Raw genomic sequence first — 72,089 nt, 5'->3', positions numbered from 1 at the left:
CCCTACCCTACTCGGTCTGAGGCCCCGTTTTCTTTAAAGCCATCTCTGCCTACACAAACGGCATTGGTATATGAAAAAAGATGGCAGCATTCCTGTTGGTTCAGGGCTTTATAGGGACTATTTTGGAATTTGATAAGCAGATGTGATGAGACACAAGCAGAAAACCATCATTAGACGCACGTATCCTACGTGGGAGTGGTGCGTACAGCATGTGTCTAGTATATGAGTGGCACGGTGTAGCAAGTATACTTTGTGTCCAGCCCTTGAAGGGGACACGTGTGGCACATGTCCAGTGTAAGTGACATACAGGAGGTTTGGCATGGGTCCAGTATGAGTAGCATGTGGCCAACATGAATGGTGCAGGTGTGGCATGTGTCCAGCGTGTGAGGTCTGCATATCCAGCATGTAAGCAGTACCAGATAGGGGCCCTCGGACACAAGGAAATGGAAATGGCACTTGGATGACGTGAATCGCCTCATAATGAGATTAACAAACTCTTCAGGGTTGTTTGTTCCTGGCTAATGTTAGAGGCCATTGTTTGGCTGCCATATATATTCTTCATCATTAACGGAAAGCGCCTCAACCGCGCTCACATACATAAATATGGGGATGAATGTTACCACTGACGTCATCATCTGCTCCTTCGGGGACACTGTCCGCACATTAATATGTGCATTAGCTGCAGGGTTCCTGCTTGATGTCATCGTTGGAACTGTGAATTATCAGAGCTTCAGTAAAATATGCAACACATATAGTGGAGCCAAATTTGATATTAACTGTCTCTTTTCTGCTTTGCGATGAGCCACGGTGGAGTCTGCAGTCCTATCAGGCATTACTTCTATGTCACATTGTGCCAAATAACTAACCTAAATCTGCTTGTACAGACTTTCTGTACCCTGACCACCCCCATATAGGGATATTACTTCCATTTTTGCATGCCTACAATCACTTTTTATTCAATTTTTATTGAGAAACGGGGTGACCACCGTAAAAAAATGCAATTCTGGCATTATGTATTTTGGTTTTTTGACAGCGTTTACCATTGGGATAAACAATGTGATACTCTGACAGTTTGACTAGTTATTTTTCATTTTTATTTTTTAAGCATTTTGTTGGAAAAAAGGGATTTTTTGTATTTCCAATATTTTTCAATTTTTTAAAATTGTATTTCATTTTACATTATTTTTCAATCCCTGAACTTGTGATCGTATGATCGCTTCTACAGCATACTGCAATAATTTAGTATTGCGGTATATTGTATTCTTCATTTTCACATATTAAGCCCTGCCCCATGGTCATATTACGGATCTCTATACCGTGTGCTGCTATAAGGCCAGTGTCACATGGGCGTAAGCACATTCACACAATGGACATTGCGTTTTTATACTCGCTCGTGCGTGTTTACTGTACTTTTTGTGCACATAAAAAATACACGCAACCATGCTCCCATTCATTGAAATGGGCAATTAGGTTCATTTTTTTCAATATGTGCTATTTTCGTGCACAGGAAAATAGAGGATACTGTGTTTTTTGCGTGAATGAAATATGTGCACAAATGTATGGTATGTAAAATCAATGGCTTATATTAACTGCTCATTGCAAAACGCTGTGCAAATACGCTTGTGTGAATCTGGCCTAATGAAAACAAAGATCTGGTACTGTGTTAGCCAGTAGAGCAAAATGTGATTGTTCTCAGTAAGAGAAACGACGTAGTCTTGTAGATATGATACCTTTTAATGGCTAACAAAAATACATGATGTAATAATAGCGAGCTTTCGTACCAACGCAGGGGTACTTCTTCAGGCTTAAATGGATTGGATCTGAAGAGGCATGGATATTTATACACACTTATAACATACATACTTATGACAAGGCACAGATATGGATGTGATTGGTTCGCACTTAAAAGGAATTCTGCAACAGCAAACAAACATATTTTGTCTAGGCACTGATAGCGGAGTGAAAGTTTTATGGTCCCTAAATTACTGTTGGAGGGGGGGAGGTCATCAGGTTTGACTATCTACAAGAGATACACAAACATTTTTAGCTAAGCACTGATAAGGGAGTGAAAGTTTATGAATTACTGTTGATGGGGGTCTTATCTGTGCAATCAAGTCTCACACTTCCCATTCACGCATAAATCCTGGGGAATAATTTAACCCCGTATTCAGCGTGTCAAAGGTTGTTATCAATTTATATTCCCAAATTCTTCTGTGGTTTTGTGACTTGAAACCACCCTTCAATATCAAGACTCTCATATCTCCTATGTCATGTCCATGGTTAGAGAAGTGCTCGGCCACAGGTAATTCTCTTTTTCTGTGTTCAATTGTATGGCGATGAGATCTCATCCTGGCTTTCAGTTTCTGTCCTGTTTCCCCAACATAAAGACCCCCAACAGGACATTTACTGCACATGATCAGGTACACAACATTGGATGAGGAACACGTAAATGTCCCTGGGATCTTATAGTCCTGCTGTGTGTTGGGGATCCGTATCCTGTCCGTAGTCAGTATATGTGAGCAGGTCTTACAGCTCCTTACATTGCAGGGATAAGTTCCTTTTTGTGTGTCAGAGGGTAATGCACTCCTGATTATAAAGTTCCTCAAGTTAGGAGGTTGCCTGTAACACAGAAGCGGAGGGTCCGGGAATATGCTTTTCAGACGGTCATCCTTGTGCAGGGTATGGTGGAGTTTTCTTGCGGTTTTCCTTAGTATCTCTAGTTGCGGATTGTAGGTCACTACTAGAGGCACACGATTGTTTCTTTCCTTCTCCTTGTATTGGAGTAGTTGATTTCTGGGTATCCTGGTGGCTCTGGTGATTTGGTCATCAATTGAGGTGGGATGGTAGCCCTGATTTATAAATGTTCTTTTAAGATGGTACAAATGTTCCTCTCTGTCCGTTGGGTTGGAGCAGATCCGGTTGTATCTGATGGCCTGGCTGTAGACAATGGACTTTTTGATGTGTTTAGGGTGGAAGCAGTCCCATCTGAGGTATGTGGGACGATCAATCGGTTTTCGGTATAGGGATGTCTGTATTGAGTTGTTTGAAATTTTTATGGTGGTGTCCAAAAAGTTGATTTCTGTATGCGAGTAGCTTAATGTCAGTTTTATGGTGGGGTGGAATGCATTGAATCTTTCATGGAATTTTATTAATTCTTGTTCGGTGTTGGTCCAGATGATTATGATGTCATCAATGTAGCGGAAGTAGGCCAATGGTTTGCTGGGGCAAGAGGCCAGAAAGTCACTCTCCAGTTTTGCCATAAAAAGGTTGGCATATTGCGGTGCCATTCTACTGCCCATGGCAGTCCCTGTGAGTTGCAGGAATTTCTCTTTGCCAAAGGAGAAATAATTGTGTGTGAGAATGAATCTTGTGAGTTGCAGCACTGCATCAGAGGCGACCCCATTGGCCTCAAGGTGCGCCTGGCAGGCAGTCAGTCCATCCTCGTGTGGGATGTTGGAATATAAGGATTCCACATCCATAGTGGCCAGGATGGTGCCATTGGGGAGGGGACCTACGGTTGACAGTTTGTTCAGTAGGTCAGTGGTGTCTTGCAGGTAGCTGGTTGTGTTTCTCACCAGTGGTTTGAGGATGCCTTCCACCCATCCTGAGATTCCTTCAGTGAGGGTTCCCACACCTGAGATAATCGGCCTTCCTGGGTTGCCAGCTTTGTGTAGTTTTGGAAGCATGTAGAATGTTCCCACCTTGGGGTCCTCCGGTATCAAGTCCAGAAGTTTTGTGGAGCCCACAGAAAGACTTCTAATGACCCTTCTCAATTCCCTCACATATTTCTGAGTCGGGTCTTGATTCAGTTTGGTGTAGTATCTGGTGTCCGTCAGCTGTCTGTTTGCTTCCTTTTTGTAGTCCGATGTGTTCATGAGGACTATAGCACCACCCTTATCTGCAGGCTTAATGGTGATTTCCTTGTTGCTCTTAAGAGCATGGATGGCCCTTCTTTCCTGCATATTGATATTAAATGTTTCACTTCCATGCTTGTCCAGTATAGTGGATTGCACCGCATGCCTAAAGGTGTCTATGTATTTGTCCAAAGTGCGATTCCGGCCCGGAGGGGGTGTCCAATCAGACTTCTTTTTGGCCCCAAGTTTATCCTGTGTTTGTGTGCTTGAAAGGACTGTGTCCTCTTTATCATGAAAGAATTCTTTCAGTCTAAGTCTTCTGAAATATTCCTCCATGTCACTACAAAGTTCTGTTTTGTCAAGTGTTTTAGTGGGACAGAATGAAAGTCCCCTGGAGAGGACACTGAGCTCCACCTTGCTTGGGTTGTGAGAAGACAGATTGATAACACAGCTGACTTTACCTTTGTCCGTGTCCCGTTGGGGGTTCTGTTCCCTCCTGCAAGACTCGGGGTGCTCCTGATCCGTGTTTGGGTATAGGCCTGCTCTGAGTCGAAGTCTCTGGAGTTTCTTTTCCTTGTTCTGAATAAGGCAGCATCGTAGTGTTGTATAAAAGTGTTGCATTTCCAGGTTCACGTCCTCTGTAAGTGTATTTCTTAAAGTTTGTATGTCCATAAGGGCCTTATTCTTGTTGCTGTAGAAGACATGGATAAGGTGATTCCGCAATCTCTCAGAAGTCCTGTAGCAAAGACGTTGTGTAAAACGAGTGTTGTAAGTGTGCAGAGTTGGGTTCTTTGGGCAGAGTCCTTTGGGAATTAGATGTTCCTTCTTGCATCTGGTTAGAAAGAAAATGTCGCTGTCCAGTTGTGCCAACTTCTTCAGAAGATGTTTCAGTTCCATTTTTGTACGGTACATTCTGGTATCCTCCATTAGGTATAATGAAAACAAAGATCTGGTACCGTGTTAGCCAGTAGAGCAAAATGTGATTGTTCTCAGTAAGAGAAACGACGTAGTCTTGTAGATATGATACCTTTTAATGGCTAACAAAAATACATGATGTAATAATAGCGAGCTTTCGTACCAACGCAGGGTACTTCTTCAGGCTTATGGATTGGATCTGAAGAGGCATGGATATTTATACACACTTATAACATACATACTTATGGCAAGGCACAGATATGGATGTGATTGGTTCGCACTTAAAAGGAATTCTGCAACAGCAAACAAACTTTTTTTGTCTAGGCACTGATAGCGGAGTGAAAGTTTTATGGTCCCTAAATTACTGTTGGAGGGGGGGAGGTCATCAGGTTTGACTTTCTACAAGAGATACACAAACATTTTTAGCTAAGCACTGATAAGGGAGTAAAGCGCCCATTAATATGGCTTTGCTGACTGCTTGCCTACTTTTCGAGATAACATCCAGAAAATCCCATAGAGAGATTTATAGCATATGTAAGAGGCTACATAAAGACGAAATGAGGCTGCTGTCAGGGAGAGGAAAGTCACCGGACTCCAGAGGGGTGGCAGAGGCCGGAGTAGAGCCCAGTAACATTAGGCCCAGGTCTTTCAATGTTACTGACATTTCTCTGTCAACATAAATGGACAGTGGAGACAGCAGGCCTTCGTGTCTGGGATCAGGGCATGGCGGTTCGGATTGTGGTCTAGCAGCAAATTGTGCCTGTGGCAGGATGAGAACTCAGAGGTGACGTCCATATGTAACATATTTGTTGGAAGCCATATTGCTGCTTCTGAACAGTTTAATGTAAGGAACACCAACTGAACAAACTTAGTTCCGGTTGACGGAGTATATAAATATATATATATATATATATATATATATATATATATATATATATACACAGTCCTGCTCATTTAGCAGCATATGGAAGGGCCGCTGGGTGAAGAACAATGTCCTTTTGTGTTCCCGTTTTCCGAGAACTGTTTGCAGAGACCTCCTCCCATTGCCTCCACTTAAAGGTATAACCTATGACAAACTGTATGCAACAAGAGCAATAATAAAACTCCAGACAGTAATGTCACTAAGATGGTCATATATATGATTTTATGTTTAAGAATGTCTTAACCAGTTTCAGTTTATTGTCTTGTAATGTATAAGGGTGCACTGTTTGAATTACCCCGCAAGGACCTTCTAGAAAAAGTCACATGTCCTTATCAGGTCCTGTGTGAAAAGACATGCTTTGACCTGCCAGGACATGGAGAGTAAAGTATTCTGATTGGCCAGGTGGACAGGTATAAAATGAAGGAGTTTTTCCTGTGCGCTGTTACATAGCAGCAGGAATACAAATTTGCGGTTGTAAAAAAAATGCACAAATCTTAGTTGGTTGTGATGCAGCAAAAGAGTTTGGAGAGGAGAGATGAGCAGATGGTTGCAGGTAGGCCATTGAAGCAGCCGCTGTGGGCAACAAGTTCCAGCGTCCTAGAACGCTAACTTCTCTTCAAAGTTGCAACTAGAAAGCAACACATTGACCCCGAGTCCTGCTGCAGGCTGCGGAAACTACTCAGTACAACAAGAGCCTGCTTACCAATACTGATGTAGTGGTGCACTACATGCCTTCATGGCCCCTTTCATAATGTCATACATGTATGTCTTGTGTAGATGCTCTGTGCAAAACTGTCTTATCATTCTGTTATGTGTATTGCACAGCTGCAGCAAGTGAGAGGTTAATGTCTGTGAATGTATTAATTTATGTCCTGTCACGTGGTATGAGAGAGGTATAAATGTGAGTGCTTGAAAGCGGGAAAACAGTTCCATCGTCTTCCATCAGTCTTCCAAAAAGAAAGTGGAGAGCAGCAGCTAAGGTACTGGATTTAGTCCATACTCACACAAGGATCATCAAAAATGTTTATTCCAAGTGTAAGCTCCACTGCATAGCAACATTTCAACCGGACACCGGTCTTTGTCAAGCATATGTTCCATCAGTCTTCCATCTGAGTCCAGTCTTCAAGGGGGACAGAGGCATATGGGGCACATTTAGCCCTCATGTGTTGAAGATGGAAGAGGAGGAGAGATTTCTCAGAGTGCCTGCTTCTATGATCAGTAAGTGAGCCCTCAGGGGGAGAGAGGGAGAGCGTGAGCTAGTTCCAAGTCTTTCTTACACAAGGCACTCAGACTCAGGCCCCAGGTAAGCCCTTGGGACACAAAACATCAAGATCTTGTATCCCCTAGGCCAGTGGTGGCGAACCTATGGCACGCGTGCGAGAGGCGGCACTCAGAGCCTTCCCAGCTTGCACTCGCCGCCATCGGCCGCTCACCACATTAGTAAATACCGGCAGGGGTGCCGCAGCTCCCCTGCTGGTATTCACTCAGCAGCACTGCTAGAGGCGCTGATCCCGGCGCACACTGTGATGTCAGTGTGCAGCCGGGATCCTCCTCCCCCCTCCTCTGACGTCTCCTACTTGGTTCTGCAAGAGCAGGGGAGGGGAGAAGGTGTCCGGCAGCACGTCACATTGTGCTCCTGGGATCGGTGGCAGCAACAGCCCCAAGCAGAGGAGGTGGGGGGGGGGGGATTTGGGTCTCAGAGGAGGGTACTATTACTACAGGGGCCACTATGGGATGTCGCTATTACTACTGGGGTCCACTGTGGGATGTCACTATTACTACTGGGGACGCTGTGAGGTGACACTATTACTACTGGGGGCTGCTGTGGGATGTCACTATTACCACTGAGACCACTGTGGCATGTCACTATAACTACTGGGGGGCCACTGTGGGATGTCACTATTACCGCTGGGGCCGCTGTGCGGGGTCACTATAACCACTAAAGCCGCTCTGGGGTAGGTCACCATTAGCACTGGGGCTGCTCTGGGGGGGGGTCAATATCACTGCTGGGATATGTTTACACGAGGTGGAAATGCTGCAGAATGTCCTCAGCGGAAATTTCTGTGGCAAATTCCACAGCATTTCCGCATCCAAAAGAAATCAAAATCTGCATGCTGTTTATTTTGAAACAGCCTTGTCCTTTTAAGAACTACGGGGGTAAAAATCATACGTCGTATGATAAGCCCCGCCCCCTGATTTGTTGGCACTTTACAATAAATAAGTCGTTTTGGGTTGCAGTTTGGGCACTCGGTCTCTAAAAGGTTCGCCATCATTGCCCTAGGCCCATGTTAATAAACTTGACCATGAGATTGGGAAGCGCTGCATCAGAATGAGTGTCATAGAGAGGCACCAATACAAAGAATTGTCTACTGATAGCTAAAAGTCTTGAGTTAACTCTCCCCAACTCATTTGTATCCCTGAAGGATACTAACTCAGTCAACCTGAAAACCATTGTAGCACTGTACCGATTGTTCGTAAATAGGGAGTGCCTATGATACATGCAGCATACATCCTAGTACTAGAGGATACCTGTTGCTCACTGCAATACACAGCGCTTAACAGTGTCAACCAGCCACCTACTTAACCAATAGCTTTAACATATACTAGGGGGAAGTGTCCTACATATTTAATGGGTTGTAAACTATTGATAGTCTATTCTCAGAATAGTTCATCAATAGCATATCAGCAGTGGCCCATCACCCAACAGTCTGCTTGTCACGAGGCTGATGTGTTTGAGCACTAAGCTTATTTTTGAAGGAAGCACACAGCTCTGTTCACATTGCAGTGGCTCAGCTTGATATTGCAGGACAAGGGCCAATTCATTTAAGTGAGAGCTATGCCTGTAATACCAAGCATGGCCATTGCAGTGGGAACAGAGCTGTCTGCTTCCTGCAGAAATCACGACCGATCCCTGCCGATCTACTATTGATGATCTATCCTGAGGATAGGCCATCAGTAATTTACAACTGGACAACCCCTTTAGGTCCCTTGGCCTGGGTAAAATAATGGACACATTTGTAAGGGGTGATTGGTACAAAAAGGGGGTCAATATATGGTTTGTTAAAAGTAATCAAAACCAATCATTGATGCAATAACTGTTTCCCCTATTTGGTAAATAACTGCTGTAACTACTAGCCTATGTGTGGTCTCTCTAGATTGGGCATAATACCCCATTTTTTCTTGCACCCTGGCGATTTAAATAGGACATACCCTTCTCCTGACTACTCACAGCTCTAGCGTGGCACCTCCATTCATGCTGTTGGGTCTGTGTTTACAGGCTGCAGTCAGCGATGGGAGATGTTGGGAGTTATACTTCTTGCAGGGAGCATAGATGGCATCAGAGGGTATAATGTGTCATTCTGCAGACAGAGCGGAACGTTTCCTTAAAACAGACGTTAGGATGTGATAAACAACATAATAAGCTGCAGCTGACAAGGATCCAAATCTCTCCCAGTCATATTGTGGCGTTGATGCTTCTTGATGGATGAGAATGTAAACCGCCATATCCAAGGTCACACCGGGGCGGTATGAAATCTCACACTACAACTCCCTTATTATAAACTGCACGGCCGGCGAGGAGAAATAAGCTTTATACTCCAGTTACAAATCTACACATTGATGATACGGATGGCTAAAGATAAAAGTTCATGGCTTGTGGCCTCCCTGAATTAACTCGAACAACCTGTCCCTTAGTTCTGCTCCCATGCAATATATGAGCAGGTAGATAAGGAAACACCACAGCGTAATTTATTCCACCCATAACCCTCAAGTGCCTCTTGTAGGGAAACGATATCCTCCGCTGCACTTACAGCCCATAGAAACCTGCGTAAAACTGATGGACGGCTCCGGAAATAAGTCCTCTCCGCACAACTGCTTTCTGGTTGCAGCGAAGTTCAGTTCTAAGAGCGACCATATGTGCATGGCTCAGTGCTGCGTTTTAGCGGCACTAAAGATGCTTTTTAGCATGCCTATCGACGTATAAGGGCTCGTTTACACAAGGGAATGTGTGCAGATAACGTACACGCACAAAAAAACGCTACTAGTATAACCAATGCTTTCCTATGGAAACGTGTAGATAAAGGAGTTTTAACCATGCAAAAAAAAAAAAAAAATCACACCTAAAAAGTTAGGACATCAGCGACTAAAATTCTCTGCTACGTGAAAATATAGGTCTTGTCCTATCTTTGGTGCGCAATGTGCAAGAGTGTCCTATGGGAGCTGTAAAAAAAGAGAGGGGGAGTGAGTTCTGCCGCGCCGCTAAACCAAGAACAACTGTGTCCCCGCGGTGATGAAGGGAAGTCCCACGGCGGGGGAACCCCTTCATCTGCGCAGGGGTTCCTTTCATGGCAGAGATAAGGAGACTCCCCAGGGGAACTCCTTCTTCTCCCTGGGGGCTTCCTTCATCTTGGAGATGTGGGGACTTCCCAGGGAGATGAAGGGGAGTCCCCTCATCCCCACAATGAAGAGAACCTTCGAGAAAATGAAGGGAAGCCCCGGCAGGAATGCAGGGAGTCTCTGGCAGGGGTTCCCTCCATCACTGCCAGGGACTCCCTTCATCCCTGACGGGGACTAACAGGAGCTTACAGTGTGACATTTAAAAAGTGTAAACTTGCTGTTCTGAGGGTCTTCGGGGCTGCTGACGCGATCTCTCTCATCCCCAAATTTCTGAACAGCAGCACATTCTTTCCATCGCTCATCAGTGTTGTAATAAGGCTGATACAGCTTGGGACTTTAGCGTCCGTTCACGCATTTTTCTGTGCACTTAGCTGCGGTTTTTTTGTGTGTGTGCTGACTTTTTGCACAATTAGGTCCCTTATGTGAACAAGCTCTAACACCGTATTTTTTCCGCCCGCAGGGCATGTTCATTTGCGGCAAACAAGTTGCACCGCTTGAAATGGCTAATTGGTTTCAGATATTGTCTTTCCAGCTAAAGTAAATAGCGTATCACGCATCTCCTTGCATATTGCGTGCGCATTTGCCCACCACCTATTGACTCCTCCGCGGAACTTTGTGCACAAATGCACAGAAAAGTAGGGAATGATTCATTTTTTTTGGTACAACGCAATTGTGCATGCAAAATACGCACTTGTGAATCAACCCATTGAAATCAATGGGTTCTGTTTTCTGCGAATTGCATGTGCAAATACGCCCATGAGAAGGAGCTCTTAGGCTAACTTCACACTGGGGAGTGCGATATGGGGCAGCCTCACATCATTTGTTTTCAATGTGAGACCTCGCATCACGTGCATCTACCGTAGCACGTGGTGCTGCCACCAGCCCATTGAAAACAATTGGCGCTGCGATGCGAAATCAAATTGCCGTGCCATGCAGGAAAACAATCCCTCATGTGTATGACCCCATTCAAAAGAACGGGGTTCATATTTGTGCGAGATTAGTTTTTATTCTCATTTACGAACTTGAATTGATATACATGGTATTGATGAGTAAATTAATTGTTGTAATACTTTAATTTAGGTGTATGTTCACACATAGCGAAATACGTGGCTGATTTTGCATTACACCACTGGAGCAGATTTTGACATGGATCTGCAACAGACTTCACCCCTGCATTTGGAAGTGTGAAATCAGCTGTGAATCTATGTAAAAAAAATGCATAAAAATCAGTACTAATGGTGCAGCTCACTCCTCACAAGACTCTCTGCAAAAAACAATGAGTGACACCAGAGGCCGGGATAAGAATCTGCCTTTTATACCCAACTCATCAGCCAATCAGCAGGCAGCTCCTGTTAGTCCACAGAAAAAACAACAGTCACATGGCCTCTCTCTGAAGGTCCTCGCAGGAACATATATGAAGTCCAGCAATAATGGAATAATTATATAATAACACAGATGTATAACAAGGGAATTGCAATGTATTATGAAAACAAAGGATTGCACGTTCGAGCCTCCAACTGGGACTAAAAAAAATAATTGAATTAACGTTTATTGAAAGAGAAAAATGTAAAAATTCCCAAGTAGAGAAAAAATTGTCACCCCTTCAGTTGCCCAAGAAGAGTAATAACAATTAATAATCAACATTTATTTGGTGTTTTTCGCAATCCTAACGCATAGTCTCCATCACTATGGCTGTTGGGCAGCACCCAAGTTTGGCCACCTGACAATAGGTACTGCAACCAGAGGTTGGCTATGTTGGATTCAACATGGAGGTCTGCATAGTCATCCACTATCCTATGTGAGAGGCGTATTTGAGTATACTGTATTTACTGCCATGTATATATAACAACGTGCCATTGTCAAAGACCAAAGGATGTTACTCCTGTCAGTTTATTGGAGTGACAAGCCGAAGAATTTATTCTGAAAGTTGGTCCCGCTTCCTAAAACTGTCTTGTGGTTTTCTCACTTGAGGTGTTACGAGAGGAAGCTGGAGTGGTAGAAGGACTTCCTGATCAACTTGTTATTTTCTTCAAAGAGCTGAGGAGCTCCTGAAGAGTCAGACCTGAGAAGACAGCAAGACTTCTGCTTCTATCTTGGGAAAAAGTCAAGAATGTCAAAGTCAAAGAAAAAGTATGGCATCTATATGTGAAGATTCCAAACGTCTATCAAGCTAGGAATGGCCAGGCGTTCAGTTTATTCAAAATGCATTCCAATGTACCAGTGGGAACAATGGCCCAGAAGAAAGCAGGAACTGCTTATATGGTATTATGGATTATCCCCTATCCACAAGTTATCCCCTATCCACAGGAAATAACAGAATAGAGGATATCTTGCCAATCAGTGGGGATGTCCACTGATCCAGAGAAATCCCACCTGGCGAGACCCAAGCGGTGGCCACGAATGTGCTCCATCCACTTCAATGGGAGCACCGGTGATACAGTAGCCTAGTTTCCAGATAGCCTCCTTAATCATTTGGTGTCTGGGAATATCCCCATGAGACAACCAAAAAAACATTGTAGGAAAGTGTTCTAATTGCAACTTAAGAAAGAAAAACTCGATTGAAAACTCATCCAAGTCATTGGATTTACCATGACAAAAATACATAAAACGGCCTCCTACATGAAATATCTCGTTTGTATCATTGTATCATAGTAAAAGGAATCCTTATTTACACCCAGCCAATAAAGGGTTAATGGTAACTCTCAACAAAAGATTCAAGATTTATTAAATTTATTAAAAATTCATGAGAAGAACTAGACAAGACGGAAGTAACGCGGTTTATAGAGGAGCAGATATTGCAGCCTTCACTAAGGTCCCAACCAGTCTAAATAATTTATAGGATGACTTAGCAAACACCTTTCTAATATTTAAGTCTCTTCATCGTTGTATACGATAATTCTATAGACTGTGTGAAAAATGGCAGGAGGAAAAAACTTTATTGAAATTTCCAAAAATCACAAATATAAATGGAAACCATGGGTCCAGGTGGGCTGTCCAGTGGGCTTCTCTACCGCAGTGAAAGCTTTTCGACACGTCACTCTCAAATTGTGGGAAATTGTTATCAGGACTTAAATATTGAAGACTAATGGCCCTTTTACAGTGGCTGATAATCGGGCTTTAAGACTTGCTTCGACCAGACCAACAATCAGGTCTTGTAAAGGAACCAATGATCAGTCAATGAGCAAGCAAACAGAGAAGCGGTTGCAGTGCTTGCCCAAGTGCTGCCGCCCTTCAAACAGCTCATCACAGCGTGCTGGGACTCAGACCCACACCGATCTGATATTGATGACCTATTCTAAGGACAGGTCATCAGCTTCTAAGGGCCCTTTTACATGGAACGATTAGCATTCAAAAATTTGTAGGCTCATGTGAATTTGAACGATGTGAACACGGCCAATAGTTGAACGATGAATGAGAATTTCTTGGCTTCTCATTCATTTTCATGTTATACAGGCATAAAAATAATCGTTTGCTTGTTTGCATGCCGTTGTATGTAAACAGTGATCGCTTAGCCGTTCACATTCGCTGGTGCAGTGAATAAGAACGACTAAACGAGTGAGGGAACGATATGTAAAAGATTCATTTGCCTGTATAAATTGGGTGAACGAGTGAACAGGCAAGCTCTGTCAACATTCACTTGTGCGGACTACTTATCTCTCCGTGTAAAAGGAGCCCAACTCCCAGATAACCCCTCTAAGCCCCACTTATTCATCATAGGATCATTCTGAAAATAACCAGAAACTTGTATGGTTGTCCAGTTCGCTGCAAAGTCCCTTGAAAATTTGGATTGTTGAAGTACAAAGTCGGGCGAAAGGACGTGGGCATCACAAGATCGAATTCACAGGAGACAAAATCAGTATTAGTGTTGGCATCTAAAAGCGATAGTGACTTGGAGTATTTACGGTTTAGAGTGCTAAGATGATTCACTTCCCCTAAAAGGAATCAAATGAAACTTTCTATGTGTGATTGGAACATTGATATAAGTAGGTGGTAACAATATCAGAGCAAAAGGAGAATTTAGTATGGAAAACTGAACACTGGAAAGAAGGTTCTAGTACCCTGTTGTGCTGCCTCTAGCTTGGATACAAGATGTGATACGGGCAGGCATAGAGGCTCTAGTACCCTGTTGTACCACCTCTAGCTTGGGTACAAGATGTGATGCATGTGGGCATAGAGGCTCTAGTACCCTGTAGTACCACCTCTAGCTTGGGTACAAGATGTGATACGAGCGGGCATGGAGGCTCTAGTACCCTGTAGTACCACCTCTAGCTTGTATACAAGATGTGATACAGGCAGGTATGGAGGCTCTAGTACCCTGTAGTACCACCTCTAGCTTGTATACAAGATGTGATACAGGCAGGCATGGAGGCTCTAGTACCCTTTAGTACCACCTCTAGCTTGGGTACAAGATGTGATACGAGCGGGCATGGAAACTCTAGTACCCTGTTGGGCCACCTCAAGCTTGGAAACAAGATGTGATATGAGCGGCAAGGAGGCTCTTGTACCCTGTTGTACCACCTCTAGCTTGGATACAAGATGTGATATGGGTGGGCATCGAGGCTCTAGTACCCTGTTGTACCGCCTCTAGCTTAGATACAAGATGTGATATCGGCGGGCATGAAGGCTCTAGTACCTTGTTGTACCACCTCTAGTTTGGATACAAGATATGATACGTGCAGGCATGGAGGCTCTAGTATCCTGTTGCACCACCTCTAGTTTGGATACAATATATGATAGGCTCTAGTATACTGTTGTACTGCCTCTAGCTTGAATACAAGATGTCATCTGGGTGGGCATGGGGGCTCTAATGGTCCCATACATGTCTACTGGCCATAAATCTGGTGAATGGGCAGCCACGGAGGAGTGAAAATGTTGTGGAGGCATTCCTGTGACCCCCTTGTGTGTGCAGCAGAGCATTGTCCTGCTGGAAAATGTCTCTTGGAAGCCGCCATGAGAGGAACACATGTGGCTGCAGGATGTCCTGAACATATCGCTGAGCTGTCATTATCCCTTGTAACATTATTAGGGGTGCCCGACTGTTGCATGCGATGCCCTCCCAGCCCTTTATACCAGCAGTGGGGGTAGTGTGCCGCTCCACAGCAAAAGGCAGGATTGAGGCCCTCATCCTGAGGTCTACAGACACAAGCATGTTAGTGCCCAAACTAAACCTGGATTCATTGTTGAAGACAGGCTGGTTTGAAGACAAAATGCCTCTTGGAAGCCATAAGAGGAACACATGTGGCTGCAGGATGTCCTGAACATATCACTGAGCTGTCATTGTCCCTCATACGACTAATAGGGATGACCGACTGTTGTATGCGATGTCCCCCGCAGACCATCACACCAGCAGTGGGGGCAGTGTGCCACTCCACAGCAAAGGGAGGATTGAGGCGCTCACCCCGAGGTCTCCGGACACAAACATGGCCGTCATCAGTGTCCAAACTAAGACAGTGGGTGGGTGTCAAAGGCTGTACATTTAGTGGGCACTGTAAGACCAAATGTCCTTCAGCCAAGCACTTGGAAATGGTTCTGACAGAGACAGGGGCCACCTGTCTCTGGATGGTGGACAACAAAATAGTTGGCGCTGCTCGTGCTTGTTGGATGATCAGACAATCATCTTCACTGGTGTCTATCGAGGGCATCCTGAGTGTGTTACTCATGCATCCACTGGTCCCAGCACCTCCAGACAGTCTCACATTCCAATAATGCGCCCCTCTAAAACTCTGTTAACGGGGTGAAATCTCCTTGATTGCATCGTAGAGGTGTCTAGTGGTCAACAAGCTCTACACAAGCGGAAGAAGAGGTCACTACATTCAAGAGCCTCCGAGAGCCTTTTATAGGCCATGGGTGAAACCACTTTTAGGGCCTCAGGTGACAAGACCATTCATCTAATCACACCACAACTCTAATCATTTGCATATCTGCCTGAGATATAACTGCATGCCGAGTTTTGCAGCAAAACGATAACTTCCTCTAGGGGTGGTTTTTTTTTTGACAAGAAGTGTAAATACATGCTGAAAAATAATTAAGTGTTAATGGCTCTTGGCTCATGTTCAATCACTACAGTTCATTACAAGAGAGAACTCTGATAACTGCACTGTAATGAGCCCCTGTGTGTTCACCCCAATGGCCAGGACTAACTCATCGCTACTGCGAGTCAATCATGAAGGTTCCTATTGAATGACAGCAAATAGAGAAATTGAAAACTGAAAAATTGATACAGAAAGTATTTATAGTGTTTTATATTAAGTTTTTTTTACTTACATGAACATTATGTTCTGCCTCTTTAAGCGGGGCAGAGAGCAGAGGAGGAGGTCTTGTGTTTTGGGCGCTAGAGGGAAAGCAGTAGTAGGGATGGGCTTGAAGAGGAGGAATTCTTGCGAGCAGCTTGCGCATGCAAGAAATCCTACAGATTGCCGACCACCAAGGAAGTGAGAAGTGTTTAAGCATACCGGGTCACCCAGAAAGTCATGTGGCTGAACCCTCCATTCCTGCTCTGCTAGCTATCCTTGCAAGCCAGTAAAACCTTCATTAAAGTGCAGTTTCCGGTTGAGGACTGAGTTCGATTAGCATTTTAATGAAAAAGTTATAAGTCGCCAGCGTGACGTTGCGGCCTTCTTATCACACATATCCCCGGACCTAGCTGAGTCCTATTCGTTACCAGGCCACTAGTGGACCTGGTGTGGCTCAAGTTCAAATCGGTAAGCCCAAACCAAGGGCTGTCATTCTGATTCGGTCAACGAGCCTCAGGTCACAGAGCCACCTGCCACCACGTCCTCTACTTTGGCACATTGCATATGCTTTCATTAGACAATCAATAAGCTTTATTTGCTGAAACCGAAAACCTCCGTTAGGCCGCTTTCACACGACCGTATCATTACTCTGGATTTCATTAATGTTTTGCAGACCATGATACGGAGCTAATATAACTTTATGCATCTATTTGCATGGCCGTACTTTCACTGTTGTGTTTTAACTCCTTAATGCCACAGGACATAAACTTACATTCTGTGGCTTGTGCAGGCTCAGAAGTGAGCCCACACCATTCCGCAGTGGGAGCCAGTTGTTACTGATAGCTGGCCTCCCTCTGCAACAGCAGGGTTCGATGAGAACAGCGATCCCCGCTGCTAACCCCTACATGCCGCAATCAACGTACATTGCAGCATGTAAAGGGTTCACAGAGAGAGCGCCAGACACCGATGTCCAGGCCTGCCATGGACTATGATTGTGTAAGGCATAAGGCATTGCAGTACAGAAGTACTGCAATGCATTATAATAGCGATCATAGCTTTTATGGTTCAAGTCCCCAACAGGGACAAAAAAAAATTAATAAAAATAGTATTAACACTAAAAAAACCCTTTTTTGTGCACTTTCCTGTTTTATGTGTATATATATATATTCCAAAAAATCCCACATACATTTGGTATCATCTAACCTACAATGAACTGTACAATAAATTGAATATACTATTTATTCTGTAAAGAAAAAAAACATTTAAAAAGGACTAAAAAAGAGGTAAAATGCTTATTTTGTTCATTTTGCCTAACAAAAAGTGCTATAAAAGTGATCAACAAAGCTGTATGCAACCCAAAATGGTACCAATAAAAACTACAGCTCACCACGCGAAAAACAAGCCATCCCAGAGCTCAGTTCGTGGAAAAATAAAAAAGGCTATGGGACTTTTAGTGCAATGCTGTAGGAAAAAATAATAATTTCCCCCAAAAATGATTTTTACTGTGCAAAAGTGAAAAAAAACAGAAAGAATTTTTTGTATTGTTGTAATTATACCGACCCAGAGAAAGGAAAAAACATGTTGTTTAGGGCTTATTCACACTAGTGTATATTGGCCAGCGCTGGCTGATATACGCTACCATGTGATGCACTGCCTCGGCATATATACCGTCGGGCAGGGGAAGACAGCTTAGCTCTGCTAAGATATCTCCCCCTTTTCCCCTTCCTCGCCGACTCAGCTCCTATCTCTCCTCCCCTCCCGTTGTTTGCAATGGGAGGGGGCGGGAGGAGGCAGAGCTAAGCTTCCACCCCCTCCCTGCCCCTTGTCCACAACCAGCAATGGCAGGGGTCGGGACAGTGATGAGCTTAGCTCCGCCCATGTCCCGCCACCTACCATGGCAAACAGCGGCAAAGGGCGGAGAAGAGAAGGGGGAGAGAGTTCAGCATTCACAATACTAAACTTTCTCCCACCTTCCTTCTCCGGCCGCTGTCATTGGCTCCCATAGGAATCTATGGCAGCGGCCGTATTTAGGCCAGAAAGATAGCTTCAAGACCATTCTTCCTGACCGGTGTAAAAGTGCCTGGCCAGGCGCTTTTATGCTGTGGGAATACGGTGTTAAGGTCTTTAGGGTGTTAAAAATGCAGCATGTGCTACTTGTGTCCATTTTACCGCCTTGTTTTCTGTCATTGGTGTTATTTTCTATTGGGCAAGTACATATAAAATAATGATGAGATAGCGATGACAAACGGTAGCAGCGTCGTCATGTCCGTATTACCGACGGATCACAATATTCTTGTGGCCTTAAAGGGCTTTTCTAGTCTTCTGGAAGTCAGCCTTATTGCTGTATGATAAAAAGTATTGCTGCTGACATACAGTTACATAAAGGCTGTGCAACCTTTTCCATTCTCTAGCAGCAAGCAGAGATCTTGAAAATATATAGTATATTAGAAAGTTGCAAGACTTGTTTCCCAGAGGATGCTCAGTGTTATACATCCTGAAAGAAGTAGAAAGTGGCATCTGCTGCCCAAATGCCCAGCACTCATGTGCTACTATTAGCACTGGGTGGGGTACCACGTCCCTCCTCTGTGCTACTGCTTCAAACCCATGGATTTTAGGGGGGCCAGACAACTCAGTAATGTATATGGGGGCCGCTCAGCTTTCTCCTTGACAAATGATTGATTCATAAATACACTGAAACGCGCATTTGCGCTATTGGCGTTGCGTATTTGCACGCGCATTCGCACGTTTAACTGTACGCTTTGCGCATTTGCGAGTGCAGAAAAACACGCAAGCATGCTGCCATTCATTGAGATGGGCAGTTAAATTAATTAGTTCAATACGTGCTATTGTACAAGAAAATAGAGCATGCTGCATATTTTCTTCCATGAATGAAATGCATGTGCAAAATACACGTATGTGATGGAATCCATTAAAAGCAATGGGTTCTATTCACTGTGCAAAACACCCTGCAAATACACCAGCATGACACAGGCCTAAGGCACCATAGATAAATCTTTGGCTCCTGGGACTAATGTGCCATTTACACTAGACGAGAGTTGGGTAAACGACTGCACGAGCGCTGACGTCACCACTAAGGTCGTCAGCGCTCGTGCAGAGGGTTTAGACAAGCAGAGAACTCTGCAGGATCGCAGGCTTCTCGCTCAGCGCTTCGCCTTCTATGTGAAGGGCTAAGCGGGGTGGATTTACACTCAGCAGGAATTCCGGGATCCAGCAATGTTTTTTATGCTGACGAGAAGTGAAGAATAGTAAACTATTTTTTTGCCTTTACACGGGATGAACGAATTATGAGCTATAGTTGTCCAGTGTAAACAGTCCTTCAGGCCGGGCTCACATGACCATATACTAAGTGCTTATTACCCAAGCAGTTTTTGCGCATGTAATATGCACTAGCTATATCCCATAGACCTTAATTGTGCTGCTTGCAGAACTGCACCAAATACATGTGCAAAAAACATTATGGCGTGTTCTATCTTGGTGCACATTACACGCACATACAGACCAAGGTAGTGTAAGGGCATTAGGTGGCCCACAGCAAATAGGCATGTCATTGTGTACTTACTGCATGCTCGCGCAAGAGAGAAATGAGCATGGACCACAGGCAAACAGGGTCGCATAAACCAGGCTTAAGGGCCCCCACACACTTGCGATTGCGTTTTTTGTTAACGCGATTGTCAATGTGACTTTCTATTGCGTTTTTAACATTTGAAAGTCCCATTGACAATCGCGTTAACAAAAAACGCAATTGCAAGTGTCTGGGAAGCCCTAAGGCTCAGAGATTGCGGTAAAGTAATACATGTATTTGTCATCTCTTCCAGATCTACTGCTGAAAGCTGTGTTTTGGTAAATGTTCCTCTAGGGTCCACCTCCGCGCCCTCCTTTAGTGTGTAGTTTGCATGTCATTGATGTATATCTTGTCTTCTGCAGGTCACTGTTGGTGGTACATGGTAGGTGAGACCTAATTGATCCAAATGAGAAAAATCTGACACCTCTTGAGTGTCCCTGTTCTGTGGTGGTCCTCCTTTGATCCCCTGGAGTCTCTTGTGGAGGATTCTTCATCCTGGATGTTTCTAGATATATCTGGGGGACGATCCTGTGCGGGTTACGATACGGTAGTCAATAATAGGCTTTACTTGACAGCTGATAATTTCACTTAATGGGAATCCGCGGTTCATTCACTTGGACTTGGTATATAGTTTTCGAAATCTGCAACACTGGCTTGAACACTCTAGCAATACTGAGTTGCGATTTAGCAGCACTATTGCAGTTTGCCAGCCTTTGCAAGAACCTGTTTCAGTCTCTAGCACACACACAAGCCACTTTAGTTACACGCAGTCTCAACTTTAGGCAGATCTCTTGGACACTCAACACGTCAAACAGTCATTGTAATGGATGTTTCTCTCACTTTAAGCAACACAGCGGAAAATCACCAGAGCTACCTCAGCGTCTACAGTCAACTGTCCATGCCCACTCTTCTAGACAAGATGCCCCAGGGATTCTCTCACAGCTCACATTATTTGGCTGCTCCCAACCGTTCACACAAGCTTCCATTACTTCTCTTGTAGCTCAGGCCTCGACCACACTCAACCTTGCAATGGCCAAGCAAGTTTAATTGTGCTCTTCACCACTTCCACACCCGTCTTTTCATGCCTCACATGGCAACACGCGACCTCTCATTTGTCCACTAATTCTCAAGTCTCAACCAGCATGGTGACTTTTTGTGCTGCTGTACACATTCCAATGGTTACTGGCTCTGGATTTGAGACCACACCCATATACGTCCAAAAAGGCCATGACAAAGGCTATTACAAGCTTCCAACTACACAAGTAAGCCTAAACAATATACAGTACATCATACTTTAACTATCGGGATTCTTTGCACAATGGTTCAGGTAGCTGGCTCAAGGTTGATGCAGCCTTCCATCCATCCAAGGTCAGAAAATGAGTACCCAGCTTGCTGGGGGGTAAGGAGGACTGGGGAAGGCAATGGCAAACCATGCCGCAAAAAAACAGTCTGCCAAGAAAACGTCACAATGTGACGTCATTCTATATTCTACCAAACTAGACTATTAAGCAAAACATTTTTTCTGAATTTGTCAGATTAACTTTTACAGCTCCCCTTACAAGTACACTGTAGGGTTTTACTCCTGTGTATAAGTTCCCTGTAGGGGTACCCCTCTCTCCCTGCTACGGGGGAATCTCTCCTTCTCCCTTGCAAGGGAATCCCTCCATCCCTGCTACGGGGAAATCCCTCCAGCTCTCCTGCAGGGGAATCCCTCCATCCCCGCTGAGATGAAGGGAGTCTCCAGCAATAAAGGGAAGCCTTGCAGGGCTTTCCTTCATCTCTCTCTCCTCCGAAGAGCAGAAACACTTTTTTTCTACAACACGCAGCTAATTAAGCTCGGGACTTGATAGCAGGAAATTGTCCCTTCACACGATTTTCTCCAAGTTAGCCGCAATTTTTTTGCACGGCTAACTCCTGGGTGATTTTGTAGCCTATGTGAACAAGTGCTAAAGGTGCATTTAGATGGAACAATTATTGTTCCAAAAATCTTTCAAATAAATGAAAGTATACAATAGTCATTCAGTTTAAAGGTGAGCCAATGACTGAACGATAAACGAGAATTGTACGCTTCTTGTTTGTCGTTCCGTTTCAGCTGGCAAAAAAATCATCGTCAGGGTGTCAGTGCCAACATGGATTGCTCTTTGTCATTCTTAACCCTGCTTCTGTAGGCTTTGGGTATGCATTGGGCGGTGCATGTTTGGCCTGGCACTCTTGCATATATTTTCTATGTGCAGGTGTAGCACTGTTTAGCAGCTCCTTCCTTGGGTTGGTCATGTGAGCGGTTGCTCATTAGCACTATGTACCTGTCTTAAAGGGGTGGTCTCGCGAAACAAAGTGGGGTTATACACTTCCGTATGGCCATATTAATGCACTTTGTAATATACATCGTGCATTAAATATGAGCCATACAGAAGTTATTCCACTTACCTGCTCCGTTGCTAGCGTCCTCGTCTCCATGGTTCCGTCTAAATTCGCCGGCAGCTTGCTTTTTTAGACGCGCTTGCGCAGTCCGGTCTTCTCCATTCAGCACGAGCCGCTTCAGTGTGCTCCCCGCTACAGCTCTTCTGCGCATGCGCAGACGAGCTGTCACTGCTCGGGAGCGCGCTGGAGCGGCCATTCTGTACCTTCCTCTGTTAGAGGAAGGTGCAGAGCTGCCGAGCTGTCCGGAGAAGCCGCCCAGCTGTCCTGCCGTCCAGCTGTCCTGGTAAGTGATGGGCGGGGGGGGCTGCCGCTGCGTCGGGGGGGCTGCCGCTGCGCCCAAGGGGGCTGCCGCTGCGCCCGGGGGGGGGCTGTCGCTGCGCCCGGGGGGGGGGGCTGTCGCTGCGCCGGGGGAACTAGCGCTGGGCCGGGGGGGGGGCTGTCACTGGGCCGGGGGGGGCTGTCGCTGCGCCGGGGGAACTAGCGCTGGGCCGGGGGGGGCTGTCGCTGTGCCGGGGGGGGGGGGGCTGTCGCTGCGCCGGGGGAACTAGCGCTGGGCCGGGGGGGGCTGTCGCTGGGCCGGGGGGGCTGCCGCTGTGATGGGGGGGGGGCTGCGTCGGTTACCTTCTGCCTGGCGGTGGGTGACAGGTCGGCCGTGTTCACTCCAGGGGTCCGGTCGGCGGCTGCGGGGCGTCTGGTTGCCATGGAGACACAGCTGGTAGCGTCTCGGGAGCGCGCACGTCGGGCTACAGCAAGCGATGCGAAAAGAGCTGGCGGCCATCTTGGGAAAAAGTTTTATAAGTTGCTGAAACGCTGGAACGGTAAGTAGAAACCAGCTAGGAAAGTAATTTACAGGGGTAATTAGTAATGTATGTTTAATTAGGGGGACTGGGCAAAAAAAAAAATTCACTGCTTCCTCGAGACATCTCCTTTAAGCCCCTCCATGCAGCACGTGAGCCTTCTGCCTCTACTGGGAGGTGTATATCCTGCTACCCTATTACTATATTTGGTAAATATGGACATTGTTTTGTGATTTTCCCACCTTTGTACCCACTCAAGCTCTGATATGTCCTTCTTGAGTACCGGTGCCAAAAACTGTATTGCATGTGTGGTCTGACCAGTGGCTTGTAAAGAGGAAGAACAATGTTCTCGTCATGCGCCCCTAGACCTCTTTTAATGCACCCCATGATCCTGTTTGCCTTTGCGGCAGCTGTCTGGCACTGGTTGCTCCAGTTAAGTTTACCTTTTCCAAGTTATTTCTTGGTGCCGATTCTATTGAAGTCAATGGGAGGTTGAAAATTCATGCCAAATCTGCTAAAAAATCAACATGCAAATTTGAAAACCATTAAAATTCCCAAATTAATCTGTCGCTTTTAAACACAGATTCTACCATTTATTTATTTTTTCACTTTTTTTTTTAATTCAGGAAAGCTTTATTCAACAAAACAAAGTGTGGAACACATTATATCCCGAGCGTTCGTACAAAAAGCATTTTAATCATGTAGTAAACTGAACAAACAGAAAAAACAGTTTTTGTGTATTTCCTCATGAACAAAGACAATACATAAATGAATAGAAATTTTTTTTAATAGACCATAAGGACAAACCTTTCACTTCTTTAGCACCCAAGACCACCAGCTGCGAGTCGGATGTTCTGCAGGACTATGCATATCATGTCTTGGTAGGACAGTTCGGTACTACATGGTCAGCGAATAACACAATTACTTCCATAGATTGCACATTTGCACTGCAGTATACATAAGGCAGTAATGTACAGAGCCCAGTATATTCTGTCTGTACCCATTTACTGCCACCTCATAGAACCAAACTCCTATCCTTTCAAGTTTTGCATAGAAGGTCTAAAAATAACATCCTTGATCCCTGATAAAAGCTCATAAAACGCCCCAACTTCAAGGGCACCGAGGTGTTAGCAAAACACTGTAAAAACTTTTAATTGATTTTGAGGGAGGGAGTTGTAGGGTTTTGCATATCTCCAGCCAATGATTAACAGTCAGGATGACAAGATCCAAGCAGCAGGAAATGGAGCCAGATGTGGTTTACAGTCTACTATGGTCATCATGCCTTCCGATATGGTCTGCCCAAGGGACTTCAATGCAAGATATATTACTATTCAGTGCTGCATTGTAAAAGGGACAAATTTGTGAGTTGGCAATCATGGTGCTAAGTTGAAACAAATCCTGATTGTTGACAAAGGGGGAAATTTAAAAAAAATAATGTCCCCACTTACTAGAAGTTATATAACCAGACCCGCCACCACCACTTCAAAATACAAGAAGTCTTTTCTGGGAACCAGGAATTTGTAAAATACAGCAAAGCAATATTTAATGTTATTGGGGCAGCATAGCAATGAAAATTCACAAGTCTATAACTATATTTTAATTTTTTATTCACTTTAAGATTTGGGGGGGGGGGGGGCATATAATGACCCAGGAGCAGTGTGAGCTTCATTGTGCATAGCAATAGACTTGAGAGATAACGATGAGCAATGCTAATCAATGATATTAGAATCAGTGGAGTGCAGTTTAAAGCCAATATGGGGGATGCTATGTATGTGGCTTGACCTAGTGAAGCATCTTGGTAGGCGTCAAGCGCTTAGGTGGGCAAGAACAATGCAACTGTAGTGCAGTATAGCGGTCCCTCAGCATACTGGATCTGGGGCAACCGTCTTTCAATACTGTAACTAAGGGAAATTGGGAACCAAAAGTAATACAAAAATAAAGCTGAAGAAATACTAAGCAGATACGTGATACGGATAAAGCAAGTCCTTATAGGTAACAGACAGAAGGAGCTGGTTGAAGATGAAATCACATTCTATAACGAGGACGGCAGCTTCTTCAGGCTCTTCAGGTTTGTTCCGTTTCCGCTCAGCTGCCCGGCATGTTAGCAGAAGTAAAAGTGCTGCATGCAATTTCTTCCGCTATTTTTTGTGCCAGATCTGCGATTGAAGCTGAAACTGAAAATGCGCAGGAATATAGAACATGCTACGTTTTTTTTTCCTGATGAAAATCTGCAGGAAACATACACACACGTGAAAGAACCCATTGAAATCCCAACATGCATGCAAATGCACCTGTGTGAATTCAGCCTTAGGGTGCATTCAGACGACCGTATATGGCGTCTCTCTCTGCAGGGGGGGAGGCTGGAAGAGCCGGGAGCAGTGCTCTGAGCTCCCGCCCCCTCTCTGCCTCCTCTCCACCCCCTCTCTACCCCCTGCACTATTTTCAATGAGGAGAGGCGGGACAGGGGCGGAGCTAATTCCTGGAACTTAGCCCACCCCTGTCCCGCTTCCTCTCATTGCAAATAGTGCAGAGGGGCGGAGATGAGGCAGAGAGGGGGTGGGAGCTCAGAGTACTGCTCCCGTCTCTTCCAGCCTCCTCCCCTTGCAGAGAGTGACGCCATATATCGGCCAGCATGAATACCCAGCCGATATACCATCGTCTGAATGCGCCCTTAGGGTGTGTTTAGACCTACTGATTTGTCGTTTGAACAACATCTGTTTATACAGGCAGATAGATTGTTGGCTTGTTCGAACGAGAAATTGTCCAGCTGTTCCCATTCGCTGTGTATAACAATCTTTATTTAACCCCTTCCCGCCCCAGGACGTAGCGGTACGTCCTGGGAGCCTGGTACTTCCCGCAACAGGACGTACCGGTACGTCCTGGGGATAGCGCGAGATCACATATGATCCCGCAGCGGGAGCCGGCTGTCAGTCACAGCTGGCGTCCTGCTGCAACAGCGGGGGGCATCGGAGATGCGCCCCCGGCTGTTAGCCCCTTCCCTGCCGCGATCTAAGTAGATCGCGGCAGGGAAAGAGTTCACAGAGGGACCGCACTCCCTCTGTGTCTCCAGCTGGCACTCGCGATGTCATCGCGAGAGCCCGGCCTGTCACCATGGCAACAGGACGCCGGGTACTGGCGTCCTGTATTGCCTATGCCTATGATCGCTGTATAAGCGATAAGGCATGGCAGAGCAGTAGCTCTACCATGCCTTATGACAGTGATCATAGGCAAAGTGCTGCAAGTCCCTCAGAGGGACTCAAATTGTGTAAAAAAAAGAAAAGAAAAATGTAAAAAAAAAGAAAAATATAAAAAAAATGTTAAAAGAAACCCCTTTTTTATGCTTTTCTAATATTAGCATAAAAAAGGTTCAAAAAAATTAGAACCCCACATATTGGGTATTGACGCATCCGTAACGACGTGTACAAAAAGTTGAACACACTTTTTATTTTGTACGGCAAAAAGCGTAACAAAAAACGCTAAAAAATAGAGGCAAAATGCTAATTTTTTGCCTCCCAAAAAAGTCAATAAAAGGGATCAAAAAAGCCGTACATTCCCCAAAATGGAACCAACAAAAACTACAGCTCGTCTCGCAAAAAATAAGCCCTTATAGAGCTCCGTACATAGAAAAATAAAAAAGTTACAGGACTTTGAATGCAGCTATAGAGAAAAAAAAAAGATTTCCAAAGAAAAGGGTTTTTATTGCAAAAAAGTGTAAAAACCTAAAAAAAATATAAGAATTTTGGTCTCGTTGTAACCGTACCGACCCGCAGAAAAAATTTTGTGTGTCATTTATGCTGCATGATTAACGCTGTAAAAAAAAAAAATCTATGGCAGAATTGATGCGTTTTCTCTCCCTGTTATCATAAAAAAAATAATAAAAGTTTTACGATATAGTCTATGTACCCAAAAGTGGCACCGATAAAAACTACAGCTCGCCACGCAAAAAACAAGCCCTTATATGGCTGCGTCGACAGAAAAATAAAAAAGTTATGGCTTTTGAAAAATGGAGATGGAAAAATACCAAAAATCGCTTGGTCCTCAACGCCAAAATAGGCCGTGTCATTAAGGGGTTTTAAGGGTGGCTTACAAGAACGTATGCGCAATCTGCTTGCTTCCGTGCAATTTATTTGTACTATGAACAAAGTTAATGAGTTTGATTTGCGCACGTGTCTGTGCATAGTACTGTACTTTTTGCGCACGGTTCACACGGGTGCAAGATGCCCCTTTTGTGGTTTAAAAGGCTAATTAGCCTAACGAGGTCAAGATGTGTTTTTTTCTCTCACAGAATCGTGCAGCATATTGCGTATTTGCGCACCTTTCATAAACTTCTATGGGGCCTTTGGTGCGCAAATGTGCACAAAAATAGAGCATGCATTTTTCCTGCATGCAAGAAAGAGTAATGAGAATGAATCCATTGAAATGAATGAGTTCTATTCTTTGCTTATTGCGCACGGAAATACTCGCACAAATACGTCCGTGTGAAGGGGCCCTAAGCCAAAAAATTAATGAACGAGCCAATGATGATTTTTAGGCCTGCGTAAAATGAACAATAAACGAAATGCGAACGATATATCATTTGTCATACGAGCGCTGACTGCGTTTACACTGAACTATTTTCGTTCATTTTCACTTGTTTGAACGATTTTTTAAAATAATAAGGACTCCTTCATACAAGCGTATGCGCAAATGTACACGATTCAGCGTAATGTATTTGTACTATGAACTGAGTAGATTTGCATGCGTATTGCTACAAAGTATTGTACTTTTTGCACATGCAGTGCAAGTTTGTTTGCGCTGGGGACACTACCACTACCACGATGTAAAGGCTATTTAGCCTAATGAGGTCCGAATGTGTTCTTTTTTTTTCACAGAATTGCACGCGTATTTGCGCACCTCCCATAGACTTCTATGGTGACCTTTGGTGCGCAAATGCACACAAAAATAAAGCACAGTGTGTTTTGTCAGCGCGCACAAAAAAGTGAGAGGAGAACGAGCACATTGAGATCAATGAGTTCAAATCTCTGCGTCTGTGTGAAAAAGCCCTAATCGTCCAGTTTAAAGGCTCATGTCCACAACCGTGTTCTCACCGCGTATTACACGGACACATGATACGTGGTGAAGGGAGTCAATGAAAGAGAATGGACTTTCATTGATCCATGCGCATGAGCGGGTAGATACTGCATGTAGATTGCATGAGAAATAGATCGTACCACGCAGCGTGAGCCCTATACATTGGTATAGGCATCGTATGATACACTGTCCATATGTAATACATTGTGTATGGGCAGCTCTGGCGCAGATCGGGGAATTTAGCGTTTTCTCATACGCCCGTGGACATGAGCCCTCACGGGGCTTTAAAACGTGTATATTTAGGGATCAAAATCTATTCCATGATGCAAGAGGGAGAGCATAACTACATTATATGCCGTTCAGAAGTCTGGGAAAGCTGGGTGGTAACACCTATGGGATGATAGTATTGATCAGCTAGCTTTCCCAGAATTCTGAATGTACCAAGAGTGAGAGCAGGATCTGATCACTAAATTATGCTCTCCGTCTTGATAGCCAATATGATTACCAGAGACCATAGGTATTGCCACCTAGCTTTTCCAGACTTCTGAATGGCATATCAGTGGTGACCGTGTGGTGTGCCCATATTATATGCACATCACTATATCTTCTCTCAGGACTCTACAGTTGCCCCATCTGTGTGGCTTCCTCAGTGGTGTCTGCATTGTTCTGTTTTCATTGTATATTGGACAAGTGCTATCCAAAGACTAAACAGACTCCCCCCCCCCCCCCCCCCTTCCATCATGTACGCAGGTTCCGGCAGACTTAGGATCTGTTCACATCTCGTTATTGGCTCCATACAGGGGGTCATCACAGTCTCGTTTACAATCCTAAAAGGGGAACCCCTGGACGGAACCTGTCTTGGTCATTATTGAGAACTGCTGAAATAGGGACTAGTCCCGGCATTTGCACTGCCAAGTCATCAGTGCTCTGACATCGTTCGCTCGTTCAGAAGATACATCATTTGGGTAAACGGACCCTTAGAATCCCCCATTAACATGTCTGACCTTGAATTGTACTCTCAAGGGTAAACCCATTATGTCAATACTGTAGATGACTAATTTTGGTCCTCCTGCCCATGTGTCCACTACTGGAGACTACCTCCAATCATTGGACAACAGGAGACCGGAGAAGATAAAACGTTTTGCTATAGGGGTAGAAAACTCCAGTCCCTCTTTGCTTATCCTACTCAAGCTACTATTTTGGAGAATAGACTTAAAGTGACCCTTTGGGTCTGGGCAAACATAGATTCTCTGACTACCTGATGAGCATTGTGCATTAGTATGCAACAGTAGTCCAAGACACTACATGCTGATCTGACTGGCAGGTACTGCACATACAGGCAGCACTGGTCAGTGAGAGCAGCATGTAGTGTCTTAGACTAATAATGTACACAGTGTACAGCACGTAGGCAGAGAAGCTGCTGCGGCCATCTTTGTTTGTCCAAGCCCAGATGATCACTTAAAAATCCACAGAGTGGTTGTTGTTTCTGCACATGATGCAGAAACAACAACCACTCCATGTGTAAGCATACCCTTACAGCTACAAGGCCTGGACACCTATAGTTCTACTGAACTGAAATCAGATCACCATAGACTCCAGAAGTGATCTAAATTCAGTTCAGAAGAGCAATGGGGTTCCAGGTATTGCAATTGTAATATGAACTTAAAGGGTTGACCCATTTCTAGCTATTTTCAGACAGCTCTGTACATTGCACAGTGGCCAAGGTTGGTACTGCAAGCTGAATCCTACTGAAGTACAGAAGTGGGGCAATCCCTTTTTAGGAAACAAGCCAAGAATGCCATATTGTGACCTTTTTTTAAATTTGAGATCACTTGAAGGCAGCCAGCCATGGTCACACAGACTAATGCGGGAACACCTGATGAACAAATATGAATTCATTATGGGCCTTTTCATGCTAGCATTGTAATTTCCATTTTCAAGCCCATAGAAATGTATGGAAGCGGAATGTCTTCAGTTTCAATCCGTTTCTGTATTGTATTTAATGAGTTTTGCTTTACGAAGATGGAGTTCACCTTTATTCTGCACTAGCTGATATACCTGGCTTCGCTCGGCTTAATTTGGTACAGGTATTTACCTGTTGCTTGTACGGAACATTTTATGAAGTTGTTGTTACTATGGAAGAAACGAGGAATAAAATATGTATACACATAGAGCATTAGATTCTACTCAGACTGCATGTACCAATGTCTCTCTGCAGAATGTGCCACCCCTCCCATTCTTTTTATGTTAAAAGGTAACACCCCTTTTTATTCAACTTAAACCCAGACTGGAAATTGCAGCCCTTGCTAGCCTTAAAGGCATGCTCCATCCTTGCAGTCCATGGCTTCTTTCTTATGTACTTTACAGCCTTTCAGTATATGCACACAGAGGTGAGGTAGATTCTCCTTAGTATATATACATAGAGGTGAGGAAGATTGTCTTCAGTATATACACACAGAGATCAGATATATTCTCCTCAGTATATACACACAGAGATCAGATATATTCTCCTCAGTATATACACACAGAGATCAGTTATATTATCCTCAGTATATACACATAGAGGAGCGTTAGATTCTCCTCAGTATATACACAACGAGGTGAGGTAGAGTCTCCTCAGTATGCAAATCATTTTCCTAGGCTTTATGGTTTCTGAGAAAAGATCTATGTAATGTATCGCCTGATTTTCAGTTTTTCATGGTTGGAATTGAATATTGAAGTTACAACCTCTTTACTTTTCCTATTAGAATGTAAAGAATAGTTGTGGCAAATTTCATGTTTGTGCAGTTCAGATGTGTGCTATTAGTTACATTACATAAGGGGTCACTTAGTTTCGCACTTAGAATTGAATAATCAAGTTGCGAACCCTTTACTTTTCCTACTTACGACCTAAAAAATGGTCATGCCAAATTTGAAGTTTGCATGACAGTTAGAGAGAATTATATTGGGTACCTTACATAGGGGTTCACATACATTTGCACTTACCATTGAGTAATTGAGTTGTGACTCCTTTACTTTTCCTATTTATCTAATAGATTCTTATCGGATAATTGGCTTTTACTTTGATCCTCTAGTTTTTTGTTTTGTCTTAAAAGAGAGTCTATTTCTTTAAGTCTTTGTTTTTTTCTCAAATGCAACCTTTTTTTAGGTAATGTCCTCACAATACTGGCTTATCTGCACACTGGATAGAGATGATTACTGTATTTCCAGTATCATTAAAGTGGAACCATTCCTGACCTATATTTGGTGCAAGCTGCGCACGAGCTTCCATTGATTCCTATGGGAGCAGGAGTCTATGGAAACTCCTGTGCAGGAAAAGAAGATTCCCCGCAACTTACAGGAAGAGTTTTAAAACCTGCTGCCCAGAGGCACATTTTAAATATCCCGCTGTAAACTCCGGTTAGTCCCCACGGGGATGAGGGGAATCCCCAAGAATTCCGTTAATCTCCGTGGGGACCTTACAGGAATTTACAGCAGGACATTTAAAATGTGCTTCTGGGCAGCACGTTTTAAATGTCCCCCTGTAAGCAGCTGGGGATTCCTCCAGCCCTGCTGCTTGACAATTCCCCAGCAGCAGGGGGCAGTAGGGAACTCCCTAAACCTCTCTCCCCAAGGTATTTCCCTATAGTGGGGAGAGAGAGTGGTGGGGTCGTAGGGCTTCCCTGAGAATGTGGGAGGAGAGGGCGGGACTAGAGGGACCCACCCTCTGGCTCCACCCCCTCTCTGTGCTATGGGAATCCCTGTGAGAAGCCCTGTAGCCCCACCCCTCTCTCTGGCCCTGACCCTTCTGTGTGCTATGGAAATATCCCTCAGGGATCCCAGAGCGGGGACAGACAGAGCAAGGCTATGGGTTACTCCCATATAGCAGGGAGAGAGAGCAGGGCTATGGGGGATTAACTCATAGCAGGGAGAGACAGAGCAGGGCTATGGGTTAATCCTTTGTAGCCCTGCTCTCTCTCTCCCTGCTATGGGGAAATCCTGAAGCTCTGCAGGGCTGCTTCTTCTCTCTCTCCCCCTGGAGCAGCTATGATTTTTTTAGCGCAGTATAGGCGCAATTTTTTTCACACACCTATACTATACTGTGCTAAAACAGTGCTTGTATGAATGAGGCCTGATAGTTATAGAAATGGGAGCGTGATCTGACCAAGTTATAAGAACCACAGTAGAAAAAGTAACCTTTTGCCATCTGTCTACTGAGAAGAAATCAATCTGGGAGTACATTTTTTGAGGATGAGGGGGAAAAAAAACAATAGTCTCGTTCATTTGCATGTTGTATTTTCTTAACATCAAAAAGTGCTTCTTTTAAGTCTTTTAATTCTTGGTTTAAATTAATGGAAGCGAAGACATTTCTATCGAGAGAGCTGTTAGGAACTATATTAAAGTCTCCACAAATAATTACCGCTCCTCGATTTAGTATATTATGGATAAGAGTAATTCGCTTGGTGTTTGGAGAATACAATGCAAGTAGAGTAAAAGGAAAGTTGTTGATGAGACATGACACAATTATCAATCTACCTTCATCGTCAGTGATTACTCTGAGACATTTAAATGCTACAGTTTGTCTAATAGCAATGAGAATGCCTTTTTTTTAATGAATGGCATTTAAAGGATACATATGAGGAAAACAGTTGTTTTTCACTCTAACAGAATCTGCTGCATTCTTGGGCACAGAGAATATCACACTTTCCTCTATTAACCTCTTTCCAAAGCGTAGATCGTTTGAAAGGGCTAATAAGGCCCTTAACATTTAAAGATGATATTTTAAATACCATTTTGCAAACTAATAACTTGAATGCTTTGGATAATATATTTGTAAAACTAAAGTTCAATTTTTAGGACATTGTGAGCCGTCTGAAATAAGACGTAAGCCCAGGAAATTAACCGTGAACGGTAAATGGCATGCATGAATTGAGCAAATAAACTGAAATGTAACAATAGTCCTGGTTCTAGGTGAACCATTTTGAATACTACAGACAAATATTCCATTCACCTGTCAGCGGAGCAAAGAACCTAAAAAAATTAGAGCACTGTGATTGGACATGAGTATTGGAGTAGAAGAGCATATATTAACTCAAGGAGGAAGAAAATCTGGAAATTAAACAAGAAAAAATTCTTCTTAATGTATTAAATTTTCGTAAGGAAATAAATGAAAATTTTGGCAAGTCAAGTAGAGGTTTTAAAAGCATGAATCTGAGAAATTTTGATCAACTACTGGTTGAGAAAACATGTCTGTTTCTTAGGAGAAGATTTGGTTTCTTCTTGGGAGAAGAGTGAAAGACCATATAGTTAACAATTTTTCCGCTTCCTTAGGAGAAGAGATGATGTGAGTGATTCCATTCTTGAAAATAGGGGGTTTTACAAGAAAACCCCACTTGTAAGAGATTTTTTTTCATAGTAACATAGTATGTAAGGTCCAAAAAAGTCACGTGTCCATCCAGTTGAGTCTATTAACTCCCAATGGTGATGCAAAAAAAAGCAATGAAGTAGCAGAGCAAACTTTACCCATTTAAGGAAAAAAAATCCCTTAAATCCCTTAACATTTTTGTGTTTCTTGTAAATTCTCTTCTTCTTGCTAACATAGTGGGAGACAGGTCAGAGAGAAGAGAAATCTGCTGTTATCGTTCAGGCAGTGGTTTAGTTTGTGAAGAGGCTTCTTTAAAGTGATAGAAGTAGAGTCTGGCGAAGACATCTCTAGGAGCTCCTGCAGAAATACTGTTAGGTTTGGGAACTCTATGGGCTTTGTCAATCAAGATATCCATTTCTTTTGATTCAGGAATAAGAGCAACTAAAAAGGTCAGCAAGGAATTCGACTAGTTGAGAGTTATTAATATTTTCTGATATATTTCCAAATCGAACATAGTTTCTTCTCGACCTATCCTCCAAGTCCACAAGTCTCGTTATGTCCATCCACTAATGTGTTGTGAGCCGCCACCAATTCTTCCATTTTTTTATTCGAGATGTGTGGTATGATTGCCTATGGCTATAATTTCCACATGGATCAATGAAACTGCATTGTTATGTCTCTCTGAAGGGTATCTTTGAGGTAATAAAACATAGCTTTTAAGGCAGTTGATGTGATATTGGCTGTTTCTTTATTAAGCGGTAAGGAAGATTTGGGTGCATTTGTAGCAGTTGGATTAGCGTCATGCTGAAATTTCAAAGTTAGAGCAGAACCCTGTACTAAAAATCTGTGCTCCGGGGAGGAATGATGAGTGCGTCTGCTTGTCATAGGGGAATTTTGAGATAATTGGGGTGTGAGATAGGGTTCAGTCGAAGAGGAGTCATCTTCTCCTTGGTGTGTAAGAGTTGCAGATGAAAAGAAACCTAAGAGTTTAGAAGGGTTAACTACTTTTTTTTTGCTCTTTGTCATATTTTGTTGAGGAAGAGGGTTTAGTTGATATAAATGTAGAAATATATACCTCCACTTGAGCCACCTATAAACCCAGTGCTCTTAATTGGATATCTTAGATCATGGTAAGTATGACTCTGAAAAATATTGGGTCAGTGACCCCAAGTAAAGTCTTCTTTTAAGAAGTATGAGTCTTAAGAATGACTTAAAGGATAATGCAGAATCCTTGAATAAGAGCTCCTGGAGAAATAGGGTTAAGATTTTGGTAACCATAACTGGTATTTATTAATTCTTCTCAGGAGTGTTAGGCTTTAATGTCTTCTAAGTGTATAATACTTATGCAGATTGGATTGCAGTATCTACTAAAGTAAGAGGTAAAAAGCCTTTTTGCATTACATACATATATCCCAGAAATTTCCTTTTATATCTCCTGAAATTGTAGCTTAATTGGGCTATCCAAGTCATAGATGTTTGGGAGCTGTAACTGACCTGTGTCTGATTAATAAGGATGATAGTAGCTAGAGCACAGTGTCTAGGATCAGGAGGCTGCATATAGAGCTGGGCACAAGCATTATGTCTGGAGAGACGTTTCCTACAGGAATCAGGAGACCAGTCCTCCCCAGAGTTATAATTTCACTGTGAAAGTACCCCAAAAATATTAGATTAGATAATCTGTTCTATTATTAAAATATAACTTTTATTATAGGACTTTATTTAAAATACACTAAATCACACCACCAAATGGCCCAGCACACATCAGAAAACTAGACGAACATAAACATACAAACACCCAAAGAACATACAGGACAGGGGATGGGTATATCACCTTATCGTGGTGATCCGCTATACCGATGTTAATTACCGTTCCCTTAATAGATTTACAGGTACGGTTATATTGCTATTTATACGGTGGTAATAATGGTATAAATTTTATTTCAGAAGGCTAAGGATGATAGACAAATAATATTTAATCGACACGTTTCTACGGCCCTGATGTAATAAGTGAGCCGATTCATCAGGATCAAGACAAATAGCCTCTGTCTTTTGTACTCAAATGCCCCAAATGAAGAATGGTTCGTAGGGCTTATAAGGGCTCATGTCCACGGGGAAAAGAAGAATTAAAATCCGCAGCGGATTTTAACTCTTCTCCCACGCGCGGATCCGCACCCCATAGGGATGCATTGACCACCCGCGGGTAGATAAATACCCGCGGATCGTCAATAAAAGTGATTTTAAAAAAAATGGAGCATGAAAAAATCTGGACCATGCTCCATTTTCATGCGGGTCTCCCGCGGGGACGGCTCCCGCGGGCTTCTATTGAGGCCTATGGAAGCCGTCCGGATCCGCGGGACACAAAAATCACATTTTACTTACCCGCTCCGGTTCTTCTCTTCGGCGCCGCGCCATCCTCTCTCAGCTGCGGCCGGATCATTTTGCTTCGGCCCGGCGCATGCGCGGGGCACGTCACCGACGTCATCGTGCACATCCGCCGAGCTGAAGAATGAAGATCCGGCCGCGACGAGAGAAGATGACGCCGCCGCGAAGAGAAGAAACGGAGCGGATGGGAGGTGAGTTTATTGTCATTAATTCTTATTTTCAGCGCTCATGTCCGCGGGGCAGGAGGGACCCGCTGCAGATTCTACATGTAGAATCCGTAGCGGGCCCGATTTTCCCCGTGGACATGAGGCCTAACACTTATATGTAGTTAGTTCGTGATTATTTCTATTGTCCTTCTAGAGGTACAGGTGGTCGGCGCCTGCGACCGATAATACCACTGGTTTATACTGTATTTAACATGGTGGTATATTTGCCTGGGCACAGAATTGCCTGAAGTGTTTCTAGTACTTGTGATGGAGTAGTTCAGAGGGTTAAAGAGTGTAACTCAAGTATGTGGGGATATCCCCTCTTTTTGCGATCAGAGCCGATGTTGGCGCTTGCATCAAATATGTGGATGATGTGGTATTTGATGCTTATACACACGTCTCCAAAGTGTTTATGCCCAATGGCTAAAGATCGCACTGTTTAATATATCAGTGTAAGAGTGCTCTGTTTTTAGGCTAGGAGGACTGATAGTCATCAGAGCATCCACTTAAGATAGTACAGATAAAGCCCTGAGAAATTCAGATAACATATGTCTCAGTTTTGGGCAATCTGTGCTTATCTAGTTGGAAGCATTCACGCCCTAGAGTTGGTAGAAACTATACTTGATTGTAGCCTCCAGCAAGAGCTCTGCACTCCTCAAACACCTCTATGTCTGCACTTCACAGCGTCTTAGTGAAGTGCAGACATAGAGGTGTTTGAGGAGTGCAGGTATCAGGGTAATTCTAAATATTCTAAGTACAGCACCAATCGGGCCCACCCCACTTGCCCCGTTGCCGGCGGTAAAGAAAAAAACACCACACAGGGAGGTCTGGTATCATTCCTCACACGGGACATGGCTCTCGGCTGTGCCGACGTGCTTTATTACAGATTACATGAGATCTTATACCCTTTGTCCCATCCCCAACCAGGGGGTGATGGGCTCATAACCATATATGGGCAGTCCGGATTTTCGGCCTGAGACAGTGAAAATTATGTACATGGTTGAACATCTTGATATGGGCTTCTGGGAAAACGGCCAAGTACACGCGTCCTTCATGTCTGGTTCTTCTTTGCTGTGTTTAAGATACATTTTGTTCAAGATACATTTTTGTCTTCGCCTGGCAAGGCCTCTTGGAATATCTGATGTAAGGCGACATATAAGTTTTTTTTCTCATTTGGAATTGAATAGAACTTGCATATAGGTATAAAACATAAAAAAACATATGGCAATATATATATATACCCTCACACAGGGCTCTTGCTGGAGGCTACAATCAAGTATAGTTTCTACCAACTCTAGGGCGTGAATGCTTCCAACTAGATAAGCACAGATTGCCCAAAACTGAGACATATGTTATCTGAATTTCTCAGGGCTTTATCTGTACTATCTTAAGTGGATGCTCTGATGACTATCAGTCCTCCTAGCCTAAAAACAGAGCACTCTTACACTGATATATTAAACAGTGCGATCTTTAGCCATTGGGCATAAACACTTTGGAGACGTGTGTATAAGCATCAAATACCACATCATCCACATATTTGATGCAAGCGCCAACATCGGCTCTGATCGCAAAAAGAGGGGATATCCCCACATACTTGAGTTACACTCTTTAACCCTCTGAACTACTCCATCACAAGTACTAGAAATACTTCAGGCAATTCTGTGCCCAGGCAAATATACCACCATGTTAAATACAGTATAAACCAGTGGTATTATCGGTCGCAGGCGCCGACCACCTGTACCTCTAGAAGGACAATAGAAATAATCACGAACTAACTACATATAAGTGTTATAAGCCCTACGAACCATTTTTCATTTGGGGCATTTGAGTACAAAAGACAGAGGCTATTTGTCTTGATCCTGATGAATCGGCTCACTTATTACATCAGGGCCGTAGAAACGCGTCGATTAAATATTATTTGTCTATCATCCTTAGCCTTCTGAAATAAAATTTATACCGTTATTACCACTGTATAAATAGCAATATAACCGTACCTGTAAATCTATTAAGGGAACGGTAATTAACATCGGTATAGCGGATCACCACGATAAGGTGATATACCCATCCCCTGTCCTGTATGTTCTTTGGGTGTTTGTATGTTTATGTTCGTCTAGTTTTCTGATGTGTGCTGGGCCATTTGGTGGTGTGATTTAGTGTATTTTAAATAAAGTCCTATAATAAAAGTTATATTTTAATAATAGAACAGATTATCTAATCTAATATTTCTGGGGTACTTTCACAGTGAAATTGTATTTCATTTAAAGGACCCCACCTGTCCCAGTGACGACTCCCCAGAGTTATGTACCGCCAGAACGGGTGAATCCCAGGAGAGTGGATCTCACAGCCTCGGGAACTCGACATGGAGATCTTAGCACGGCATCAAGAGCAGGCGAGACAGGAGGCCAGAGATATACCACTGGGTGTAGGTAGATTTCTTGCGGGGACCGGGAGATGAAGGCCCTTTATAATGCTACACCACCGAACAAGTGTCCAACTGGAGTTTCCCAGAAGAGTGGGCCTCACTGCTGCTGGTACCCAGTGCTGCAGTATTAGTAGGAGCAAGCCGTGGGTCGATGTGGGGGCTGCACCACCACATAGAGGTAAGTCATTCGCGGGTCGTAGGAAGTGGACGCTTCTTTTAGTGCTTCACTGCCAGAGCGGTGTCTCACTGGGATATTCCGGAAGTGAGGGTTTTGCGGTTGCCAGCACCCAGCATGAAGGCCCATGGAAACAGAAGGCGCTTAGTTTTTAAGAGACTCCTGTTTGCAATGAATGGAGGCTGGGGCTGGAACAATCTCTGGCTGCTAAACCTCCATTCACTTGAATGACTATCGCTTCTGTGCTTTACAGGAGCGATAGTTGCTGGTATGGTTATCAGGCACTAATGTGCCCAACAGTCATGCCATGTATAGATACCGTAAGCAAAAAAATTGTGCAAAATTATACATTGAAAATACACTATAAAGTATTCTATACTATTTTAGAAGTATTCTTGTATTACTGTTCTATGGCTGAGCTGAACTGGATATATTCCGACCATAAAGTTTACAATGTGCTGGGAGAACAATTACTGTATATTTTGCTTTTATTAAATAGAGAATCACTGTGCCATATGGAGTGTAATGATATTGTTCTTGCACCTTCAGCTGATAGCTGCTTAGCATTATAGCGATATGTATGCAGCGGCACGGTTCAGCTACTGGCAACTGCTTGTAGATGTTATTGCTTAGGGGTCTGGGAACAATGAGAAAAATACCTTCAGAGGCAACTCATGAAGGAATAAAGCATGTATTATATATGTTCTTGCGTAATCTATTTGATGCACTTTTATTCAATATTTTATTGGTAACCAAAAACACACAATTCTAGCATTGTGTTTTTTTCACTGAGTCCAGGGGCGTAACTATAGGGGACGCGGTTGCATCTGGACCCAGGAGCCTTAGGGGGCCCATAAGGCCTATCTTCTCCATATAGGGAGCCCAGTACTATGAATAAAGCATTATAGGTGGAGACCTGTTACAGATTTCGCATTGGGGCCAAGTTGCGCCTCTGCTGATAGCATTCATTATAAAGGTATATTTTAATAAACTGGACTCTTACTGGTGCATCAATACCAATTTACCAAATCAGTGTGAGGCAAAGCAGGTCCACATCCACTTGCTGACCTAGCGGTGCCTAGTTCTGGATATAGATAGGTCGATCAGAAGATAAAAAGTTCCCACGCTCCAGGGGTACAGAATAAGGCAATCTATCTGTATAGAAGGGTTTCAAATAGATGGGATTTATACTGTACCCCTAGAGCGCGACAACTTTTCATCCTCTGATCAACCTCTCTCTTTGCTTGTTCGGGGTGTATTTCACCTGTGGAAATTCCATAGACACTCTCCACTCCATGGATATCCAGTAAGGATGGGGGACTTTGGCAGTTGTTCAAAACTTGAAGGAGACACGGATGATAGGTGTGACAGCCGTTCCTGTGGGGAAGTAGCTTTTCACACCAGGTGAGTCTCTTCTGATTTAAAATTCTGCTTATTTTCAATACACCATTACTTTTGGAGTGCTGCCCTCGCTTTAATAGTTCTGGATACAGTGTAGTCATTTAGGCACTGATCACATCAATCTGAGCCTTACTTCTGTATGGAAAAGCCCACTGTGACTGCTTTCAAACTGTAGATGTACTTCAAAATTAACTTGTAAAAATACAAACTAGATAGACCCCCCAAAGTCCATTTTGAGTAGCTGCATTAGTGTCCTACTGTTCCTAAATCAATCTACTGAACAAACATTTTTTTAAAATCTACCATTAGATAATATACCAATGTTGGGGATGGAAAGGTGGGCTAGAGGGGTTGTAGAGAAGGCCTATGTTTTTTAATTAAAGTTTTTTTGCATAGTGTGCCTTCATCTGTAGTGGCCCAGTACACCGGGGGCCCCTCCATAACTGTATGCATGTATTTGTCTTGTCAGTGTCTCCTGTGTTGCAAGAATGGTGTGTATTGCATAGCTGCGGCACTGAAAGGGTTAACTGTCTGGTATGTGAGCTGACTGTCTGGAAAATGTATCCGTTTGTTTGTCATGTGACCTTGTAAGATATATGTGCTTGCAAGATGTGGGCAAGAGATTTCTGAGAGAGTTCTGGTCTGAGAGTCTGTTCTGTTCTGGACCTGCAGCAGACAGGTCCTTAGGAGTTCGACACAGGTATCTTCAACATGTGTAGTTCAGAATGGAAGAGGTAGAGAGAATAGCCCAATAACTCACGGGGTCTACTACCCCCCCAAGAGTTTGACAGCATGAACCTGATGGTGAGTGTGGACTGGAAGAGATTGGAAGAGAGAAGATAGTGTGGTACCGGGTCAGGACCTACAGATAATTGTGGCTGTGGTTTTTCCTAACATCCCATGAGTTCTGTCTGTCACACCACCTTTCTAGGATACTGCTGAACAAACGACCAGACATCAAAGTACCTGTGTGTGGATTTACTCCGAGAACCAGGAATTTCCCCATGGAAGCTGCACGAAAGAGGGTTTACCTCACCATCTGGAAATTCCCTGCTGCAGAAGAAACGGTGGCGTCACGAGTGAGTAAAAGAACTTAGCTAATCCCTAAGTGGGTTCCCGTTTATTAAACTGCCCTTGGACGTGTCACCCGTTACCCTCTGGGTGGGAGACGGTAGAGCCACCGTGACAAGGCCAAAACTCTACCCTACTGTGTCCTAGGCCGTGGCCCACTTTTCAGACACTGCACATCCATTTGCTGATAAGGAAAAATAGCTTGAAAGTGTAGCTACAAAGGCATAACCGTAGTGGGTGAAAAGCATGTGCGCTTACTTGGGACCTTAGGGTTCTCGTCATAACTCTCTCTTCCTTATGAATAGACCAGTAGTATAGATTAGGAATAGTAGTTGAAAGGCTTGGTGGGAACTTTGTATTGGAACCGAGCAGATTCAACCTATGGCCCTATGTCGATAATAATGCACATTTCTTTTATACGGCATGTATGGACTTCCAATATAATCATTTTTTTGCAACAGGCTTCATATTAGGAGAGTATGGCGGTTTTTCATTTTGCACCTTAGGCTCATATTAGCATCAGATGCTACACAATTGAGACTACTTTTGTGAGTAACAGCTTGGGGACTCCACAGCGAAGACCAAATCCCACTTTGTGGTGTAACGGGTGAATACTGGAGAATCCAAGGTACTGCCTCAACATGTAGCCCAAAGCTAAATCAATGCGCAAGAAAGTAAGTTCCCATCCACTTACTAACCTAACGGTGTTGAATACAGTGTAGTCATTTAGGTACTGACCACATCAATGTGAGCCTTTACTTCTGAATGGAAATGCACTTTGTGATTCTGTTCCAACTGTAAACGTACATTAAACCTGGCACCTTGAAATCCAAACAATAGATCTCCAAAGTCAATTTTGAGTAGCTGCATTAGGATGTCCTACTGTTCTTCCTAAATATTCAGCAGATTGATTAAACATTTATTTTCAGACTAACAGTAATGGTAAATAAACACACCGATATTGGAGATGGAAAAGTGCCGAGTTCTGGATATAGTAAAGTTTTCTTATGTACTGACCACATCCATGTAAGCCTTTACTTATAGGCAAAGAACTTCATTTTAAACCGTAAAAGTACATTAAAGGTAACACCTAAACAAACATACCTGATCGCCCTGTAAATTTAGTGTCGAGGAGTTTTCCCAACCCTTCTCTCTATGAGGTCTGCAGATTAACGCTCGGTTCTCACCACATGTGGGGTAAACGCTTGGCTTTCACTAAAGTGTGCTGCAGAACTTATGTCCCAGTTTAATGTAACCATCAGCTGTGGCATTTGTTTCCCATGATTTTCTTTTTCTGGATTGTCTTGTAGTGGATTACATTTTTCAATAATGATAGAATAAGGATGCCAAAATGACACTTATGACATATATTTGGTTAGTCAGGGCTAAACACGCTGTCTTTTGTTTCATCCATTTTACTTATGGACTTCGGAAGTCTCTACCTGCCTGACCATGGGTCACCATACCCAAAGTTGGAAATTATATGCACATGTGATGCTCCGAGTCCGTAGACCCGCAGTCAGGCTGGGACACACTTCTGGAGTTCGTACATAAAACAGTTACCATTCATGGTATTAATAAAAGGGAAATACTAATGATTAAAAAGTTGTCCATTTGTCAATGATTTATTATGATCTATTCCTTGGAATCCTAATAAAGCAGCAGGGTTCAATTACCAACTACCTCCACATGATGTACTTGTGCACTGAGCCAATTTCTGCAAGAAGCCAACAGCTCCATTCTCAAAGCATTGGCCTGGATTGGAATTGCAGGTCAGGTCAGGTCAGGTCCGGTCCTTATGAAAGTAATGGGAACTTAGCCTATACCACCAAGCTGCACCACTGCAGTGGGAACAGAGCCTGAGTGCCCCGGCTTGGCGAACAGTTGATCAGCAGGAGTCCCGATCCATACACTTCTCCCGATCTACTATAGAGGAGACATCATGAAGACATCCTGTAGTTTATAATTGGACAACACCTTTATTAAATCAATGGAACTAGCCAAATATTTCTGACCTTGCACTATTCTTAGGGTACCACGAAAATTAAGCTGCATTTACAATAGCAAAGTTGATTAGATTTTTAGAAGCCATGGGTTGCCCCTACCCAGTATCCAGAAGGTACAGTTCTTTAAAACATTACTTAAAACATGGTATTAACTATTGTGTACTATGACAGAACTCAATGGCTATGCAGTCTTATCTGGAACATTGAGGGTGGATGCTGTCCTGGGTGCTGAATGCAGTAGTACATAGAGCACCACGTGGCTCACCTCCCAGGACATGCAGCAGCGAGACATTCTGCAGAATCAGCAGGGTTAAGGCGTTTGCCCACTGGGTCACATCCCTCCATTAGAAAGCAGAACTCCTGGCAGCTTCTCTCCTGCATACATAAAGGATTACAGAAGAATGGGATAGAGCTCATCTAGACAAGTCATAGAGGCCAATCAAAGATCCCTGTATGCAATCAGAGCTCCCACCACCCATGTCATGGTACCCCTTACATTTCATGAGTGGTGCCTCAAGAAAACAAGGGTGAGCTAGGATTAATGTGAAGATGGGTCATAGAAAGTAGTTTCACAAGGTAGATTGAGTTTGCTATGTTGCTCTCCATATTGCACTCAGCATCCTCAGCCCAGCTGCCACAATCCTGGTCATTGTCATCTTGTCCAAGCTGCTGAAGACGTGCTACAAGAGTTTCATAGTCATCCTGAACCTGGTAGCTACAGGCTACGCTTTAATTTTTTTTTCCTCCTTTAAACCGATGTGGGATTAATTCTCGATTTTGGCTAAGGAACATTAAATGGTCTCATTATAGCCCTCTTCACACTAGCAGGTGTGCGGCTGGGGAGGGTGTGGGAACTCATGCAACCACATATACAATGTTCTAGATGAAAGTTAGTCTGGTACAGACAAAGTTTGAGGACCACCCACTTCACTTGCCTGACATAATCTACATGTATTAGAGGACAGAAGCAGCACCATTTGTATGGACACTTAATTGTACCCATTTTGTACACCATTCCTAGAGAGTACCTCATTTTAAGATTCTTCACAAATCTAGGAAAGTAAAATCGAAGTACATTAATATACAGAAAACTTGTCATTAATTTAAAAGAAAAAGTCCTGCTCCCCACGACTATGCGTTTGCACCATATAACCACATGAATGAATTTCTTTGCCATGCTTAACTATCAGAAGTTGCATATCTAAAGCGGTTCTCCCAAATGAACACAATACAGTCACACGGAAGGATTGTATATTCACATGGAGGAGAGCATAAGAAGCAGGCTGATATGTCAGTGCTTGCCCATCAATGTTTATTTTGGTGAGCAAAATGCCCATTCACCCACTTGCATGTAACACCATTATGTGGCAATTAAATGCCCAATTAAAGTCAGCTGCCTTTTACCAGTGTTCTATGTAGGGCAGGTCCCTGTTCCATTTTTCCAGCTGCCATTGAAGTCTATAGGATCTTGCTGCACAACACTGAAAGATAAGTCTTGCGCCATCTTTGCTCGCACCTTATAAAATGTACAGCCAAAGAGGATAGATTAGGGTCTATTTCTTGTGCGACTATTTTGCATTAAGCATGTTGTCCGAATACCACCATTCAAATCCAATTCTTTGCATGGTCGCGTTGTGACTTTACATGCTGAAATTCCCACACAAATACTGCGGTCTGAATAAGTCCTAAAGACATTGAGTTAGTGTTACATATTACACTAGCTCTCCATGTGTGCCAGCTGATACACCAGACCTATGCAAGTTGTATGCCCACGTTGTCTGCTGGCACTTGGATTCCCAGTAACCCCTGTAAGAGACTGCCAACACACGCTACCAGCTGAGCAGGTGCAGCCAAACTAAATGGTTTCACAGCAGTATATACTGTCTATCAGAAGTTAGTTGCCACCTGCACAAGAATTCATATATGTTACTTAGTGGGGCTCCTTCGGACCCAACATTGGATTTTCTGTGGTATCCTTACTACTACCAGCTGAAGTTTGTCTCAAAGATGTTCATTAGGGTTCAAATTGGGCCTCTGCAGGCCAGTCCAGTAGCGAATCTGTATCCTTAAGGTGCGCCGTCATGTTGGAAGTATTTGACCATTCCCAAAATCATTTTGTCACATAGGTGGGAGCACAATGCTAAGGTATGTGTCAGAACCTGCAACTCTCGGGGCCGCCGTGCCCGCACCACCGGTCCTGCCACCCGGGCTACAGGAGTGCGGCGGAGGGGAGCCCCGGTTCTTGTGATCTCCCCGGGCCGCTGTAAGACTGGTCGCCGCCGGGTTGCTAGGGAGGCAGCTGGTGCTTCTAGTCACTTGACTACCAGGCTGGCTTCCCTAGTAACGGTCTGTGCTGCTAGACTGGGGGCGTGCCCCCAGCACCTCCCTGATTAGCCCTGCTGCTGTCAGGCTCCCCGCCCCAATCAGCTTCTGGGGCGGGAGCACTGACAGCATTTAAATATGTGTGTTTTCCTGTCAGGCGTTGCCAGTGTTAGTTTGGTTCTCCAGCTGCACCCGCGTTTATCCTGACTGCTCTTGTGACCTCGGCTTTTCTGACACCTGCTTTGGACTTGACTACGTTTCTGCCTGACCCCTCCGTACTGCGTACCCTCTCGTTGCCAACCCGGATTGTCTGACCATTCTACCGTTGTTTTGTCTCAGTGTCTGTTTGTCTTCCCGTGTCCCGCTTCCCTAGTGAGGGTAGGGACCGTCGCCCAGTTGTCGCCCTGGGGGTTAGCCCAGGGGGGCAAGTAGGCAGGGACAGGGGTTGCGGGATATCTCAGGGACCCCCATATCCCGGACACTGTCCTGACAGTAACACTGGCCGAACGAAGGTCAGACCCTTGCATCCGCCCGGCAACTTTGAGCCCCTCGATGGAGGCCGTGGCGGCGTTAGCGGACCAGGTCCAGGTCCTTACGACCCTTGCCCAGGACCTAACAGCCCGCTTGCAGCCACAGGAACAAGTGGCAGCTGCAGGTCCCATGCAGCCCTCGTCCGCTCCAGGAACAATGTCAGAACCTCGAGCCACGCTTCCGGATTGCTTCTCCGGAGAGAGAGATCAGTTTTTTGCATTTAGAGAGAGCTGCAAGCTCTACTTTGATCTCCGCCCCCACTCCTCTGGTACTGAATACCAGAAAGTGGGAATCGTAATTACCCGCCTGAGGGGAGAGCCCCAAAATTGGGCTTTCTCGTTACCGGCTGGCTCTCCCACCCGACTATCCCTTGACGCCTTTTTTTCCGCCTTGGGTCAGATTTATGACGAACCCGACCGGGCCGGCTACGCAGTCTCCAAGCTTCTGGCCCTGCGACAGGGCCGCAAGATGGCGGAGGACTACTGCGCTCTATTCCGCCAACATTGTACAGAATCCGGGTGGAATGATGCCGCCCTAAAAGACCTATTTTTGACCGGTCTGTCTGAGGGTCTTAAGGACCTACTCGTGGCCCACCCGGAGCCTAGAACCCTAGAGCAAGCCATGTCGCTGGCTATTCGAGCCGACCGACGTTTGAGGGCCAGACACGCCGCTCGGACCACCCCACTCCCCACGCCTACTTCTTCGACTGACCCGACCGTTTTACCTCCCACCACCGAGGCCATGGAGCTGGGAGCCATGAACCCCAAGCAACGACGGGAATACCGCCTGAAGAAGAACCTCTGCTTCTACTGTGGGGAGCCGGGTCACCGCATTGCTACCTGCGCTAAGAAGCCACGGCAGGAAAAACTTCCGCTCCTAGGCAGTTGTCGGGGGGACTGTCTAGGAGCCAAGGTACTCCCTGTGTTGTCCAAAATGTTATTGCCTTGCACCCTAGAATTTCATGCTTTCCACCATACTGGGCAAGCCTTCGTTGATTCTGGGGCTGCGGCTAATTTCGTTAACTTTAATTTCGTTGCTCAACTGTCCGGGGTTTTGTTACGTTTAGAGACTCCGATTTTGGTTTCAGGAGTGGACTCCACTCCATTGCAAGCAGGGGTTGTTAATCTGGTTACCCCTGAAGTAAGGTTTACGATAGGAGCCTTACACGTGGAAACCTGCACCTTTCTAGTGATGAGAGATCTGTCTGTGGACGTCGTCCTAGGTCTCCCCTGGCTCCGGGAGCACAACCCGGTAGTAAATTGGGACACGCTGGAACTGGTAAAGTGGGGTCCCCGCTGTGCCAACCACCTTTGTTCGGTGAAGGTGGGAATCTCCACCTGCGAGGGGAGCCCCCTACCAGATTACCTCTCCGAGTTTTCTGACGTGTTCTCCAAACAGTTATCTGAAGCTCTGCCCCCTCACAGGGAATGGGACTGTAAAATCGACTTAATTCCTGGGGCCAAACTTCCTAAGGGCCGCATCTATAATGTTACGGTCCCAGAGAGAGAATCCATGAGGGACTATATCCAGGACAGCCTGGCCAAGGGACACATCCGGCCCTCAGAATCCCCGGTGGGTGCCGGGTTTTTCTTCGTTGAGAAAAAGGATGGGGGTCTCCGGCCCTGTATTGACTATAGAGAGCTAAATAAAATCACAGTCCGAAACCAGTATGCTCTTCCACTCATTCCTGACCTCCTCAACCAGGTTGCTGGGGCCCGATGGTTTTCTAAACTTGATCTCAGGGGAGCATACAACCTCATCCGCATTCGGGAGGGGGATGAGTGGAAAACCGCTTTTAATACGCCCCTCGGTCATTTTGAATACCTAGTTATGCCTTTTGGATTGTGTAACGCCCCCGCCATTTTTCAGGGGTACATGAATTCAGTGTTTCAGGATATCATGGGGGTGTTCGTTGTGGTATATCTAGACGACATTCTGGTCTTTTCCTCCGACTTGTCGAGTCACCATACTCATGTTCAGACTGTGCTAGCTCGACTCAGACATAACAAGCTGTTTGCCAAACTCGAGAAATGTGTGTTCGGGGTACAAAAGATATCATTCTTAGGGTATATCATCACGCCATGCGACTTCCAGATGGATCCTGAGAAGGTGAAAGCCATCACGGAGTGGGCCCAGCCAGGTTCATTGAAAGCCCTTCAACGCTTCCTCGGCTTCGCCAACTACTATCGCAAGTTCATTAAAGACTTCTCCGTGGTGGCTAAACCTCTAACGGACCTCACCAGAAAGGGGGCAGATGTGAGGACCTGGTCTTCTGAGGCCCTGAGGGCCTTCGATACCCTAAAGGCGGCGTTCTCGTCTGCACCCGTCCTAGTACAACCGGATCTGTCCTGCCCTTTTGTGGTGGAGGTAGATGCCTCTGAGTTTGGTGTGGGAGCGGTACTGTCCCAAGGTCCCTCCACTCTCACTAACCTTAGACCGTGTGCCTATTTTTCAAGAAAGTTCTCTTCCACTGAACGGAACTACGATATAGGCAACCGGGAATTGCTGGCGATTAAGTGGGCTTTCGAAGAGTGGAGGCACTTTTTGGAAGGAGCCCATCACCAGATCACGGTACTCACAGACCATAAAAACCTCACCTATCTAGATTCCGCTAAGAGGTTAAATGCTCGGCAAGCCCGCTGGGCCTTGTTTTTCTCTCGGTTCAATTTTGTTGTTACCTATAGACCCGGTTCTAAGAATGTCAAGGCCGATGCCCTGTCTAGGAGTTTTGGTTCTCCGGAACCGTCCGAGTCTGAGCCTGAGAGCATTCTCTCCCCTGGGGTGGTCCTCGCTGCTGTCTCCTCCGACCTTTCACCTCTCATACACGCCGCTCAACAATCTGCTCCTGAAGCCCTTCCGGAAGGCAAATTATTTGTCCCGTTGTCACTGAGATTGAAAGTGTTAGAGGAGACACATGCTTCAGTCCTAGCTGGACACCCCGGCATCAGGGGTACTCTGGAGTTAGTGGCCAGACTCTATTGGTGGCCGCACATGGCCAAGGATGTACGGGTATTTGTGTCCGCGTGCCCGGTTTGCGCAAGGGGGAAGAATCTCAGGAGACGTCCTGAGGGTCCTCTTCTTCCCTTGCCCATTCCGTCCAGGCCATGGTCCCATTTGTCCATGGATTTTATTACTGATCTGCCATCCTCGCTGGGGAATACGGTCATTTGGGTAATAGTTGACCGTTTCTCTAAAATGTCTCATTTTGTTCCGCTTGGCAAGTTGCCTAACGCCAAACTTCTGTCTGAAATGTTCATCAAGGAGATTGTTCGGTTACATGGGATCCCCGAGGATATTGTGTCAGATAGAGGGGTTCAGTTCGTCGCTCGCTTCTGGCGAGCCTTCTGTAAAAATCTAAACGTTAATTTGTCCTTTTCCTCCGCTTTCCATCCCGAGAGTAACGGACAAACGGAACGGATGAATCAAGAACTTATCCAGTATCTGCGACTGTTTGTCTCTGATAACCAGTATCAGTGGGCCAACTACTTACCTCTCGCCGAATTTGCTATTAACAACCATGTTAACTCGTCGACCCAACTGTCACCTTTTTTTTGTAACTATGGGTTCCATCCCCGGTTCTCGCTTTCTACTCCTGTTGTCTCGAACAATCCGGCCGCTGACATATCCGCTGAAGAACTGTGCACAGTTTGGGCCCAGGTTCGTAAGAACCTTCAGGGTTCCCAAGAGAAACGGCGTAAATACGCAAATAAAAGACGTACTATCTCTGCACCTTTTGTGGTCGGGGAGCAAGTTTTATTATCATCCAAGAATCTGAGACTTAAGGTTCCCTCCCTGAAACTTGCTCCTCGGTTCATTGGCCCATTTACTGTTTCTCAGGTTATCAACCCGGTGTCATATAAGTTGGCACTTCCTGACTCCTGGAAGGTCCACAAGGTTTTTCACAAAAACTTGCTTAAGAAGTATGTGACTCCAGTTCTACCCACCCAGAACCCGCCTCCGCCTTCTCTGGTACAGGGGGAACTGGAGTATGAAGTAGAAAGGCTTGTGGATGCCCGACGGGTTAGAGGTGTGCTGCAGTACCTGGTCCACTGGAGAGGATTTGGCCCTGAGGATAGGACGTGGGTCCCTGCCAGGGACGTTCATGCGCCACGCCTAGTCCAGTCGTTCCACAGGGCTTTCCCGCTTAAGCCCGCACCGGGCCATGGGGGTCCGGTGTCCCCCCGTAGAAGGGGGGGTACTGTCAGAACCTGCAACTCTCGGGGCCGCCGTGCCCGCACCACCGGTCCTGCCACCCGGGCTACAGGAGTGCGGCGGAGGGGAGCCCCGGTTCTTGTGATCTCCCCGGGCCGCTGTAAGACTGGTCGCCGCCGGGTTGCTAGGGAGGCAGCTGGTGCTTCTAGTCACTTGACTACCAGGCTGGCTTCCCTAGTAACGGTCTGTGCTGCTAGACTGGGGGCGTGCCCCCAGCACCTCCCTGATTAGCCCTGCTGCTGTCAGGCTCCCCGCCCCAATCAGCTTCTGGGGCGGGAGCACTGACAGCATTTAAATATGTGTGTTTTCCTGTCAGGCGTTGCCAGTGTTAGTTTGGTTCTCCAGCTGCACCCGCGTTTATCCTGACTGCTCTTGTGACCTCGGCTTTTCTGACACCTGCTTTGGACTTGACTACGTTTCTGCCTGACCCCTCCGTACTGCGTACCCTCTCGTTGCCAACCCGGATTGTCTGACCATTCTACCGTTGTTTTGTCTCAGTGTCTGTTTGTCTTCCCGTGTCCCGCTTCCCTAGTGAGGGTAGGGACCGTCGCCCAGTTGTCGCCCTGGGGGTTAGCCCAGGGGGGCAAGTAGGCAGGGACAGGGGTTGCGGGATATCTCAGGGACCCCCATATCCCGGACACTGTCCTGACAGTATGCCTGTGTTTGTGGTTTTGGTCACTCCAACCAATGAGCCAAGACTAGGCCATGTAAGCCATTACCAGCTCTAACGGAGCGCTTGGCACTCAGGCAAACGGCGTTCCCCAGGTTTCCTCCACACCCAAGTACCTGCATCTGATTTGATGACAGTAGTGCCCCTTCACAGATATAGATAAAAATTAATGACGTTTATTAAGTTATTTAAAAGGACATGGGTTTACACTAACAAGAACACACACACACAAATGAAAAACAAGAACAAGGAGAAACCAAAGAATAGGACCGGCCGCTCACCACCAGAGCCGCAGGCATTATCTCTTGCTCTCCCTATTTGGACCACTTACCCAGGTCCCATCTGACTGTGGATGGGGCTAATCTCTAGGGGTGGTGCTGTCCTTCTGTCTAGGCTTTTTCTGCAATTGCTCTGCTGAGCTTGTATTTACAACTGCAACTGCTCTGCCGAGCGTTAACCCTGTAACTGCCAATTGGGTTTTTCTCTGCTATCTGCCCTCTGAACATTGCAGTATTATTATCGAGTGATATTCTGGCTATGTAGAAACTGAGAGATAGCCATATCACCGATAAAACAGGTGCCAATCACTAACCTGTGGGGGCCCTGCTTATGCAACCTCTCAATAGCTTAATTAAAAGACTGAGCATTCAGATATATAGAAAACCAAGGTCATATCGGTGTTAATTCAGACTAGGACAATTTCCTGCTGAACCACTGATATATACCAAGGGTTACTTGGCTCTAGTCTATTTTCACTTAATGACTGATTGGACCGACGGTTATATCCAAAAACCGATCGGCTTAACAGCCAATGTGAATATTTGAGGGGTACACCTAGCCAGAAGAGAAAGAGTTGGAATGCGTACTATATATATTTTTTGGCATTCTTTTAACAAGAAATCGGTGACATAATTCATCGAAAAATCAATTTACTTTTGAGAAATTCTCCCTTTTACCAACCCTGGTCTTGAATGGTCCACAGTAAAAGGACTAAAGATGTATTGATGGTATACGTACCTTTTGCTCCTGAGGAACTATCCAAAAAATTGGATAGGGAAACGCGTCGAGCCTATCTCCGAGCATAAGTCTACTTTTTAGACGCCACTACATTACCTTTTGGCGAACGGTTACTCGGTAAATTTCCACCTACCGTACGCCAGAGCCAATCTTGGTATTTAAAGAGTGTGTTTTTGTGGGATCTGGTTAATAATACTATCTAAGTGCACCATAACCAGACCCCGGGTAAAACAACCTTTAAACTAATGTGGCACCACTGGGGATCCAGTATACAAATAGAGGTCTAGATTGATATTTCTTTCTCAATCAATCATTTAAGGACATATACATACTTGGTTTGAGGATATCCCAGCACGAACGGTGTATCTAGATCTGACGTACTGGATATCATCCACTCCTCAACAAGCTATGTCCACACTAATCCCGCAAGGTTATTCAATCATACACCAAAAGGGATAAATATACTTACCTCTTTATCATCAAAGAGCTGAATCTCCCAGTTTACTATAAACCAGGGTCCTATTCTTTGGTTTCTCCTTGTTCTTGTTTTTCATTTGTGTGTGTGTTCTTGTTAGTGTAAACCCATGTCCTTTTAAATAACTTAATAAACGTCATTAATTTTTATCTATATCTGTGAAGGGTTTCAAAATTCAAATATAGATTTCTATACCACTGTGATTTCTTGATGACAGTAGTGCAGTTCATCATTCCATAGAACATCCTTCCATTACTCAACTGTCCAATGATGATTTGCGCTTTGAGATTAGCTGATTCATTGCCTCTTGTGATGTGTGAAGCATAACCCGTTGATCCAATAGTAATATTTAATTTGTATAGTGTCAACTTATTCCACTGCGCTTTCAAGCATGGGATAAATAGAAAGCAAACTGGGTAGAACGGTAAGGAGGTGCAGGGGATAGAGGTCATCTGTGATAGGGAGGGGTGGTGGACTAGGTCAGGGGATTTGGTATGCCTCCCTGAAGAGGTGCATTTTTAAAGGCACGTTTGAAATTTCCTGCATCAGGAATTGTCCGGATGCCTTGGGGTACTAGTGAGCAATTCCCATCACAGACTATGGCTGACACTTCCAAGGGTCTGCATATCATATCGTATGGTTTAGGACATGGGACATACCAATAAAGGACACAACCCATTCTACTGATGGAGTAATCCAAATACCTCTGGTAGGATTGTGTATGTTTGTAGGCAACCCTTGCATGACTGCACAAGTTCATTTAAGAATTACACACGAATATTCCAATACCTTTTTGTTATGAACCTACAACTCACAGCATAGCCAGAGCATGCTCGGAGCATAGAGGAAAGTGCCCTCCCAGAGCTAGAGAGCTACAGGAGAAGAGTGGAGGGTTAGGACATTATAGTCAACGTCCTATTCCCTAGATCAATAAAGCTAATAAAACAAGACAGACTATGAGCACCAAGCATTTTTATTAACAAAAACACCTTCTTAAAAATGTACATCTTGGAGCAATTGATGATTTGGAACTGAAAGACAAGAAACAAATAGTTAGTTGGTGCAAGAACACACTTCTCTAGTCTACAATAGCTACAGTTCTACAGTTATGATACACCACTTCTCTATCTGGAAAGGCATAACGAGTTGTCTTGTGCCCAATTGGAAAAAAAAAAACCTGTCTTCCTTTTACAGTAGTTAGACACCAGTCAGATACGGGGGCCCATTAGGACTCCAGTGCAACATTAGCCAAGATACTCCGTCCGTAAGAAACAGACTAGAGGGCAACTTCCCACCACCATAAAGACCCATTACTACATTAATAAGTTTTAAAACTTAATCAATCTAGTTTAGAAAACCTATGGCCAATTCCCTTATAGTTTAGGAGAATCCAACACGGTCCTGGGATGACCAGCGCAGAAGAGATCCAGCAGTTCCCTCCCCCACAGATAACATGAAGGTTGAGGTTTGGCCAAACTCTCCATTATCACACCTAACGCAAGTCATCTTTTAATTTAGTGTAGTTTATGTGCCCATTTGAAATCAACTAGACTTAATCTTACAAGTCAAGTCTATAGACTTACACCGCTTTGTGTCTATGTTTCGTTCTGATGCAAATAGGAAAACCGCTCTGGAAGAGATTCTTCTGTGGTAGTCAGTGTTCACACTCCGTCCTGGTTTAAAAAAAAAAAAAAAAAAAAAATAAAAAAATTACTTATGTACCCAAAAAGGGGTCTCATGAGCATTCGCAGAGAATTAAAAACCCACACATGGCAGCTGATCAGAGCCCATAGTACACCTTGTGCAGTTTAATCTGTAAGTGTATAGGTGCAAGGGTATCCTTGCACGTGCCTACAATTGCCCTTTTGAGCGATCACTTGAGCAACCATGGGCAACTGTCACTCCATGTAAACACAGGAGTATCGCTCACTTAGATTTCAGCTCACCTAAAATCCAGGGGACGATCAGTCTGTGTAATTAGGCACTTCATTCATGAACTGCCTGTTCCTCTGCATGGAGACATACAGGAGATCTTTGGTGTGCTCAGCCTCCCTTCAGTGAGAGTTTGTGTGAAAGTACAAAAGCTGTAATAGTTGGGATGCCTGTGGGAAGTACTGTACATGGAAGGTTACACACCGAAGTGTCTGCATGGGCAAATAGAGGCTAAACAGTCAAACCAGAAGCTAGATCTGTGCAAGCTTTAGTGCATCAGGTTATACAGAGTTATGCCAATTTAATACCAGGGACTGGAGTTGCAATGGCATGCAAGCCAGATGACATGGTTTCATGCCATTGCAACTCATGTTAAGGCCCCCACTTTAGCAAGCGTGCATGCTAATGGGGGCCTCAAGTGTGGTTGTGATAGACCTGTGACTCTAGCACAACTGCTCAGTGTGAGACATGGAGGCTGAGGTGGTGCTCCCACAAGTAGGCGGCCAAGAAGGCTTGAGGGTGCACAGACCAGTATCACGGCATCCCTAGCAAGCCCCATAACCATATGCCATTCCCACCAGGTTCCTTGAAAGTTTCTTCAGCGACCTGTTAAAGCATCACTACCTAGCATTCTTCTCTGCATTGCATCTGACCCTGCAACACACTGGTTTAACTTAAAGCTCAGGTCACTTGCAGCTACTGCGAGTAGCCAGACATGGTAGTAGCAGCTACTCCCGTTTTCCCTGGCTCAGTGAGCCAATTACTTAGCTTTCCTTACAGCACCCCCACAGGGGAAGCTGAGCATTACACAGCCTTCACATCATTGGGTTGGGTTGTCTAAGGTAGGATAAGTTCATTCAGAGAGCTCCCTGCTGTATCAAAGTTACATAAATTAGAGTTTCTGGGCCAGGTCAACCTGTTTAGACAGGCAGACTCATATTTGGCTCATGCAAAAGAGCATCAGTCTCACATTCACTGTATTAGCAAGTGTGAAAGACTGCCCAAATAATGAGAAAAAGCAAGAGGATTCTCACTTGGCTCATGTTTAGCCCAAGCAATGTTCACCTTTGTGCATTTGAATGCTTTTGAATATTGAAGCGCAAACAAAACAAAGTGTACAGTACTGAAGTAATGTAGTTTGAGATGCCATCACTTCAGTTGGGGTCTGACTAGCAGGACCCCCACAAACCTCTGAAGGGGCCACAGTGCTTGATTCCCTCAGATGCTCACCTACGGTATGATGCACCAGCTGTCTCACTACTCCAGTCCATACTGCATTTGTCTCTGGTTATGTGCTGTGGTGAGGCTACCACTGATAAGAATGTTATGCAATAGCCTAGAACTATGCTGCAACATGAAATACCCCTCAATTATACAACAAGCTATAGAGGAGAACCTCTCAAAAGCATGACTTTCATAATTGCTCAGAACTCACCTAGTCTCTGCCGGGCAGGTATACAGGATCCTATTTGTGTGCAGGCTGGGTCAGAGCCCAGATTGGAACCACAGATAATCACATCACAGTGAAAGTAGATCTGCAAGAGGCAAAGATGTAAGAATAAGGTAACTTGAGGGGAGTATATTGGCGATTGAGCCTTTTCCAGTTTTCACCCATCTACTGGGAGGTTGGGGGATCTAGGTCTCCCCTATTGCACAGTTCAAGAATTTTTTGTTTTTGTAGTGTAGTATGGAACCGCTGGTTAAACAAAAAAGTTTGGTATGGCGTTAGCCAGTAGAGAAATATGCGATTGTTCTCAGTGAGAGAAAACCAAGTAATCTTGTAGATATGATACCTTTTAATGGCTAACAAAAATACATGTTACAGCAAGCTTTCAGGGATATCACCTCTTCGTCAGGCTATTGAATGAAACTAGTTAGGATGGCACATAACATACAGATGCAGAGGGGAGGAGAGCACATGCCTGTTGATCTAAATAAGTGTTCACACAGAAGTTTGAGACTGTTCTGCACTCAAAACATGAGTGGAGACGTACATCGTAAATCAGTCCACTGAGCTCAGGACAGTTTTATGATGCATCTCATCTTTCCTTCAACCTGCACATGGAAGATGCAGCACCACCTAGTGGATGGCAACATTACTACAAGCCAAGTTCTGGGAAAAAAAAAAAATAAAATACACACAAGCTCCCACCCCCTGACAGCAGCCAGCAATGGGTGGGGCAGGAGCTTAGCAGCTAGCTCCACCCCCTCCCTTTGCAAAAAGCCAGCAAGGGATGGAGGAGGAAAGGGGGGAGAGAGTTTAGCAGTTATGCTGCTAAACTCCCTCCCACCTCCCTTCTCTAGCAGCTGTCATAGGCTCCCATAGGAGTCCATGCAGCCGCTGCTATATTCTGGCCAAAAAGAGTTCCAGGACTACCTTTCCTGGCTGGCCTAAAAGCACCTGGCGCTACATTGGCTGGGTGCTTTTATGCCACAGGAATCCGCCCATCTGATCTGATGCATGGGAATCCAATGCATGAGATGGTAGGGTATATCGGCCAGGTGTGAAAGCTTGTATGAATAAAACCTAAGCAGCGTACTAGTTAGGGTCCTCCCATCGTGCTTCATGAGTAAACTTAGTCACAGACGGGAAAGTCTATATATTATATACAAGAAGCCCTTCACAGGTATAGACTAAAATTTAGTCTATACCTGTGAAGGGCTTCTTATACATGCTTCATGTGTGATTTAACAAACCTCAGATATATAACTACACATAGTTGCTCATGCCCCTGTAGGTTCAGAAGTAAAGATTACTTTATCAATAAACATTCCACAATGTCAGTAGCCTGTCAAGTACAGCAGAAAGGAAGACCTAGCACCCAACATAGACATATACCAAAATGAAGACTTATCACGCCTTGCATTTGTTCAGGCTATACAACTAATATTGCCATAGATATCCATTACCCAGTATATGCTAACAAACTCCAAGCTAGCAGAAGGTCGATTCACGAGAAGGGAGTCAAATAACTTTTGCAACCTAAGTTTCCAGAAAACAAAGTTCGCAAATGTGATCCTTTAGTCCTGTCACTTACCTCTCCTGTGTAGGTTATATCCCCATCCATAAAAGTAAAAGTCTTCACTTCAAATCTTTTTAGATGTGATGGAAACTGTACTCTGGCATCTGCCATTACAGAGTGGAAGATTGTCTGGTAGGGTTCGTTATGTTCACAACTGAAATGTTAGAAAAGCCTATTAATAGTGTAGATCAGATGTATCAGTTGTCTGAACCAGTGGAGAGCTTTGCCTTAAACCCCTTAGTTCAGTACCAGTTGGCCATGACTGTTGCAGTCCATGAGTAGGTGTAGTACCAATAGTGGTCTCCAGCCAGTGGAACTTAAACTGGTGTGTGAGGAGATCCTGTGACTAGTAGCAAAAGCTGGATACCAATCTTGTATGTAGATACTTTAGAGGAATACAGCTTTTAGCTAGACAAAACCTGGGGAGGAGGAATATTTGATAAAGCAAAGTTATACCAAGTTTACTTTGCTTTAATACATTATTCCAGCTGGCATTCAGTTTTGAATACCCAAAGCATTTATATACCAGTCAATAGAAAAAAGGCTTACATGGCAGGGATCTAAATCCGTGTCAAACTACTGCTTTGGAAGGCAGGTCTAGAGGGAACACAACTCATGGCTTTATTACCTGTTGTCGATAATTGGCCATGCAGGAAGACTTCTCATATCAGGGGATGTAGTAGCCCAGCAACTGTCCAAGAAGAGTTCCAGCTGTGGATCAGAACTGTATAGGAGCTCAATTTCAAAGTACAGGGGTTCCCTTAAGTACTTCACAACTGGATATTCTGGATCTTCATAGAAGACACTGTAGTCAACACCTAGAGAAAGGCATGTTCCCAGGATTTAAGAGGAATACCTTTTATACATGAGGCCTAGAGTCTTAAATACATCATGCCAAAGTTGCATTGGATACTGTAAACCCTAGAACAGTGAGGGCTGATTAGGTCGAAACTGGATAGCACGTACCTTTACTAAGCCTCAACACCAAATCAAGAGGAGCGAATCCAGTCTGTAGGCTGGGAGGAGGGTTCTCTGTGGGGATGTAGTCCACAACCAAGGTGGTATTTGTTGTGTAGTTGCAAGCGACCTTCATACTGTACAAAAAAAGGACAACACATGTTACATAAAACTAGCATCTTAAGAAGCAGAAGAGTGCACTGTGTGAAGGAGTTGTAGCCAGGTTTCCAGATGACATTTAATATACTTACATGACATTTAATATACTTACATGAATAGGACTTTACCAGTTATGGCACTGACATAAGATATTTGATTTTCATAGATCATCATGTTACCCTCAAACTGAAAGAGCAAGAAGTCACATTAAAGGAGATACAAGCGAGACCATTACAATTTTGTAATACAGACCACCCATGATTTCCAAAATACATTGGAGGTTTATTATGTCCCCCAATCATGATGTACTGGAGTACAGATTGTACACTACTTTGGGAGGAAACTGGTGGAACTTAAGCTTTTAGTAGTTGGAGGGGTACTGTTTCATGTTGGAGAGAGTGCCAAGAAGGAAAACTAAGAGCACTTTCAATATGACCAAGCATACAAGGCCAAACAGTCTTCTCCATAAAGTAGAAAAATTAAGCCATTTCAGGGTTCTTGCCCCTTGTCTGTGTATAGTAGAGTTTGGGTTGGCTGGATGATAGGCCTGTGACATGTGTCAGAAGGGGTGCAAGGAGACTTATAGGCCATGCAGTGTTCTTCATCTGCAGTTGAAGACCATAAAAACACTGCATTTACAGTATAGTTACTGGCTAACTGAGGCCTTTAACTCAGGATCCTCTGTATGCACATGTGAGACTACAGCAGCGATTCTACAGTAGAATCAGTGCCATATTATGGAAGGAGGGTCCAACAGACCCATGCCATGTTCTGAAACATATGAAGTCATTGGCTGGGAATTAATCTACATGCTGAAGCAACTGAGGCCATTGCAGAATGGTCTTGCAGAACATTTGAAGTTGTACCATTCTCAGTTTCTAGAGTCTTACCCTTCGTGTAGTACTACAGCTGTTCACAGTGAATGTAAACTGCGCTGTGATGCCATCAGAAGAAACAGGCCCACATTTGCGGTCCATCAACGAAAGTCGAGATAAGTCCATGTTTGGGATATTGTTTATTTTCTTTACTGAAACTTGTATTTTTCCATCAGGATAACAAACTAGGAAAGAAAAATACGTCAATTCATAAGACATTCACCGTTAGTGACAGTGCTGTGCACATACCAGGTGGATTTGGTGGAGTGTCGCAGGAAACCATGATTGAATGAAGGTCATTTCCATATTGATCTTTTATACTTATAGGAAGTGTTACCACATAGCCTGTGCTTGTCACCTAAGACAAGGGGGACATTATACAGAAAGGTTAGTCTAAAGGTTCTGGCAGCTTTTATCATACCTTGTGTAAAGCAAGTAGAGTCTCAAGTAAGGCGTTTGTATAGTGAAGTTAAACTTTTATAATTTTTTAGGCTTCTACTGATTTTCAAGATAGAATTGCAGTTTGCTTCTAGTGGAGAAAGCAAAAAAAGGTTAACTCCTGCAGTGGACATGAACTTGCGATGGTTTGATCACTCCTGCAGTATAATGCAATACCATAGTATTACATTATACCATTATCTGACAGGCATGGCTTGCTAGGCAATCTCCGATGTCAGCACTTGGGGGAGTTCATGGTTCAGGTGCCTGGCTGCCATGGCGTTCAAATGCCGGTCAAAATTGACAATGGCATTTAAAGGGTTAACCACTTTGATCTGTGCTGTTGCTGATCAACACTGTAAGAAACATAGGGCACCTGCATTGCATGGAGCGAGAGACTGCTGATCATACCACCACCCCCAGGAACTGAGCTCCAGCCCCCTCTGCCTCCTCTCCACCCCTCTGCACTATTTGCAATGAAAGTTCTGAGAATTAGCCCCACCCCTGTTCTGCCTCTCCCCATTGCAAATAGTGCAGAGGGGTGGAGAGTAGGCAGAGAAGGGGCAGGAGCTCAGTTCCTGCTCCTGGCTTTTCAGACCTCCCCCACCCCCCGCAGATGAGGACGTATATCGGCTCGGCGTGAAAAACCGAGCCGATATACGTTTGTGTGAATCCAGCCTAATACACACAGGACTAGAGTTCAGACTGCAAAGTTAAGTAATTGGTATTTTATCTTCTTCTGCTTTAACATTACAGAATAGGCTAAACTGGATGGCCTTTCAGCTGTACACCAACTGATAACTATAGAGTGGATAACATAGTACAGAGTCACCTATACTATACGAAATTCTGAAGGCATGACTTGGAGGGCGGGAATGACTTCAGGACTGGGGGTGAAACATTGGCCTTGATTGATCCTTCTGCCCATATATCATTGAGGTACTTTTTTTGGAAATGAACTGTTAAATCTTACATTGTAGCCACTTACCTCATCCATCGCAAGATTTGAGGCTGCAGGTACTTGGACTGTTGAATGTGTCCTATTGACAGCCAATAGCAATCCACTACTTGATGTGGCCGGTACATCCTTGATGTATACACCCCAGCTTGGATCAAGGTTTCCTACTGTAGTGGTCAAATAACCATCTTTTTGTCCACAAGGGCCAACACTAGGCTGGGCTGAAGGAGAAAAAGCAAATCCACTGTCAGCCAGTTTCCGTATTAATGTTAACTAGGGAGGGTGCAAGTATTTGTTGAAACTCCTCAGCTAAAGAGCATGATCAAGATTGGTACTGGTGCTAGACTACTGTGCCTTTGCATGGGCCTGATTCAGACCATTAGTCACAACTAAGCCTCAGTAGGAAAACAGTTTTGTTCAGTCAGTAACATTTGCCCAATTGGGCCAAGTGGGAACATTCCCTGTCAAGGACTCAGTGGCAAACTGCTATCTCAACAATACAGAATTCCTGTACAGTCTACTCACGGACAAAGCTTTCAATGGTCCCAGTTGTAACAAAAGTCTCCTTGTTTGGATAGATTGAGAATCCAAAGGTTACATTCAGAGTGAACCGAATGCCATCTGGGACTGGCTGAAAAGAAATCAAAAGAATTCATTTTATAACCTTCCCTGTGCAGAAGATGTGGGTGTAGTTACCAAATCAGGTGCCCCAAATAGATAAGATTTCAGCCACTCACCACTCACCAAAACCATTAACCCTACTAGATGTTTGAGAAGTCAAGTTGTGAGCCCCACTGGGATGAGGACAGATTTACGTAGTGAAACTTCGTACACTAGTGCTGAAAATCTAGTGTTTCATAGGGTAGCACTGTAGTCATTTAGTCCCCAATTATAGCAGAGTGAAATCCACTAGGTCTTATAAAAAAAACAAAAAAAAACACAACAAAAACTTACATTTAAAAATATTATACACTACCTCCTTTATCACACGGTCATCACCAAAAGGGATTTTAAGAACAAAGTTAACACTTCCATTCGCATGGGTTTTATTCTGAATATTGCAACCCAGATTAACAGCTTGAGGTACTGTCAATACAACGCCATTGATTGTCAAATTAACCAACTGGACATCTGGGAGAAACGTTCCAACTGTGATGTTGAATGTTAGAGTTGATGGTATGGTTTCTGAGGAGGAAAAGAGTGCAGGTTGTAATATTTGAAGCAGAACATTGGTCTCTCTGTAATGACTTACCATTGGTTAAGACGGGTGGTTTTGGTTCAAAGGGAGTAGTTATATCCTTAATGATTGTGTATTTTGACACTCCCCAGGCATCATCCACCCACATGTTTTCAAGAAATGGGCGGATAGTGTAGGTTATCCCATGTTGGAAGTCTACAGAATGGCTCTGGAAATGGAGAGGAAAAGGTGAGGAGTATTCTAGAACATATAGTAGGTCTTGTAACCCACATGCTTCGTTTGACAAGTTTTAGACCATATTCTGTTAGCCCAACATTTGAGATCAGTGTGCAATTTTTAGAGCCAAGCCACTTTTTTTCTTTAAATCCACACAAGTACCTTGTAATAGCCTCCTACAGCCCCCACCGGTATTCTTGTTACAGTGACCGTGTTTCTGTCCAGGATATCATAGTTTCTAGCAAGGATCTCATCATCTGTTAGATTCAGAAGGTCAACACCAAACTGGATACGACTGTTCTGGATAATTTTTGCACCAGTGAGAAGTGGAGAAAGGTTCTTCGGGACAGTCCACACAATCCAGCCATTCACAAACATGACATCATCTGGAAATAGGAGTGAAGACTTGTTTGGGAGCATCATAAGCTGACTGAAAGATCTTAAAGCAGACTGGAAAAACCTTTACACTTTTTACTATTAGGTTGAAACTGGTAGATCAAGGTGACCAAGAGAAGATCCAGCATCCATAGAGTCACACTCCCAACAAGACAGACATACATTGCTGACCAATATATTCAAACACTAACACCAATCTGGTCCCGAGAGCTTAAAAAAAATAAAATTCTTACTAAGCCTAACCTGTATTGCCTACATGTTGTAAATTGGGGGCAACCTATGAATAAACACTTCTAAAGTGCCAGGAGACTGTTTGTAGCTCTAAAAGCCATTACAATCTAAAGCAGAACCACACACTGCAGACTTAAACATTTGATCTTCCATGACCCGGGGAAGCCAGAGTACCCTCTGCTGTAGCCACCCATCTCCCAATGATGGCAGCCACTCATCTCCCAATGATGACAGACACCTTGTCTTCTGGATAAGTGGCCACAACAGCTAATTAACATATTAATGCAAGTTTTTAATCAATTATCATAAAAGCCAACACATATGAGGGAGAGTCCTTGGAGCCACAATTTAGTTCTAAACATATCACAACCATGAACACTGCCCCAACCGTACCGACAGGCTCAGGGGCACCACAAGCTGCCCTTGGGTGGCTACTACTGTAACTTATGGCTAGAGGGGGGATTATCGTCCCCATACCCTACTAGCTAAGCCATACTGCACCAGACAAGTTAATACAAAGGAGGATGTCTTAGCAGATGACAGGGTCCCCTTCCCTACCACCACCCCCCCCCACCCTCCGACCAATTTCCAAGGACCCCCAATGCTGCCATTACAATAAAATACTCCCACCTATACCTGCGAGGGTGGGACTCTGAGTGCCATCTTTGAAGAAGAGGGCACTCACTCATCCCCTTCCTTCTCTCCCTACCAATCACTATTCTTCACCTCCTTCCAGCACTGTCCTAAATCTTCCTTCCCACACTAATCCTTTCACTAATTCTCCCAGGCTACCTGACCCCGTGTCATGCACAGCTTCCTCCTAAAGGGGCTCCTTCACTCCAGACCCATCCTCAAGTTTGTAACTGGAATACACCTTTAAGTTCCTAGACAATGAGAGTTTCCACTACCCTATGGGGAATTGAGCATCTTTTGTATTGCTCATATGGTTCTCCTCTGGCCACCAGCATTGTATTGTGTTCTGATGTCACCCACATCTGATTTTTAATAAGATTGATCTGCGCTCAATTTTAATTGTTGGTTTGGTTAAGGGGTTGGCATTAATTATGGTGGTTAATCTAGGGACCAGTAAAAAATATGCAGCAGAGCCTCCAGCTACCATGTGACATTTAGAATAGTGCCAACTCTTCTTGTGCCAGTAAAGCCTTTGGATCCCATCAGACTTTAAAAGCCGAGTGCAACTGCTACTTAAGCACCCACTACGGCTATACCCCTGGGCAAAAGTTAATTTGACCTTGCTTAATTGACCTGGGGCATTGAGTCACCTTGTTCCAGCCCTGGTAGCCATTCAACAGAAGGCTGTAGTTGATGGGTACAGAGTAAATGCAGTCAATACCCTGCAAGGCAACAGTTTTTTCCACCCTAAATTTACCAGGAACTGATCTCTAGAAGGCACTAATTTTAAGTTGCATTCAGGAAGAACTCCCTTCATAACATGAATAAAATATGTACACTACTGGAAACTCACCCAGTGGGCAGGCAACAGCATTGTCGACCAAGAAGATGAACCAGCGCTGTTTGTAGAAGAGTGTAGCTCGTACAGTTGAGAATGTCACACCACCAATCTGGAAGATCAAGAATTTCATACTGAAGGGAAGATTACTTGAGGGTGAGTAGTGGTGTTCTGACATGCAGTAGTTAGGTGAACACCTAGACAAAGCTTTGATCGTTACCCTTTGAGCTATAGCTTGAGTGGCATTGTAGGGGGTCCTCAACAAGATTCTGGATTCAGTTGTGTTGATCCCGTAGCCGAGGCTTTGCGCAGCATCGATCAGCATTGTAGTTTTTTGAGTTGTAGACAAGTGAAACACTATTTGCCATACAGACATTAAGCCGCTCACTGCCTGAAGGACAAAAGGTTCAGAGAAACTGTAGTGGAGCAAGTAAAGACCAGTACTAGGGGAAAAAAGCCATGCTACAATACTGCAAGACCCATGCAACAACCACCATTGAGTTTGTGAAAGTGGACAAGCTTTAAGGCTAACAATTTTTCCTCCCCGAGTAGCAGCACAAGCTACTTGGGTGACCAATAAAGTGTATAATGCAGAGGATATTTTGAGCCCAGCAGATGTGAGGTTTAGAATATTTTAACAATATGGTGATTAGTTACAGTGCTGTAATATGTATCCCAGATCCTTACATCTGCAGAGAGCCCTGGATAGTGACAAACTTATCTACTCAATCCAAATTGCTGTGCACATCAGATGTGATTCTTTGCCCAAATTAGAAGCAGATTAAGGCTGGGTTCACACAGGGTGGATTTGCTGCGGAAATTCCATCCGTAATGTCGCTGCAGCCGCTAATCCCGGAATAAGCCAGCCATGTGGACGGCAAATCGACCGCGGCGAAGCCAGCACTGCTGAGTGGCCGGCCGCATCATGTTCATTTTTTCCTCTCCTCTTCCGCTGCGGCCGCGCTCTCCTCTATGGGAGCGCCGGTCGCAGCGGAAGAGCGAGTGGCCAGGCCGCTTCAAAACCTGCGGCTAAGTGCCACAGGTTTTCAAGCAGTGCTTCTCCCGGCGGAAATCACGCGGTTTTTCGCTGCGGCCAAGCCATGAGATTTCTGCTGGGAATCCGCCTCGTGTGAACCCAGCCTTAATATTCTTCCATGAGATCTACTGTGTACTTACCTGGGTGAATGCAGTTGACCAGTCCTCTGGCTCATTTCTGAAAACTCCTTCAGAGATCACTGGAATCTTCCTTCTGACTGACACCTGTAAGGATATATTGAAGAGATACCTGGTCCTAAAAACAGCCAAGATCATATTCTTAAAGGGGTTGTTCCACTTTCAGCTGCAGGAGGCAGACCGCTCCATACATTATGTAGTGGCTTGGGTTGGTAGCCCTACTGAAATTAATTGGATTCCTCCTGGAGTAGCAACCTGAACTACTGCTTTTTGCAGAAAGACAGCTAGAAGTGTCTTACCTCCATGTAGTTTGTTTCACAGATCATTTCACGAGGGCTCCATACGTAGGGACAGCTGACCACCTTCATGTAGCTCACAGCATTTCCCATATCACGCCTGGTTGAGATCTCAACCTTCACCGATATTGTGTAGTAGGTGTCATTCTGTAGGGCAAGTTACCATCAGTCTGGTTTTACAAGCCTAGAAGTCATGCCTCTAGTCTCAGGTTTGTACCTTACCATAATCTGTGTATAACAGCTGTAGAGAGAGGTCCTGAAAGTGATGTCCCCCCAGTCATTATAGGATATGGTGTACCCACACTGGGTGGCCAGAGAGTCACTGATCACATGTGCTGCTCCATTCTCATCTGTAGAAGAGTTGTACAATTTAGCTCAACGAACTGACAAAATTGATGTCAATAGACATCCTGTAATGGTTTGGTTCTCACATGAGAACAAGTCGAGTGCTTGACCATGAGAGTCAAGCCCTGAAGAGTTGTTGCCCAAACTGGATAATATTTCTCTTTACTTTGGTACTTGAGTTAATAAGTTGTTAAATCTCAAGCGACTTACCGACTGCAGAAAACCTTACATAGTTCCTTATAACATATTGCGCAGGCAGATCAAGCTGCACCAGGGACCTCCGGCAGCTGGAGATGATGAAATCTAGAGGAACACATTTGGTTAGTGGTCAAGAAGTCTCCTAGCCCCCTGCTGAGTAATAGTAGAGGCAGTTACCTGAGCTACTGCTTAGTTGTGTGTAGGCTTCATTGGCCAAAACAACCGCTAGGAATGTAAACCTGAAATAAGCAAAAACAGAACTAATTAACCCATTCTAAGAGTACCAAAAAAAAAAAAAAAAAAAGGGGGGGGGGGGGGGTTAAGGAGACTCCATTCTGGTAATTATACAGACAAAATATAGAACTTTCAGACCAAAAACCTGCATATGCCTGTGAATGAGCCCTGATTATGTGGCATATTGATGGACTGAAGCTGCAGAGCATTTCACTCATTCTAATGGGGGAACTCAAATCCTGCATGTTTACGTGCGCAAAACACCTTCAGAAACCCCATTGATAGCCAGTGTGTATATACCGTGTTTTCCCAAAAATAAGACAGTGTCTTTAATAATTTTGTTTCAAAAGGCTTAACTTTTTTTTACATGTATAGCTGCCTAGACACTACTTAAATTGACTTTTTAAATTAACTGTTAGCAGGGCTTAATTTTGGAGTAGGGCTTATATTTCAAGCATCCACAAAAAGCCTGAAAAATCATTTTGCATCCTCCAAAATTCTGGAAAATCATGCTATGTCTTATTTTCAGGGAAACAGGGTTTATATGCATTTTTACATGATCCCATTGACTTCAATAGCTTTTTTCAGTGCATAATATGCACCACAATAGAAGCAATGGCTTTTGCCATGTGAAAGCATTTGTCTGAATAGCCCATTGCAAGTCTATGAGAAAAACTCAGTAATATGCGGTGCTAAGGGCTTATTTAGACTACCATATATCGGCTCGGTTTTCACACCAAGTCGATATAAGGTGTCCTTGTCTGAGGGGGAGGGGGGATTATGGAAGAGCCAGGAGCATGTACTGAGTTCCCGCCCCCTGTCACTATTTGCAATAGTCCCGTTGCTTAGCTCCGCCCCTGTCCCACCCCTCCCATTGCAAATAGTGGTGAGGGGCGGAAGCTCAGGTTCTGCTCCTGGCCCTTCCATCCTCCCTCCCCCCTGCAGACAAGGACACGGACACATCTAAATAAGCCCTAAAGCTGTATTCACATAACTGATCTCATGTAGATTCTGGTGTGGGGCCACAGAAGACTGCACCCTTTCAATTGAATTCAAGTTGGTTGCATTCACACAGGTGATTTTCACATGCAAGTTCAATCAAATTGCAATATGGATCAGAAACGCGCAAGTGAAAAAAAAAATTAAAAAAAATTCAGTTTGTTTAGTCACATGAGCAATTTCACAGGCCGATGGTCGGAAATTAACTTTTTATGTATATATATAAAAATTAATAAAGACATACATCTAAAGAATTGCCCATTATTTGCTATGGAAGGAAAACATAATTGCACTTTTATGTAGATGGGGCTTTCATGCAGTTTTCTATTCTTACTGTTGAAACGATATACGCTCATGTGAATGAAGCCTGAAGGAGTGAAGTCTGTAGGCCAATCTTCAAAAGCCACATCAAATCAGCACTGAACAAATCCTTAGACTAGTCTATGGAAACATCTGATACAAATTTGTATTATGACATGTTTACAACCATACATTAGGAAAAGGGGGACCAGGGGTAGGGAAGAAATATCTTTACTCTCCCTTCGTGGTTTTGGCTTCAAAAACCTGAACAAAGCCAGCATATGTCAATGCACCCCTAGGCTACATAATGCACCACAAGGTATGTCAAATTGAAAATGGCCCAAAACCTGCTGAAATTCCACATCACAATCCAGTTGGACCTGCAGATTTTGGTGTGGAACTCCACAGTTGCATAATTTGGCCCCCTAGGCTCCCTTCACACAGGGCAGTTCGGTTGCAGGTAAAACCAAACCAAAAAGTGCATTATTGAAAACTGCATTTTTTTTTTAACCACATTTTATTAGAATTCTGGCAAATACACCAAGTTTTACCGATGCACTTCTTGGTCCGGTTTTAACTACAACCAAACTACCCCTTGTGAATAGAGCCCTTAGTATATGGCCGTAGCAGAACACCGCACTTGCTATAGACCTAGCAACAACGTGCCAGCTTCTTACCGTAAGAGTAAAGCCATTTTCTCCACCATTGTCATGCCAGCTAGCCGTAGACAACAACCACCTCACGCAAACCCCTATACCAGATGCCAGCCACACATCATCCCACACTGACTGGTAAAGAACAGATACTACTGTGTCCCTGCTCCACAAATCTGCTATAAGACAGCACTTCCCTAATTGACCTAATTAGTAAATGCTGGTCTAGATTATGCTAATGAAGGTGTCCAAGCCGTATGTTGGCGCTACTACTGCCCAGCGATGTCACAAAGCCCGAGGCTCCATAGGGGGAGATGGCTTTATCACCTTGCACCAGTGTTCTGCGGCTCCACAGTCACACATGTTGGCACAAATGTAATTAATCAATGAGGTAACATCCACAGGACGCAAATCTATGGTGGATCCGGTGCGCGGTAAAAATCTGCACGGAAGGCTGGCTTCACACGGACATATTTCCGCATGCAAAACTTTTGCGCAGAATACGCAGAGAATAAAACCCATCGATGTCAATGGGTTCGTTCACATTTCCGTATTTTGGTGTGCGCATTTCAGCCAAAGGTCCCCATAGAAGTTAATGGGGGGTACGTAAATGTGCGCACAATACGCTAGGAGATGCGTGATACCATGAAAAAAGAACACGTCTGGAACTCATTAAACGATTTAGCCATTTCAATTGGTGCGTGTTTGAGTCCTGCGCGCAGTAAAGCATCATCTGCGAGCACAAACCGCTCAGTGAAATACGCCAACATGCACGCAAAAAAGTCTTGTTCATAGCGTAAAAAAGTTGTGCTAATCCGTGCGCAATTGTTCTTATGCTCGTATGAAGCCAGCCTAAGGAAACAGAGTAATGAGAATGAACCCATTGAAATCAATTGGTTTTATTCTCTGCGCAATTCGCGTATATATTTTATGTGCACAATTACGTTCGTCTGAAGAAGCCCACGCAGATAATAGAACCCACTGATTTTCATTCACATCACTCTTTTTTGTGCACACATTCCTTTATGTGCGAAAAAACGGACAGCGTCCTGATAGAGGTCTATAGGAGGTGCGCAAATGCGCACTCAGTAAACACAGAAATGTGTGATACGCCGCGCAATTCTTCAGGAAAAAGAACACATCTGGCACTCATTAGGCTAAATAGCCTTTAAGATCACAGCGGTGGGGGTGTCCCATGGCGATGTGAACTGGCCTTGCGAGCGCAAAAAGGACAGTAATATACGAAAAAATGCATCATTCACGGTGCAAATGTGTTGCACTTATGCAACTGTTTTTGCGCATAGACCTGTGTGAAGGAGCCCTTGGGCCAGCTTAACACGAACGTATGCGCATTTGCGTATGCATGAGTGAAGCGTTATTGCGGAATGAACAATGCTTTTTTGTACACACATCAGCATATTTTACTGCACTTTTTGCGACCGCAAGGAATGTTCATTTGCACGCAGCAAACAAAGACTCGCCGATTAAAAGGGCTAATTCTTCAAATGAGTTCCAGATGTGTTCTTTTTCCAGCGGAATTACGCATCGTATCACGCATGTCCTTGCGTATTGCACACGCATGTGCGAACCCCCTTTGACGTCTATGGGGACCTTTGGTTCGCAAATACGCAGGAAAATAGAATATGAACACTTTTGAAGCGGCCTGGCTGCTCGCTCTTCCGCTGCGGCCGGTGCTCCCATAGAGGAGAGAGCGGCCGCCGCGGAAGAAGAAAAAAAACGAACATGCTGCGGCTGGCGAATCTACGCCGCAGCTCCGGCTTCTGCCAGCTTTGCCGCGGCGGATTTGTCGTCCCATGTGGACGAGATTTCTTAGAAATCTCGTCCACATGGCTGGCTAATCCCGGGATTAGCGGCCGCAGGCGGATCTGCCACAGCGAAATTCGGGACGGAATTCCCGCGGCAAATCCGCCCCGTCTAAACCCAGCCTAAGAAGTATTGGGTCTGTACAGGTTTAAGTCTCATGGCAGCTTCACACGAGTGTATGTGCGTATACGCTCGCTGCTGCGCAGTGTATTTGCGCATGAATAAGGTTATAACCAGGGTGTTGTGCGTGTCCGCACATAGTACTGTAATTTTTGCGCGCACAGGGCCAGTTTACACGCACGCGTGACACACCCTTTCCGTGGATTCCAATGGCTAGTAAAGCTCCAGACGTCTTGTTTTTCCTGCATTTTGCGCAGTGTCACGCCCTTCCCTTACGTATTTGCACACATCCCTTAGACTTAAATGGGACTTTTGCTGCGCAAAACGCAAAAATATAGAGCAGGTGCTACTCTTTTGTGCGCACAACAGGCGCTTAACAAAATGCGCAACAACGTGCGCAAACACGCTCGTGTGAAGAAGCCCTCAGCAGGTAAACAAAGATCTTGAAAATAGTCAGAAACGCAGGGTGGGCTACAAAAATGTAGGCCGACACGACACTCTCATGAAAGCTGGTTAAAAGAAAATCTGTCTGTTGCCCATAGCAACCAACCACAGCGCAGCTTTCACTTCTTATACTGCTGAGGTAAAATGAAAGTTGCGCTGTGATTGGTTGCTATGAGTACCACACTTATGAAAGCAAATCTGCTGCCCATAGCAACCAATCACAGCGCAGCTTTTATTTCCCCTCAGCAGTATAAGAAACCAAAGCTGTGCTGTGATTGGCTGCTATGGGCAGCAGATTTTCTCTTAGACAGCTTTCATAAGTGTGTCGCCCATAGCAACCAATCCCAGCACAGCTTTTATTTTACCTCAGCAGTATAAGAAGTGAAAGCTGCGCTGTGATTGGTTGCTATGGGCAACAAAGACAGCATTCCTAAGTGCGTACTGAGGCGATTTTTACACCTCGTGGCGGAGTGTCTTGATTCACAGACATAAAGATGGTATCCCACTAAAATAATAAAAAATGTTTAGGTTTATAAAAACAAGAGAAATACGATCGCTAAAATGAAGAGAGATGCGCTAAAAAGAGTGCTTGGTTGCACCAAAAACACACAGAAGCTCTGAAATGAAACCGCTTTTCTGACTGCGCTTAAAATTTACCTCAAAGGCTGAATTCAGCAAATCCATAGCGAGCGCCATGGAATGCGCCAACCCATTATCTACGCTATTTAGACCGAGTTTCGTTGGTGTAATCTGCGCATACCTTCCGCCCCTGTTTTTGGACACAGAGGCCACGCCCACATTCATAAGGAAAATAGATTGGCAGGGCCATTCATAATATTCCACTCTTTTATGGCGTAAATCACTTGTAAATGACGCAAATCAGTCTTAAAAATAGACGTCTACGGGAGATGCACAAATGCGCTCACAGATCCGCAATACGCTGCGCGATTCAGTGAAAAAAAGAACACATCTGGGACTCAATAACTAAATAGCAATTTAAACCGGGGAGTGTTCGTCTGCCGTGCACAAATGAACAAGCCCCGCGAGCGCAAAGCGTACAGTAAAATACGCCGATACGCACGCAATATAGCCTCATACACAGCACAAATACATTGTGCTGAACTGCGTGAAAAAAAAATACGCTCGTGTCAAGGAGCCCTAAGGCCTCATGTCCACGGGGACAGATCCGCAGCGGGTGTCCCGCACACGAGATCCGCGCCCCATA

At 44.5% G+C, this 72,089-nt stretch overlaps 1 protein-coding gene across 1 annotated transcript; it reads right to left on the bottom strand.

Moving 5' to 3' along the window:
- Positions 1-53,417: 53,417 nt before the first annotated feature.
- LOC136620433 (uncharacterized) lies at positions 53,418-68,535 on the bottom strand. Its single transcript, XM_066595238.1, has 20 exons — positions 68,501-68,535; positions 66,468-66,529; positions 66,303-66,395; positions 65,970-66,097; positions 65,751-65,894; positions 65,455-65,538; positions 64,499-64,669; positions 64,294-64,390; positions 62,343-62,566; positions 62,019-62,172; positions 61,743-61,951; positions 59,620-59,728; positions 59,386-59,555; positions 58,608-58,681; positions 58,346-58,473; positions 58,008-58,197; positions 57,395-57,533; positions 55,792-55,891; positions 54,008-54,097; positions 53,418-53,455 (listed from the first exon to the last, which is right to left on the bottom strand). Exons 1-20 carry the CDS (start codon positions 68,533-68,535, stop codon positions 53,418-53,420), a joined length of 2,439 nt encoding a protein of 812 aa, XP_066451335.1.
- Positions 68,536-72,089: the final 3,554 nt, after the last annotated feature.

This window comes from Eleutherodactylus coqui, chromosome 1 (assembly GCF_035609145.1).
Source record: "Eleutherodactylus coqui strain aEleCoq1 chromosome 1, aEleCoq1.hap1, whole genome shotgun sequence".
Classification (NCBI taxonomy): Eukaryota; Metazoa; Chordata; class Amphibia; order Anura; family Eleutherodactylidae; genus Eleutherodactylus; species Eleutherodactylus coqui.
This window is presented reverse-complemented; position numbering and strand designations above follow the sequence as displayed.

Excerpts from the sequence above, each read along its gene's own strand:
- LOC136620433 (XM_066595238.1), bottom strand. The coding sequence starts at position 68,535 with ATGACAATGGTGGAGAAAATGGCTTTACTCTTACG. Across the intron at positions 61,952-62,018 it reads ACCACCCGTCTTAACCAATG|AAACCATACCATCAACTCTA; the intron begins GTAAGTCATTAC and ends TTTCCTCCTCAG. Across the intron at positions 54,098-55,791 it reads ACCTGCCCGGCAGAGACTAG|GACGGAGTGTGAACACTGAC; the intron begins GTGAGTTCTGAG and ends TTTTTAAACCAG.